Source organism: Lepisosteus oculatus, chromosome 29 (genome assembly GCF_040954835.1).
Source record: "Lepisosteus oculatus isolate fLepOcu1 chromosome 29, fLepOcu1.hap2, whole genome shotgun sequence".
Lineage (NCBI taxonomy): Eukaryota > Metazoa > Chordata > Actinopteri > Semionotiformes > Lepisosteidae > Lepisosteus > Lepisosteus oculatus.
Window position 1 is genome coordinate 7,669,649 of NC_090724.1, and position 56,830 is coordinate 7,726,478.

Genomic DNA, 56,830 nt, shown 5'->3' on the forward strand with positions numbered 1-56,830 from the left:
GGAAACGAAAGAAAACACAATGTTTCGGCTGTGGAGCCTTCTTCGGGTGTGAGCCTTCCTCATACCCTAAGAAGGCTCCACAGCTGAAACGTTGTTTTCTTCTCTTTTCAGCATGGAATAAACCTATTACTTGTTCCTCTTATCTTACTTGCAATTCTTCCCCTTTTTATTCCAGTCACCATAATTCCTTGACTTTATATACTGTTTTGCATCCTAACACTGTTAAACCAGTCAAATTAAGGGGAATGTTTAGAGAGGCCAGATTATTCAGGCCCAGGGTGGAATTTAGCCAGGACATTGCGGTTATTACCATGTACCCTTAGGAGCAGCGATTAAGAGCCAACTATTAAGGATCTCAGCTGAATGTCTTGTGTCAAGAGCAGTGTCCTGGGTCACCAAACTGGAACATTAACAGCAAAGAGCTCCACCTACTGGTTCACCAACACCACTTACCGCAGCAACCTGGTCTTCCTTGGAGCTCAGGGGCCTCCCCTTCCAGCCTGGCTGAGCCTCACAGACCTAACGAGACCAGGCTAGAAGCCATGTACCTTTGTAGACTTTGAAATTCATTCATGGAGCATCTTCAGCCTCAATTAAGCGGTTACAGACACAGGGAGAGGGCAAAGGCTGATAATTAAGTGTGGGACGAGGGGACGAGCTTTCCTGTCTCTTTGCAGGAGTGTTAATGAGAAAGGGGAGAGTGTCTGCAAGATCCCTCTAGGTGGTACATCTCCAGGTTTATTTAGGCCTTTTTTTGGAGCTCTGCCTTTTATGCAAATGAATCTGGAGCACCATGTTAAATATGTCATACCAGGAAGTGAGGCTGGCACTGCAGGCACAGCGTCCCTGATATCAGCATCCCTGGCTGTTGAAAGATTTCAAGGTGATTGTCTGACAGAGCCCTCATGTGGAATGGCCTCTCATGACCTCTGGATACTGCATTAGGGCCCTAGGATCGTTGATTTGGTGCATCTGCAGCCCATTGACGAGAGTGAACAACCTTTTCATGTCATTGACACAGACATCCTCTCTCAAGGTAAGTCGCCCAGTCGTAAGATCACTTGCCTGATGCTGCTGTCATCTGTTAATGAACGACCGTCTTAGACTTTTTTCAATCTATTTCGTGCTGGAAATGGCAAACCAGGCACACTAATATCGTGGAGTGACCGTATCTGTCTAACATGGGCTGTGCCCTGTCATGATCTTCCCAGTATTCGAAAGTGATCATCTACACAGATCTGTCCCTGTCACATGGGTGAGAAGTGTGCAGGGAAATCTGGGTATGAAACTAGGATAGAGGCATTGCAACCATTACCGAATAGCATTTTTTTTTCCACATTCTGGTGCTAAATGTGTGATTTGCTTATGCTGGCACAACCCTATCAAGGCTAGATTTACATTTGAACAGAAGAATGGAAGGGGTCCGATTTTCAGTGCTGACTTCATACTGCACACAAGCCAACAGGACCCATTCACCTGCATAGAGTGTCCCCCCATAAGTCCCACATTTTCTGCTTCATATTTTAAACCTCAGGTGATGCACATGCTGCCCAGGCGAGATATCAACTGAATGGAACTGTGTGGTTTAGCCAGAAATGAGCTGAGAAACTTTCCACCATGATCTTCCAAACTGAACCCGTAAGAGCAGGGTTTACCTTTTAAAGAACCCTGATCAAAACGGTTTCAGTTTGGAAGCGTTCAGATGCAAATCTAATCCAAGAATAGCATTTTGAATTTCAAATGATAATGTGCCATTCATTTTATGTTCATCTTTAATTATTCACATACACTAAATTGTAACACCCCGCCCCACGACACACACACACACACACAGAAAGACGCACACAGCTTGCCTTGCTCACCAGTGCAAAAAACAGTGATCTCCATGTGGGTCTTCACAAAGAACAGCCCCAAGCTGAACAACAACTCTCATCCCTGCCCTCGCCCACAAACGCAAAATCCTGCATTACTTCTTAAAAAGCGTACAGATTCCTGCAAGAATCAAGAAAGACTCCTTTTTATTATTCCAAAATCCTATGACAAGGGTTCCTGTAGGAATCCTTGATAACTTGAGACTTTCTATTGGCAGGGATATCGCATCATGATTTCTGTATCACTGGTTCCGAAACCTGGCTTCCTTCAGCCAGGGCTTTTTGCCAGCCATTTAGAAAGCGGAGGATTAAGGTTTTAGACTAAGGGAATCAAGCTTCTTCCAAGTAGAGCATCCAGTAGACATGGCTTTATTGATTTTCTGCAGGGACATAAAAGATCCAAAGGGGAGAAAAGGAAGTACGACTATTGTAGTCAGCAATTAAAATAGTTTTAAGTCTTGATCAATGCAGAGGATAAAAAATGTTTCCCAGTGTTTAAAAGTTAATTTCTCTATAGCTTTTAGAGCCGCTTGTTAGAGGTTAACGCTGACTTAAAGGAAATCAATAAAAAAGTTTCCAAGTTTCCAAACCTAGACTGTCCCCAGATGGGGCTGGGTCAATCTCTTACCCGGGTCAAAGGGAAAGACCCAGGGTTCGATTTGGAAGGTCTGGGATACGGTTTCTTAACAGGAGGGCTTCTCGAGCCCTGGTCCTGAAGGAACCCCACCAGCTGAGCTCTCACTTACACTGCTCGGCTGTTAACTCTCCTAATGTTACGAGCGATTCCAATTCAATTGTTTTCTGTTCCGATACTTGTTGGAGGTCACTACTCTGTTTACCAAAGAGTCTAAGATCTCATTTTTGCATAGAAAGAAAAAAAAACGTGCAAAAGTTCCAATCAGGCAAATTGTTAGGTCCAGTAAGGATGCAGTTCGGTAAAGAGCTGGGGTGGAACTATAATAATAATCACTAATATAGCACTTTTCTGGACACTCCACTCAGTTGACTTTGAGCAAAATTTTAGCAATGAGTTTTTATAACTGTCTTCTCACGTCAGAAAATAATCTTCACGGTTACACAAGTGTCCATGTTGTGGTGTTTACTACGTGAGGGAAAAAAAACAATACCGTCTTCAAATTATATTGAAAAACCTCGTTGTTTATGACAGCCATTTGTGGAGCACAGGGCAAAGACAACTGCTGTTATTTCTATTGGCCGCCAGAGGGCGCTAAGCCCCCACACTTAAAGACGTGAATTACTCCAGCCGGTGTTCTGATAAGTTGGCACAGTAACTACCTTCTGAAAGTGATGTCATAATTAAAACAACAGCATTATATATATCGCTAATTTCAATACCTCCGTAAATATTAACCACGTATCTCAGCGATAACGCTTGTAAGTACTCAAACAGTGCAAGCAATCCTATGGTGTTGTGTTGACAGTGCGTCCAGGTGCCACTAGATTCATCCCTATTCGATATACAGATTGCAACAAGGGGTTAAAATTAAACTGAACACGGATCCTGAAATAAACCATGCTTTTAAAATTGAGCTAAACCACCTATTTAAAACAATAGAGGCTAGATTGCTGTGCTTCAAAAGCCGTTTACAGGGGTCTCATTCACGCAGGAGTCGAAAATCGCCGTCAGTGATAAAACAGATGTATCTTTTGCTTTGAAATGCAAACAAAACAAGCCAATGTCGATGCCAGGGTGAACATTTACGAACAGATGCCCTTTCTGCTGGTAACCACCTAGCGAACCCCGTGTCTAACCTTGCTAGAATGCGGCTCGGAAGGACGCGCTCTGTGGGGACGGACAGCGGTTGGCAAAAAAGTCACGTATATTTCTGTTTTTTCCCCCCTCGCTCTCTCTCCTCGGCTCCCTCCCTCTCCCTGCCTGTGTTCCTCTCAAGATCATTGGAGCCCAAATTTGATCTTCCCAATGTCATGGACAAAAAAGAGGCTTCCGCGAGCATGAGGAAGAAAGCGGGCGGCGGCCATGGCAACGCAGCTGGGGTCGGTCCCACCGGCGGCGGCGGCGGCGGGCGACAGGGCTGCTTCGGTTTCGTCTCCGCCGCCGCCGCCGCCGCCCAGCCGGGCCCGGGTCCGAAAGGCGGTGCGGACAGCGGCGCCGGCGTGGACGACGGGACCGGCGGCGAGGAGGAGGCCAGGTCGCAGCAGCCGCGACTCCGCCGGGCCGCGGGAGGAAACGGCGGCACCAGCGGCGGCAGCATCAGGATGAAGGATTTTACGCCAGGAGGGGGAGCCGCGTCCACAGCGAGCAAGAACTCCAACAACAATGAGCTCTGCCTTCCGCCAGGCGAGAGTTCCGCACTTGCTACTACTGCTGCTGCTGCCACTACAACCTCTGCCGCCACCGGCCAGGGAGATGGTGTGGGACTCGCACCCCGCGGCGGAGGAGGCGAAGGGGCACCTGGAGCCGCTGGAGTAGCAGCTGCCGCCGCCGCCGGTGGTGGTGGGTGCAACAGCACGGCCGCCAGCACAGGCATGAAATGCAACAAAAACGGAGACTGCCGGAGAGACCCAGCCGCGACAGGGAGTCTATCTTCTATCATCTCTAAGCAGGGAGGAGGAGGGGGATCGGGAGCCGAAGACAGGAGGAAGTCGGGCGCCTCCAGTTCCGCGACCGCCGGCATGGACGGGACAACCACCCCGGCCGGGTCGCTCTCGCAGGGTCTGGGGGGCGAGACCGCCAGCCCCGGCGCCGCCAACACAGCCCCGGGCGCCGCGGACAAGAAGGACTCCAGGGTGTCCTTCTCCAACGCGCCCAGCCGGAAAGCCTCTTCCTCCGTGTACGGCCCGGGCCAGGGCCAGCCCCCGCAGCCCCGGAACTCGGTCCAGTTTGTCAAGTCCGAGGACGGGACCCAGATCGTGGCGGAGGACGGGGAGCAGCGGGGCAGCCAGGCCAGCTTCATGCAGCGGCAGTTCAGTGCCATGCTGCAGCCGGGAGTCAACAAATTCTCCCTGCGCATGTTTGGAAGCCAAAAGGCGGTGGAGCGGGAGCAGGAAAGGGTTAAGTCTGCAGGCAATTGGATTATTCACCCGTACAGCGATTTCAGGTAAGGGCTGAGCTGCCCCGGCCGGGCGCTTGCCTCCAGGGGTGTCGTCTCACGGCCCGTGTAAGTAGCGACACGTCCTGCCAGCGGGTGTGGAAAGTTCAGGGGTGACCTGTCAGAGCAATGTCACGGGGCCGGGCAGGTCAGGCGGAGCGGGCCGAGTCTGCGCCTGCCGGCGGTGTGTCTCCTCGCGAGCAGAGGTGTCAGAAACCCCCCAGTTGTGACTAAAAGCCCTTTGTCCCGCTGCGGACCCCGGGCAGCAGAAGTGCCAGCTCAGCCGGGCGGGCGGTGCGGTGCTTTGGGTTAATTTGCCAGGCTGGGTGAGTTACCCACACAGCTGGGCAGCGCTGGTGGTTGTCAGTACAGTGTCCTGCTGCGCCTTGCCCGCGCACTGAGCTCGGGGCTGTGCGTCACTCCTCGTGAAACGCACCTGTGCAGGCGGGCAGGACGTGTAAACTCGTCCCCCCGGGAATAGGTGGATGGCGAAGGCGGCAATCGTGGGATTTGTGGAATTTGGCGGGTCTCGACTCCTGTAGTGTGCGCACTACACGACACGTTGGCTTTTGTGCCCCGGTCGCTGCGAGTTGGTCTTATGCGTGGGGTGGCTCTGTGGGCAAGCTCGCGCGCGCGCGCGCTCGCGCAACGGGCATGGCTGAAACACCCTCGCGGGTGGTCAACTTCCCAGCTCCGCGCGAGTTCAGGAAGATGTTTCTAGACGGGGGGGAAACCGAGCCTTAATGGACTGAGGGTTGAGGAGTCTGTCCGACGTGGCCTTGAGTTTTTATAAATCCTGTGTAAAAGCACCGACATTATTTTACAGGCCTGACCATGTGACAGAAGACCGGTCGTGCTGGGTGAATGCTCCCAGCTTTACAGTGTCGCTGTGTGTCGTTTGATACCTCCCAGGCGTCAGGTGTGGGATATTCTCCAGTGCTCAGGACGGAGGAGGGCGAGGGAGAGATCTCTTAGATGACACATGACGTGTCAGACGATGAATGACACTCTCTAACTGAAGCACCCGGTCTACAGAGCGTGTTAACCAGAAGCATCTGATCTCACCTCACCGGGTTAAATATTTTACAATCTGAGTCTCTTCCTCCCCCTTTCAAAAATATATTCTGCTGTTTTACAAGCGTGCGCCTGAAATCCCCCTATGACTGCTGGCCCGCGTAAGAGCAGATTATTTTGCGTTACTTCCCAAAGTCTGTGGTCCGAATGAACCCGTGTCCAGATGTGAAACCTTAAACTCTTGCCTGATTTCCTTGTTAACGGTCTTTAGCAAGTCCGCCTTGCGAGTAGGTGCTGGCGGGCGAAATACGAGATTACTTGTTTTCCACTGTCTTATTTCTTCGAGGATTGAATAGTTAACAAAATACGATGTCGTGTTTTTGCTTCCTTAATGGCCACAAAGCTACAGGCCACGGGGTGACCTTGTCGATGTAAAGATCTGCCATATCGGTTCAGGAAACGGGGCAATATCAGGAATATGATATGCAAAGCCACCTGCCCTGTACCCGGGGTAGACCTGTGCAATGAGACCTCTGTGAGCCGCCACCGACCGTATGTGAGCCTCGCTCCCTCCAGCCCAGAAACCGCAGGCCCTTATAGATAGCGGGGGCTGTGGACCCTGTGGGTGCTCTCTGGCGACATGCAGGTGATCAGAAGCGCAGCGTTCGAGGGGGAGACAGTTGCACCCCGTGAATATCGGGGCCGATCCAGGCAGCGGGAGAGCCCGATGCGTATTGTAATGTACGTAATGTAATGTAATGCTGAAGTGCAGGAACGCCGAAGACTCCCGCGGAGAAATGTCACCTTGACAACAATGGGGCTTTCAGAAGCACCGCGTGTTCTCGAGATGCCCCCCCGCCCCCCCGTAATAAACTCGCTCTTCATTCTCTGTCGGCCTTGTTCAGCGCCCATATAACCGCCGGCGACATTAATACGACCAAGGGGAAATACAGACGGGTATTTTACGAGAGTGCTAAGGGACTTACATCTATATATATATGAGCGCTTTAGATTTGATGCCGTCATTTAATTAGTGTGCTGCTTTTCGTATGCACCACGGTCCACGCCGTAGAATTAAACTCGCTGACCGAATTGACTTCCGCCAACACCCGCAGTTAGATTCCAGGGGTTTTCTCTGGGCTAAAATATTGTTTATAAGAATATAAGTGCGGGTTCTTCCAATTGACAGCAGCCGACGCGTTGGAAACAAAAAAAACGTCAGACGACGACGATTTACGGAGGACCACACAAAGAGGCGATACGTCACTCAGTTTGGGGGAAAAACGAATTTTGGAAGTCGGCTCAGGGAGAGAGATTACAATCCGACTTCAAATTTCAGATTCCAAAAGTAAAAAACCAGCCAGCGCTATCGCCCGTTTTCACAGTGTAAATCACACAATTCTATTTGTGTTTAGAGACCTGGAAACTTTCCATTCGCCGTGGATGAACAAGGTGATGTAGGCGCTTGTTTATCTATAACTGCAGCACAGGTTTTCATTCCAGCTGAGTCCTGACTTATATATTTGAACGATCATTAAGTGTTAGTTAACTAAGTTAATGGGCTCTCCAGAGATCCGATAATTAACATTTTAAAACTACCTCACAAAACCTGTAGGGACTGTGACACCCCAGGACTAGGGATGTAGACCGTGACCTGGCGTATGTATATAATAATTGACAGAAGCTTTCGTCCAAAGTGACTCACATCTGTGCAAATTTACACAGCTGGGCATTTTACTAGAGCAGTCTCAGGGAAAAACTTTGTTCAAGTGTTCAAAAGCTGTGTCTCCACCTGGGGTTTAAACCCACAATCTTCCAGTTAATTAATAATAATCCCCACATTTATGTAGTGCTTTTCTGGACTCTCCACTTAGCCATAGTGCGCCAGAACGCTCACCACACACCAGCTCTCAGTGGGGAGGAGAGCAGAGTGATGAAGCCAGTTCAGAGAGGGGGATTATCAGGAGGCCATGATTGGTAAAGGCCAGGGGGAAATTTGGCCAGGACACCGGGGTAACACCCCTACTCTTTTTGAGAAACACCCTGGGATTTTTAATTACCACAGAGAGTCAGGATCTCACTATACTGGAGCATTAGGACGCACACAGACTGCAGGGTGAGCGCCCCCTACTGGTCCCACTAACACCTCTTCCAGCAGCAGCCTCAGCTTTCCCAGGAGTCTCCCCTCCAGGTATTGGCCAGGCTCACACCTGCTGGGCTCCAGTGGTGAGCTGCATGGGGGTTTCGCTGCTGGCTATACAGTCCAGTTATGAGTCTAGAGCCCTAACCATTCTCCGTATCCCTTCTTTTTATCCAGGTGTATAAATGGGCCGAGCTTGTTTGTCATCACGCCTGAGATTGCTCTGGGGTTTTGAAAGACGCCCCCGTGTTGAGGTCCACTTGCAATTGACACTCCGTTTGGCGATACTTTGTCATGCTGGCGTTTAGATTTCAGCACCAAGGACAGTTCCTGCCCCGCCGCAAATCCCACAGGGGCTTCGCCTGCTTTATGGGGGGGGGGTAGCACACACACTGTCTTCTACTCTTTACAAACCTGCGAGAGGCGGAGGGGAAGAAGGAAAAAAAAAAGACTGCGATTCATCAATAGTTTCGAATTTGAGCCAGGATTGTTTGGATGCGGAACGCGATAAGAATACAGCCTGGCCAAGCAGTGCCGGTAGAGAAAGAAATTCAAACAACAAACAAACAACAACAACAACAACAACAATAAAACGGTGTCCCTATGCGGCTGGATTTAAGCGCTTGACTACGCGGTAAAACAAACGCGTATCTCGACCGCCTGTCCCCCTTCTGCTGAGAGACAGGCGGTCGTGGACGTGCAGCTCTCCAACATACGGCAAAGGACTATCGGAAGCGCGTTTCCCTGCCTGCGGAGATCAGAATCAATGCGTTGCGTGTTTTCAGCGTGTAACTCCGCTAGTGCACTGTTCCAAACTGGTTTTGCTGTAACAGGTGTAGAATTCACCCACTGGGTGCGTCGCACAGCGTTCAGGACGCGCTCTTGTGTGGGGGAGTGGTTTTAGCGCGTTGGAGGTATAGCTTCTGACAGAGCATGGGAGCTTCAGGCGCAAGAGCAGGGTCTCTGGTCCATTCTCCGAGAGTGATTGGTATTTAATTAGGGGTTAAATACCAATATAGAAGAGGAAAAAGGATCACCGGCTCTGTGACAGATTCGCAACGCCCGTTTCGTTCTCTAACGGCACCCTACCCTCCAGGCCATCATTGAGAGAAAGCCCTGGACAGCTGCCCGAGTTGGGCTTCCCCCAACAGCGAGGCGGGGAGCGCGCACATGGGCGAGGAGGTGGAGGGACTAGGTGTCCATCAAGGACGCTGTTTAGGCAGATCCCCTGTTAGCGTTCCCCGATCACCAGCCCGTGCGCTGAGGAAACACTGGTCGATCAATGAAGCCCTATCCCGTTTCCTCGGTACGCGCGGGGATCTGCAGAAAAGGAAAAAAACCACTTCGCCCTCGTGGTTCCCTCTCGTGTTTTCAATGGGCTGAACTAAGAACTTTTGGGATTGCAGTTGGTATAAAATTAAAAGGTCACGCTCCGTTTATTATTTGTAGATGGGCATTCTAGTTCAAATATAATATATGACTTAATGCTTTTACTTTGTCATTTTTTCCATTTTTGTTTATTTTATCGACTCTAAGACAACTCTTAGATGACTGCAAGCTCACAGACTCAAGTAAGGTCGCATGTGCTGTACAGCAAGGAAGAAGAAAAAAACCCCACCACCAGTGACAATTAGCTCATACACGCTGCGAGCTGGAAAATCGACTTTCTCTCCTTGACACCACAGTTGCGTCTGAAAGTGCATCACTGAGAGCTACATGACTCAGCAGCGCACAGCTCGAGACGACTTTCTGTGTGCGCGAGTCGAGCACGAAACGTGGTCCTCGACAGCGCCGAAATGTGACTTGATCCATAAATCACCTTCCTGCGCTGACGCACCGTCTCGTGCGTTATCAGATACTCTCCAGCAGTTTAATAACTGGAAGAAGATCCAGCCATCTCCAGTCTCTCCCGGGTCTGTCGCAGAGCCCCACTGTGTAATTCGGTGTCTTGTCCGAGTTTCCCTGGCCTATTGCGATCTCAAAAGCGTCACCCTTCATTTGTCTTCTTATGCTATGCCTGGGTGAGCGGCGGCCGCAGGGCAGAAATTAATCTCTGCTCTTGCTGTCGTGGAGTTTCTCTCGCTTCTCCCTTTTTTCCTTAAGAAGGCTCCAGCCGCGCACGGCTTGAGAATCAATTCGCTCGGCGGCTCCGGTTTCATATTCCGTTCTCGGGGCCTGTCCTTGCCGTGACCTTGCGGGCGGCTGGGACGCGCCTGAAACCCTGGTTACAGAGGGCCACACCCCTCGCCCCCCCCGTCCGTGCGTGTGTGCGAATCAAGGGCATCGTCAGGGTCTCCTCTTCGGGGTTTGAAAGAGTCGCAGTCTGCGGCTTAGCAGGCGGCAGAGGATGCATTTTGTAAACGCCGAGTTTACCTACCCAGGTGCATCGGTTTGTTATCTCCTTTAAATGCCCATCATTTATCTCAGAATCAGAATGCCGCAAAGACAGCCCTCAGGGAATGATCGGGCGATCGTCACCGCGCCCCGGAGTTCTGTTCTGTAGGATTCACCACCGGAGCAGTTTTAACTGTTGTCTAAGATCTTATCTGTCACACAGTTCGCTTTGCCCCTCGCGGTCAGTGCAGGGTCCAGCCCGAGCTGACCGACTCCTGCAGTTGTACGTGATGCCATTGAAATGGCAGCGCGTGCCCGGGCACCCCGCACAGCCCTGTTACCTCGTGCACCCGCACTGTGTCCGCCACGCGCTCCAACATCATTCCTGATGTGTCCCCTGCTTTTATTATAAGACTGTCTAGAGGTGCCATGCATTAAACTGTTAAAGACGCACTAGTGTAACGTAACACACCTGAAGAAGTCTTCGCATCTGCAGCACCGCCTATGTTCTTATTCCTACGTGTTTAAAAGGGACCTGACCTCTTGTGATTCCTTTGTAAATTTGACATCAAATATACCTCTTCCTTTTTTGCAGATTCTACCTCTAGAATCCAAACAGTCAAAACAATATTAATTATGCCGACAGTAAATAAATACAAATGATGGAACAGAAGAGTAATGGTTGATAAAATAACTTAAAAGACACCTAGATTCAAGTGCTGGGCTTGTTCTTTCCAATGACATTGGCATGTTGGGAATTTCCTGTGTACTGTTTGGCTCCTTGAATGTGTTGTCCTAAAGCTGTCCAAAAGATGTGCTCTAGGCGGCCTAGAATGATCCTGGTAGCTCTTCATAGGCTCACGCAGGTGGGATAAGATGGTCTATGGTTGACTCTTGCACACAGCGCAGAATTTAATCTCAGCTGGGCTGTTAATTGCACAATTGAACTTCCAATGTGATTCAATACAATCATTAAAAGCCCTGAAAATAATGGCAGTTGGTGCGCCCCGTTAGTTTTGACCTTATTTGTGCAAATCATTAAAATCTCATTTATTTGAATGTGCCAGCCACTGAAAGCAGCCCTTAAATTGCCTTAACGTCATCCAGGTGGGGCTGCACACTGGTGGGTGTGGAGGGGATCCCCATTACCTGTACAGCGCTCACAGTGGAGTGTCCAGAAAAGCGCTGTGGAAGTGTGAGGAATTATTATTATTATTATTAACAGACAGCGGAGACATAGTAGAAACAGATCTTTCACTGTAGCTCCCAGAAATGAGGCTGTGTGCTTAGCCGTTTCCTACTGGGTCTGTCTTCCTCTCACCCTCTCTTCCATTGCAGGTTCTACTGGGATTTCACAATGCTGTTGTTCATGGTGGGTAACCTGATCATCATCCCCGTGGGGATCACCTTCTTCAAAGACGAGACCACCGCCCCCTGGATTATCTTCAACGTGGTCTCCGACACCTTCTTCCTCATGGACCTGGTGCTGAACTTCCGCACGGGCATCGTCATCGAGGACAACACGGAGATCATCCTGGACCCCAAGAAGATCAAGAAGAAGTACCTGAAGACGTGGTTCGTGGTGGACTTCGTCTCCTCCATCCCCGTGGATTATATCTTCCTGATCGTGGAGAAGGGCATCGACTCCGAGGTGTACAAGACAGCCCGCGCCCTGCGGATCGTGCGCTTCACCAAGATCCTCAGCCTGCTCCGCCTCCTGCGGCTGTCCAGGCTCATCAGATACATCCACCAGTGGGAGGAGGTAGGTAGGGCTGAGCTGGACGGCTTTTTAAATGTCCAAGTAAGAGGTTTATTCCATGCTGAAAAAAAAGAAGAAAGAAAACACAATGTTTCGGCCGTGGAGCCTTCCTCAGGTGTGAGAAAGACAGGGCAGTAGGCAAAGGTAATGTAGCGGGAGACCAAAGGCTGGGAGAGAGGAGGAGCGAGAGGCGGGAGCAGGGGACAGAAAGAGAGGCCAATCGGGAGGTGTGAAGTCAGGATAGGTGTAGAGAGGTTTGAAATGACACTTCCAATGAATGGAGAACATTTTAGAATTAAGTCATCTGTCGTTAAGAGAAGAGGGAAGGTGTGATCCTAGCTGCAGGATAAGTTTGGTTTCTGTAGTCTTTCTGATGTATGAGTTCGGAAGACCGTCTTTGAGAACACAGACGGAGAGATGAGAGTGGTCGTGGCCATCAAAGGTGAAATGAGAGACAATGGGCTTGGAGAGATCTTTAATCTTCACAGCCCTGACGTGTTCTCCGAAGCGGTCTCCGAGTCTCCAATGTAGATGGCTGGGCATTTACTGCAAGAGACACAGTAAATAAGGTTCTTGGAGGTACAAGGACGAGTTTTTTTTAAATGGCTGACTGTTGCAGATCCAGGGCATGAAAAGACCAGTTCTGCAGTGATGTGTGGGTTTCTGACTTTCCTTCCGAAGTCCAGACACTGTGGTTGTTGGATTAGACATGCATTCAACTCAGATTAAAGGTCTCGATCTTTCTCGGCATTTCATTTTTTCAGAAGTCATTGACGCTTTTGTCACAGTACCTTTGACAACATTTGTAGGTCCCCGAAGAAAGTGTCCAGTTTTCTCCCGGTAGCATAGTTATTCCATTTAAGTGATTAGGCTAATGAAGCAGTTGAGAGATTGCATGGAGCTACAGCTAGATGACACTGTGACCCTCTGGGTATTAGGACTGATTGCTCTTGTTGGTAGAGTGTTTAGAAGAAGCAGTGGCTCTGATTTTACCCAGCATTAACAAGTGGATGATTTCACAATTTGTTATCAAAGGCTCCTTTCTTCCGTTAACCTGCGTCACTTTGTCTCACTTCATGGAAGTTATTAACGGAAGTTGGGGCAGGAGAACAATGAAAAGTCACACCGCTGTTGCTGATCACCGTCACCGCAGACATCAGCTCTATATATATCAAACACAGTCGTCTCAGTGATCCCTCCTGCAGCTGCCCTGGGCCACTCCTCTCTGAATGGAGAGAGGGGGCTGCCCATTAACCATAAGGGTTCGGACAAACCTGTCCCACCAAATAATCCGAACCGTCACCAAGCATCGGATTCTTGGCTGTTGTTGTTCCTGGTGAGCTCTAAACTCTCCTGGCGGTTTGTTAATAGAACATTGGTTTTCTTTGCCTGTGTGAAATGGGGGCGGTGCAAGGTCTTCGTCAGGAGATTGTGACAGTGAGTTGCTCAGCTGTGGGCGGAGAGGTGGCTCTGTGGCTCAGGATCTGTGCCTGTGACTGGAAGGTTGCCGGTTCAAATCCCGTGCCTGGTGGAGGAATCCTGCTCTGTCAGGCCCCTGAGCAAGGCCCTTAACCCCACCTGCTCCAAGGGTGCTGTATGAATGGCTGACCCTGCGCTCTGACCCCCAGCTTCTCTCCCTGTCTGTGTGTCTCATGGAGAGCAAGCTGGGGTGTGCGAAATGACAAATTCCTAATGCAAGAAATTGTATATGGCCAATAAAGTGATCTGATCTTATCTTGTGATCTCAGCATGTCCAAAACCTTCGAGACTTTTTCCGACTCCCTTTTGAATCCAAAAAACTTCATCAGCCTCCATTGCCTAGTTCAAGACTTGGACATCCTCACAGCTGTCTGAATTATCGTGGCAAGAAGGTTTGTATAGGAAAGAGCAGAATTTCTCAATTAAACTGTAACGAGGGCTCGTTCCAATATCAGGGGGGTCATGAGTAAGCCTCACTAATGAACCGTTTGCCTACAATCAATTAGTGCCAACTCCTTGCCGTCAGCCAAGACATTATCCCTCCTTCTAGGATGAATTCATTGTGCTGCTGCTGTGTGACTCACTCATCCTTTCTGACAGTGGCGGCTGGTGAGGCAATCAGGCCGACTTGTTTCAGGGCGATCTGGGATCGCTATGTCTCTGCGAAGTGGCTCAGTGAGTCTAGCTCGGTTACGTCCTGTGTGTGTGAATCGACCGGCAGGTTTTTTAAAATTTTATTTTTTAATACTAAGCCCGTGCAGGGTGCTAAGGCGAGCTGTTCAACCACAGCTTCTCACTCTCCCAAAAAAGTCTCGCAGCACCTAATCTATGGTGAATGGGTTATTCTGTTCCCACCTCTTCCAGAATTAATCACCACTGGGGCATTTTATCAGCACTGGGAAAATCCCTGTGGATTACATAAACCACCAGTCTTTTCTGTTATGAGCCTGAGGTTATCCTAAATATAGAAGCTTTATCACCGGAGAGTGTCTTGAGCTCTACAATCTTCTCATCCAGATGTTGAGAGAGTTTGACTGTATTTCCCAGGCCAGCTGTTGCTGTTGTGACAGCTTCTCTTGATTATTGTGGATTATTTTGATTATTTTTTCAGTTTGGGCGATTTTTAGTATGCATTTTTTTACGTTGATGGTCAATTTAACTGGCATGACTGTTGAAATGAGTGGGTCATGTCAGGTGTGCCTCATTGTTGGTATTTAAATGACTTTTGAACTTTTCCAATAACTGCTTGCACTCCAAATCCAAGTCCTGTGCCTTCAACATTAACTCCTCCCCATAAACAGATTGTTCCCAGTGGCTTCCTGACCCAGTAACGTCTTCAACACTTTTCTGCAGAGAATCTCTTTTAAAAATGGGGGCCACTGTGTTTGCTTTCTGGGTTATTAACCAGGCTGGGTGTGAGGCATATGGGCAATTTTAGGACTCTGTCTTCTGCTCTTGTACAAAGATGTTGGTTTCAGCAGCGGTCAGTCTGTCAACAGGTGACAGGTCACCTCCCTCTGGACCTAACCAGTCTCCTCTTTGTCTCTCTGAGCTGAGCTCATCACTACTGACCTGCGCTAAACTTTCTGGGGGAGGGGGTGGTGAGGTGGTTATTTGATCGTACTGTCCCAAAACATTGGATCAATTCCGCGCCAAGAGATCGATTGCGGGCAGTGTTGTCAGATTAAACTTCAGTGCCTTGCTCTTTCTGTTCGTGCTTTGTTCTTGTTATTTTGAAAGGTAAAGCCTCAAGTCAGGCTCTGCACTGTGCATTTCAGGGTTAAGGACAGCCTGTGCACAAGTGTGAGGTTGTTGTTTTTCATGCTGGGTGCTTTTATTGATCGGTGAATTTATGCATTTTGTGTCACGTGTGGAACTTCACCTAATTCCTTTCTAAATGTTTACCTGCTGCTCTCTGCCGCTTAAGAATTAGCTAGATATTGAGCTGTGAGTGACCAGGAGGGAGGGGTACCACACTTACAGAACGGTCATTGTTTAGTGGTAGCAGAACATAGAGGAAGCTGCACAGGAGTAGTGCAGCAGGGTGGCTGAGCAGTCAGCAGACATGGCCAATTTGACCAGTGTAAGTTTTCCACTGTTAGGTTTCAGGAGGGATCATTTTTATACTGTCATAGACTGCCTCCTCCCATGGATATCCCACTTCTCCCACCAATGAGGGAAGGTCATGTCTCCAAGGTGTCACGCCCACACTCTCCCTCGCAAACGACGTTACATTCCCGGAACCTCTGCTTCCCAATCTCATCCCTGATTGAACCCAGCACATTCTCACATGCATCAGATTCCTCAAATTCTCACTCCCTAACCAATCATCCAATCAGACCCCTTTCCTTTCAGTATTTAAACCCCCTTCGCACACCTTCCCACGCTCACTATTGAGAAGCCTATCTTAGTATTCTCCAGTGTGTGTTTCCTAACCTTTTGACTGATCTCCCGTTATGAATCTTCTGCTTCCGCCTCTAGACCTCGCTTTCTGGATTTTGCCTTTGAATTGTTTTGAATATCTCTCGTTACCGGACCCTCTGCCTCCCTTATCGACCCAGCCTTTGGATTTTGTCTTTTGGATTGTCCCCTTGCTACTCTGTGTCCTGTGGGATTCCGGTCACGCATAAGGATCCTCCTATTCCACGTATTGGTTCCTTGACACAAGGAGGTGAACCAGGAAGAATATGCTTCCTTTACATACTACGGCATTTTCGTCTTCGCCTGGGAGCAGACAGGGGTGGGAGATGGTTTATTTGATGTGAGGTGGTGTTCTGAGACAGCCTCCCCCCCCCCCCAAACCTTGGGATATTGGGATATTGTCCCGACTCACTCTCGCCAAGCCTGCACAGCTATTCTGAATACGCATGCAGAGCAGCAGGGGGTCTACTGACAGGTGTCAGTCACGTATCCGCTGGGTGAGGAGGGGCTGTTGACATCGATCGCCCACTCCTGTGCCTGGCTGGGCCCTTGTCCCCAAGCTGCCTGTTCTTTGCTGACTTGTGCTCCAGTGGCTGACCTAATGCACAGCTGGGCTCCTCCTTTTTTAATTTCCGGTAGCTGTTTAACTCTCTGTTTCCATCAGTTTTCCTGCCTGCATCCGCACCAGAGCTCATGAATAAAATGGAGGCAGAGGGGACTTTTAGACAGTGGGAAGGGCTGTGATGTGAGCTCCGGAAGGGAAATATTTTAGCACTAATTACTGCCTAAGACTAAAGAACAATGGATTTCTCTGCTAATTACACAGGCATTAATGCTCGAGTACTGGGAATGGAATTTAATAGTGTTAATTGCCATCCTGACTTTGAAAGTTTGAAGTTTGAAATGTTTTACAGGCAAGGTTTTTTTTTTCATATCCACTGTTGCAAAATCCCAAATAACTGATTATCCTGCTGCGCCTCAGTTTCTGTTTCCGTGCTGCCCACTTGTAAACGCCAAAACTTACTTGTAGATGAGCGAATGGCGAAGGAGTGGGAGGATACAAAAAAGTGAACTGATTGCATTTTAAACGGTAGTCTGCTTCAGCCAGACTAATTTATTCTAAAACTCGGTGCTTCTAATGGACGTCAGAGGCGCCATTCTGGAGGGAGAACGAGGTACGTAGGATTGATCGGGAGCCCAGGAATTGAGGATACACTCAGAAGTTGGCTGTTCTGTGGAAAAGAGATTTTAATCCCGAACAGCGAGAAACAATTAACCAGAGTGCGCGTCTGTGTCGTCGCCAAGAAATTAAAATTTCAGCACCTAAGGTTTGATGACTCAATTGTGTAAAGTCTGCTATCTGGTAATAGGAGCTATTATTTTCTTGATTACAGAGCAGTTACTTTCGCAGAACATGACCCCTAATTATTTAATCAACCTCCCAGAGCCCAGCACAGCACCCGTGCGACACTCTGCAATTGAGGAGTTGGCCGCTCACTGTCCTAAAAAAAGAAAAATGCACTGTACTGCTGGCCACAGTTCACCAGTCATAGCTTCCAGGCTGCGAGAGCATCTCCACCCCGTGCGAGTGTGCATTTTTATCCAGATCTAAATTGTATGTACATCTACATCTATAGAATGCTTCTCTGTCACTGTGGAGACCAAGTTTGAGAAAATATTTTTTTTAAAAAGACAATGCAAAGACGTCACCACCAGGTCGATGCATTTTTAATCTAAACGCTGTTCATTTGTGGTCAAAGTTCTCCCGATGTGGAGTTTTATTTTTGGTACAGGAGGCGATGAGTAAATAAAATAGAATAAGTGTGAATGGGGAGTCCCCAGAAAATGTGTGTGCATAATAAGAACATAATAATCTACTTTCATATAACTCTGAGTCGTCTCTGTCCCAAGCCTGATCCTCCCTCTCAGCTTTGCTCTGCTTCCAGGGGAACAAAGAGCAGACATGCCGCTGTACCAGGCAATCTGTGGCTTCTGTTTTGGGAGTGGGAGAAACTTCTCTAACTATTCAGCCGCCTGTTTCGTTTTTGCGATTTCCATTCACAAAGTCCACTTCCATTTTTGTTCCCCCCAGCCAAACCAATCCTTGGATAATAGTATCATCTGAATGAATTATGAAGCTGATGGAGAATACTGTCACCATCTCTTTGCCTGGCCTGGTGATTTTGCTGTGGTCGGAAAAGCAGAGTTAGAGATCAGCTCCTGTACTGTTCCCCTTCCTAACCTCCCCCCCACCCCCCCGATCTGTTTTTCCATGTCTGTGCTCGCCATGATTGATCCCTGCTCAGGTTTTTGACATGAGCGAGCCCCTCCTGAGAGCTGGGCTCAGGACTGATGGATTGATTTCATCATGTTGAGGCCCATTAGTCCTGGCCGGCTTGTGCGATCTGACAAGAGCTTCCTCCGTCCTCTCCCCCTTTATCCTCTGACCCTTTGCTTGGCGACCCTTGCCAAATTGTACATCCTAGTAAAACACCTGGTGGACAGATGACTGCAGAGAAGCGACGGTGCATAAAGAGCTTACTGATCTCCCTTGTACTCCTTTCCCAGAGGAGCCGAAGCGGTCCCACACTAAAACCAAACTAAAGCAGAGAATACAGTATATGAGTGCATTTTCCAAGAGTCCCATGCTTTGATCCTCATAATTCAGAGATGACATTTGCCGTATACAGGTTGCCGTATTGTTCCAAGTTGCCCTGATGTCTTAAGTGATCCTGTCTGCAATCCTTTCTTTCCTGAAACCGCGTGCAAACTGGTTTCAGCAACAAAAAAAAGGCTGGGGCCTGAACTGTCTGGGATCGTGTGGTCCGGAGAGGGAGTTGAGGTCACCTGGGCGATTACAAAAGTGAGGAGGCCAGTCAGTCTGGCTGGCCAGTTAGGATGTTGGGAGCCCGGTTGATTCAAGTATCTCATCTCCTCACTGTGGCCTTCGAGGCAGAGTCATAAACCTCTGTCTGACTCCGTCTGATGTGAAATATCCAGGCTGCCTCTGACGGCTGAGCTTTTCTTTTGTGCAGAAGAATCTTTTGTGCAGAAGAATTCCAAAGTTTAAAAAGATTAGGATTTAAGTGTGTTGTAGATTTTTCCCCTGGAGGGACAGCAGTAAGAAGCTCTGAGACTCTCTGAAGAAGCCTAGGGTCTAGGAGTCTAGTCTCTTCTGCAGAGGCAGGAGAGGAGAATCGTCAGACTGCAAGAGCAGCTCTCTGTGGCAATGCAAGTGCTTCTCCTCTGGAACCAGTACAGCTCACACAGCAGCGATTGATAATGATGTAGATATTGTTTTTCTGCTGAAGTGTCTTAGCCCACTGACAGCAGAGTGCTTGTTAAAGGTTACTGTCATAAACATGCTCTGCTCTTTTGCTGTTTGCCTGGCTGCTTCCTGGCTCATAAACTCCTGCTCATTTATTTCAGACTGCCTCATACCTCATGCTGCCTCCTGCACTTGAGCTATAATGAGAAGTTACTTTAAAAAAAACAAACCAGCCTTCCACTTGTGGAGAGGCACACACCAATTCATCTGGATCTTGAATTGCTCCTTTAGCTTGATAGCTCATTGGCAGTGAAGGCACAATCACTTGTGCACTTTAAGGTCTAATAGCACTCTTCCCATTCCTCGACAGATCTTCCACATGACCTATGACCTCGCCAGTGCAGTGATGCGGATTTTCAATCTAATTGGGATGATGCTTCTCCTGTGCCACTGGGATGGTTGCCTACAGTTCCTGGTGCCCATGCTGCAAGATTTCCCTAGCGATTGCTGGGTGTCTTTAAATAAGATGGTGGTAAGTACATTATTTTTAGTATCGTCACGATTATGCATTCACGTCTGCTCTAGATGGATGTCTTTGTCGGCCAGCTGTCAAGTCAGCCCAGTGACTTCAGGAGGCTGTGCACCTGTGATCCTCTGTATCGCTCGATGCGTGCACAAACTCACAATTTAAGCGCACGTGCAAAGGCAGAGAGCCCAAAGCAAAGAATCACACCCCACAACACACCTCCAACACGAGGATCAACCCATCTATCATGCATTAATGCCAGCAAAGTGCCACGAGAACTTTGCGATCTCTTGAAAACTGCCCAGTCCATCACTGGGGTTACCCTCCCATCTATCCAGGACATTTATGACAGATGGTGCTTGAGGAAAGCTCTAAGCATCATCAAAGACCCCACACACCCCAGCTACAGACTTTATGATCTGCTACTATGTGTTGCTACCATTACTGTTGCTACTACCACTGCTGTTGCTACTACTACCACTGCTATTACTAATGCTGCTACTGCTATTACTATAACAGAAACACTTCTTCGCAAAACGGGTTGTGTGAGTCTGGATCACACTAACCCAGTTATTTTGTAGAAGCCGATTCTCTGGCTTCTTTCAAGACACGTCTGGAAGAGGCCCTCTGCACAGGTTTCTCTTGTGTCACTCAGGTTCCTATATACTGTATGTCTCACCTGTGCTTCATCATCATTCCACTGTGCTGCTCTGCACTGCATGCTTTGGTACCTGGGTAGTCTTTACAAAGGGACAGCTTGAGGTCCTTGTGTCATCGTCAGGCATCTGTGCGTTTAATTAAAACGCACTCTTCAGCACTTGCAATAAGAACACTTAAAGGTCAAGAAGAGAAAAAGCAATGAATAGTATAAAGCAGATAGATCTGGAGCTTAGACATCAGAGAGGGGGGTGTCTCTAATGGCATCTAGTAGGTGTTGATGAAAAGGTTTCTCAAGGACATGTTATGAGATCTAGAAGGTGAATGGCCTGTTAGCTCTTTATAGCTCTTGGGCTACTTTAATCAGATTCTGCCACCATCTCCCCATCTGTTGTTGATTTATGTTTTGGGAGAAAGGCGAGGTTGGTTCAGCCATGTGTAGATCCCTCCATCCACCACAGTGAGAAGCCCTGATGTTGAGCCCCCTCCTGGACCAGGAGAGACTGCTGTGTGTCAGTCTCGAAGATCACACTGCTGTCTCTCCTCCTGCTGCCTGTGTCCTGGCTGTGCTTTGGTCTTGCTCTTGTGCTCACAATTACTGTTTAAAGGGGAACTGTATCACAATTTTTTTTATATTTCGGGGTTAGAAAGAACTGGCATCGATGATTGCATTTCCAACCACGGTGAAAGTAACATGTACACAGTCACTTTTAAAACCTCCAATTTACATCACAAAATAGACTAAATTTCCAGGTGTGCGCAGCGCCATGATGCCATTATTGTCTGTGAATCAGAATGAGGCAACAAAGCATGACATGAATTATTATATTGTAAACCAGCAGGCTTGTGAATGCATCTCTTTTAATCCAATAGATATATTGCTCTCGACATTGAGACTGCTTTGCCGACAAATACATCTTATTTGTTTACTCTGCATGCAGACCACATTGGAACATTTCTGCGGTGAATATATCTGCTACTCAGCCTGTACTTATTTGCTTGTACATCACATTAGTCGTTACAGGGACTAGCGAGCAGGAAGGGCCACTTCATGATACAATTTGTGGGAACTCTCGCTCTTGCCCGTGGTGAGACCAAGGGTTTGCGACAATATGGCATAGCACTTGCACGAAGTTCCTGATTTTGTGCATAATTTGGAATTTGTCAAATTTTGCGATACTGTCACTTACATTATTTTGTCGCCGAGGTTTAATAACCAGTCTGAGAATCTGGGACTACGGTTTTCCATGAAAACTTAGTCCAAGGAGAAAAACAAAAGCCTGAACTCTGGGCGCCCTGCTGAGATAAGCCAGAATGGGGATGGAGCACCACAGAAGCTGTTCACAATTGCAGGACACTTTTTAAGTGTGATAATCTCCTCCTAATCGCAGACAGCTGCTTCTTCCTCCAGGTGATGATGGGCATCGCGTGCCAGCTGTTCTCTCGGCCCTCGCTGAGTCAGGAGTGACCACGGGCACCAGGGCACCCCCCCCACACACAAACACACACACACAACTCCCTGCTGTGACCTCCAGTCCAGTCTAGACGCGTTGAAGACACATGCCTCCCTGGCATCAGTCTAGACTGCTGTTGCTTTGCGCCTGCTCTTTCAGCCATCGGCGATACTGGGGGTAAAAGAAGAACTGCAGCACTATTTTTATATTTCGGGGTTCAGAAGAATCAGCATTGATGAGTGCATTTCAAACCACGGTGAAACTAAAATGTACACAGCAATGTGTAAAACGTCCATGCATCACAAAATAGGTGAAATTTCCATGTATGTGCAGTGCTATATTCTGCATTCAGAACAAGACTTCAGCTGAGGTGAAGCAGCTCTGTTACATTATAAACAAGCAGGCTTGTGCATCCGTCTCTTTTAATCCAATAGAAAAATTGCTCTTGACTTTGAAACGGTTTTGCTGACGAATGCTGCTTGTTAACTCTGCATGCAGATCATGCTGAAACCTTTCTGCGGTGCAGTGTCTGCTGCACAACCTGTACTTATCACACTCGTACATCGCAGTACCTTAATCACTACAGTGACTAGCGAGCAGGAAGGTCCGCTTCACATCACAATTCTCCCAAACGCCCACTCTTGCCTGTGATAGCTCCTAGCACTTTCACAAAGCACTTCAGTCGAAATTTGTTAAATTCATTTATTTTGCTTATTTTGCTACCGAGATTTAATAACAGGTTTAAGAAACCGCAGATCCCCTTTACGTTTCAGTGGCATCATGCAGTCCTGCAGGACTCTGTTACAGAACACTACTCTCTGAGATGGTAGCATTATACAGCCCCCCCTCCCCCCCATTCTCTATAGGCACCTCCCTGCTCCCCCTTGCTGCTAGGAATTGGAAAAAATGAGTGTTAATCTTTAATTACCAGTGCTTGTGCAGTCCTACATCATGCAAGGTCTAGATGAGAGCTGCTGTCAGCGCTCTGTAAATGGATTATATACAATAAGGCATTAAGGTTTTTATTTCCTTAACAGAGAGAAAGACAGAGCTAATACTCGTCTGCAGGATTTCAAAGGCTGGGGCTCCTGCTTCTGGAACAGCCCAGCAGGGGGTTGTCAGTAGCCAGAGGATGGGTTTTAATTGTTATCAAGAGCTCTACCTTATTCTGCCCACTGCAGTCTCTGGAGAGCCCACCCTGCTTTCGTGCTTTGACCTGGAAGGATGGGACATGTCCTCTGCAGCCCGAGACAGTTCTGCAGCTCATGCACACCTTGAAGAGCACGCTCCTTTTAAGGCGCCAGCTCCAGAGAGACCTTGAAAATGCGGGGGGCTTGGTGCCACAGATCCTGGGGTGCCTGTGGTCTGTTCGGGGGGTCTGGGGCACAATGTGGTTCCTGGGATTGTCAAGGTCGTTGGGTCTGACTCCCGTGAAATGCTTAGTTAAAGCCCCTCTGCGAGACGGTATAATCCGGAAGGGACTGGAGTAGGACATCGGGGAAGATGCAGCAGGATCAGGTTGGGTAGAAACATGGTGGGGGGTTTGGGTGATCTGGTGCGTGGGGGGAGCGCAGGCGAACGAGTCCAAAAGGAAGTCCAATAGGGGAAATCGGGGCGCAGTCCAAGGTCCAGGTGCTGGGTGATTCATCCAAGACGAACACGGAGAACTAAGAATACGGATAGTTAAAACCATGATGGGACAAGGCACTCCGAGCCCCGGACTCAGTAGGGCAGGACACCGTGGTGAAGCCTGATAAATGGGTTGATTGAACACCTGTTATAATGGTACCCCAGTTCTGCAGGCTCCTTGATGGCCAAGCGTTGCAGTTGTCTTATTGTTAAGATGGATGAATATCTTCCCTTTTTAAGCCTTTGCAAATAGAACAAAATGGGTCAAAAACACCATTGTGTTCCAGCAGATGAAATCCCCTAATTTAACATGAGCTCCCTCTGTTGCAGAACCTAAGGTTCATAATCATTTTTGCAGTGATCAAAGCCCCTCTTCAGGTTTTTAAATCACTCTACAACACCTGTTGACAAAGTCAAAGCCTGCCTATTCCCAGGTGCATTAAAATAAACGAGCTCCAGGTGTGATTTGACAGATCCGGTGCTGCTGAAAAATGCCGCAGCACAGATACAGCATTGTTCCTGCTGAGTTCAATGCCAACAGACTAGAGAGGATGTTTGAGTCTTTACCTTGAGATTAAGGATGTACATCGCTGCTACACACACAAAACAGTCAAGCAGCACAACAGGGCAGAGCCTGGATGACTATTGTAATTTCTGATAAGCCGGGACAACTGTGTATTACAGAGCCAGGAACAACTGTTGCTTTTATTATGGCGAGTTAAATCACTAATATTTGTGCAGCTTATCATGTTTTGTTTTGTTTTATTCTTATCATGTTTTGTTCAATCTATTTGTACACCTGTACTTTGAATGCCGTGCTCTGCAGTGATCAATGACAGATTTTTTTTAGACAAAATTAGAGAATAGATTATGACCAGGATATTCCAGTACTGGCTAACCTTTGTTTCCCAAAAAGCTCCAGAGATGAGGTGAAAGGAAAGGCAGAAAAAACGCCTTACTTTTGTATGTTGTTTCTTGTGGTGTGATTTGACTGACATGATCCTGGTTTCCTACACTGACAGGCAGAAGGGCAGCTCTGTTTTTATGTTTGTTTCCAATTTTTATTGCAGTGAAAGAGCCTACTGCCAGCCCCCACCCCCACCTGTTCCCCAGAAGCCCTGCCTTCTGTTTGGGATGACAGGAGGTCGAGAATCTCCACTAATAGATGCCTCAGGCACCGGCTTCTCAAAACTGGCAGGGCCAAGCCAGGACGCTGGCTCGGCTCAGAGCTGACACCTCCGCTGTTGTGCAGATCCTTCCCCAGCTCGTCTGTTCCTCACAAAACTTTTGTTTTGCAGTTGTTTTTAAGCCTTTCCCTCTTGACTGCTCTTCCACCTTCAGGGAGGGCTGTCATAGCTTTTTAGCATTTGCATATCAGCAGGCAAAAAACTGTATCACCCACCCAACCAATGCAACTAACCACCCCACCACCCACCCAACCAACCCAACTAACCACCCCACCACCCACCCAACCAACCAACACAACTAACCAGGATATTCCACCACCCACCCAACGCAACTAACCACCCCACCACCCAACCAATCAACCAACCAAACTGACCACCCCATCACCCACCCAACCAACCATCCAGCCTCCCAACCACTGCTCCACGCAACCAACCAACCAACCCAACTCACCACCCGACCAACCAGTCACCCCACCAACCAACCAAGCTAACTAACCATCCCACCACCCAACTAACCACCCCACCACCAAACCAACCAACCGAACTAACCACCCACCCACCCAACCACTGCTTCACGCAACCAACCAACCCAACTCACCACCCGACCAACCAGTCACCCCATCAACCAACCAACCACCCTACCACCCCACAATCCTACCAACCACCCCACCACCCAAACAACCACGCAACCACCCCACCAGCCCTCCACCCAACCAACCAACCCAACTAACCATCCCAACACCCAAGCAATCGCCCCACTATCCAACTAAACACCCGACCACCCCACCAACCAGCCAACCCAACTCACCCAAATAACGACCTCACCACCCCACCCCACCACAACCCGACCAGCCAGTTCATTTGCCAGATCAGTTTGATCTTATATTTTGTTTTTTCAAGGTGAGCACAAAAAAGCCTCAAATAGTATTGGTGAGAATTTTAGGGTCAGAGATTGTTAGTTACCAGACCGTGATCAGAACTCTGAGGAAGAGTCAGCCACATTCATGGGTGTTGCTGTGGCGGCCATTAGCCATTACCAAGCCTATGTGAATCCTGTCTCTCCTCAAGGCTAATGGAGGAAGAGTCTGGGTCTGCGTGGTTTAAGGCGCCCTGTTCCCTGTCCTCTCTCCCCAGAACAACACGTGGAGTGAGCTGTACTCCTTCGCCCTCTTCAAGGCCATGAGTCACATGCTGTGTATTGGATATGGGCGCCAGGCCCCAGAGAGCATGTCGGATATCTGGCTCACCATGCTGAGCATGATCGTGGGCGCCACCTGCTACGCCATGTTCATCGGCCACGCCACCGCGCTCATCCAGTCGCTCGACTCCTCGCGGCGCCAGTACCAGGAGAAGGTAGGTGGCAGTGCCAGGCCTCTCGTTCTTCATCGGTGTGGGTTTGGGAGTACTGTGTCAGGTGGGGTCCTCAGAGTCTTTGTTTCCTCGGCTGTTTGGCTCGGCTCTCCCTTATAAAAGGGGGAGTTGGTGTTTATCCCTGTGGAAAAAAGTAATAATAATAATTCCTCACACTTCTATAGTGCTGTTCTGGACCCTCCACTCAAAGCGCTGTACAGCTAATGGGGATCCCCTCCACACCCGCCAGTGTGCAGCCCCACCTGGATGATGCGCCAGTCTGCTCCCCACACACCAGCTCTCAGTGGGGAGGAGAGCAGAGTGATGAAGCCAGTTCAGAGTTGGGGGTTATTAGGAGGCCATGATTGGTAAAGGCCAGGGGGAAATTTGGCCAGGACACTGGGGTAACAACCCTACTCTTTTCGGAAAACACCCTGGGATTTTAATGACCACAGAGAGTCAGGACCTCAGAACCCACATAAACTGCAGGATGAGCGCCCCCTGCTGGCCCCTCAAACACCTCTTCCAGCAACAGCCTCAGCTTTCCCAGGAGTCTCCCATCCAGGTACTGACCAGGCTCACACCTGCTGGGCTCCAGTGGGGCTGCCAGTTGTGAGTTGATATGGCTGCTGGCGTAAGTAGAAAGTAGGAAAATGCTTCTACTACAGCCCTGTGACTAAAGAGATTTTGGGAGTAGCAATGACTGCTCCTTTAACAAAAGGATCATCTGGTGCCCCAGGCTGGATCCATATTATTTAGAATTTGTGCAAAACACATCCACGCTGTAGCCTACCTTGGGAAATTTAGTTTCCAATATCAAACATAAACTGGCTATACCCTCTATATTCTGGTCCTCATTGAGTGCACAGCCTTTCCTCAACTTTATTTTGGGTTTTGTGAGTTCTGTAGTTACCTAAAACCAACTTGTTTTTCCTTCATTTTTTCTGGGTCTCACTGTTTTCCTTGTAAAGTGTCTGGGAGAGCTTCTGAAGTGGAGCGTTTGCTGTTCTCCTCTCTCGTTAGTCGTGCAGTGAAGAAAATTGCTTTTTAATAATTCAGTTCGTCCTGCACAGGACGGGGCTGGATGGGATTCAGACCGGTTAGTTTGAACTGAGATGTGTTCGGGCTAACAGTTGTTGCCAGCTGCTGACCACTTGAACTCATCTGTAATTAACCCTTTCAAGACCTGCAGCCCTCCCATAACAGATATCCCAGAAGTCGATGCGAAAAATGTATTAAAAATGACCTGGATTGACTTTTCAATGATCAAGTTGTCTTGAGCTGTACTCTTATGTAAGGTGTACTGCAGTGTCACTCGTGCTGTACAGCCAGGCATGTCTGCTGTGAACTGGAACTACTTCAGAGTTCCTCTAATTACATGATATCTTTAATGCATCTTTGTTTTGTAAGAGAAAAGTGTTCATTAAAGTGAGCTTTAGTGAAATGTGCTGACAAATGTTTGGAATGGTGAATGAACCCAACTGGAAAGAGAAGTTAATGTATTCATCAGCTTCTAAGGGTTGGATCACAGGGAGGGGGATCACATGGCTCTTTCTCCAAGGCACCCAGTTGTAGCTGTGGCCAGAGCTTTGAAACACTGTTGCCTTCCAGTGCAGAGACAGTATAGCCAGAGTTATTTCTGCTAAATCATACTGTTAAATATTTGCTGCCATAGTGCCACAGCAATTTGTCTTCCCTGGTCTTCCCACATATCACTTTGATTTATTCCAGGGCTGTAGCTGTTTATTCAGTACGCTCCTTTGCTATTACTCTTCGAAAACATTGCAACACATTGAAGACTGTCAACACCCCCTCCACCCTTCACTAACTGCCTGCTTCTCCCCACGCAGACAGAAAGATGTCACTGCGCTTTTTGTGTAAAACTACACTAAAAGCCCAAGGCATAGTACAATTATTTCATATACAGTAAACGCAACATTGCAGCACTGCATATTAGTAGGATTAAAGTAAAATAAAAGTACTGGTAGGTTAAGTGACTCATGGGATATTTGGCCTTGTGCGTGTCTGTGTGTGTGTCCTGCGATGGACTGGTGTCCCATCCAGGCTGTGTCCTGCCCTGCACCTGTTGCTTGCCAGGATAGACTCCAGCTCGATCCGTATTGAATAAACCAGTTAGAAGATGGATGGCCAGCAGCCATGTCAACCTGCAACTTACAATTGGCAGCCCACTGGAGCCCAGCAGGTGTGAGCCTGGTCAGTACCTGGAGGGGAGACCTCCTGGGAAAAACTAAGGTTGCTGCTGGAAGAGGTGTTAGTGAGGCCAGCAGGGGGCGCTCACCCTGTGGTCCGTGTGGGTCCTAATGCCCCAGTATAGTGATGGGAACACTATACTGTAAAACGAGCGCCGTCTTTCGAATGAGACGTAAAACCGAGGTCCTGACTCTCTGTGGTCATTAAAAGTCCCAGGGTGTTTCCGCTGACAAGCGGACCCTGCTGATCCGGGATTAACGCTAGGATGAGAGAGAGTTAGAAGATGGATGGATGAAAATAGAACTCCTATGCCTACATCACGTAGGTCTTGTGGTGGGCAGGCTGGAATATTCTCTTTCCAAATGTGCTGGTGGGAGTCATAAAGATGGGTGTAATCGTATCTGCTTCCCAAACTCAACATCTGCCTCCGAGCATGGAGATTCTGTGCTGTGCATCCACAGACATCCACTGGCATGTATGGTGTTGAGCTGGCAGTGGACAGAGAGGGGCTGTTCCCTGTCTGACAGCTTGAGGGCTCTGCAGCTACTGCCTGAATCTTCTTGATTACCAGAGCCGGTTTCTTTCAAAATAGCCTTTGCTGTTTGTAAGTTTATTTCAGTCCTGCTCATTGCAAATCGCTTCCCGGCCACACTTGTTATCATCACACCTTTAAGGAGTCGATACCCGGGTCAGAACTAAAAGTGTTTCCATCTGTATTTGTCCCTTCCAATTCATCACTCCATTTGAACACATTTAAATGACTCTCCCCTCAGTTTTACAACAATCCTTCTGCTGTTTGAATGTGTAAGAAAGTTCCCTCAAATACTGCTATTCTGTTATGTAGTGGAGAGGAGAAATGGTTGCTGGTCTTCACTCTGCAACACACCATCTGCAAACCCCACCCTGACCATCAGATAGTGTAACAGTACTGGAGAAAAAAGCTGATTTGATTAGATCAGTTTGGAATAATGTGTTGAAAATCACTGCAAACTGGGTATGAGACAAGCTAAAGAGCTACGGTTTTGGTGTCTCTTTTCATTAGCCTGAGGTTTCACTCACAGTGATGTGGGTCTGTTAATCCCTCTTAGCGGATACTGCTAGTTTTGAAGTTGATTTTTAAAAGGGACAAACATCACTAAAAACCGCGATGCCCTGTTCTGACCTGGTCTGAGTGATAAAGGCCACTTAAACTTTTTGGTGCCGAAAAACATTGACACATTGCAATCAATTAAGATTAGGATTAATTCAGATTATTTCCTAAAGGGGATTGGATTAACTGGCTATACGGAGTAGGTTGATGAGCAGGTAATTAAGGTAAATGGTCTCTCTTAACCCTATTTGGAGTTCTACAGCTGCAGTGACAGAGGACTGTGTTCCCTAATGACACATGTGACGATTTGCAATGCCTGACCTTCATATGCATCATTCTGTGACGCACCAGGCAGCAGTTTTAGCAGCAGCAAGAAACCGAGTGGCTGTAAATTAGATTCTTAACTAACCATGAGGGTAAGGCCTTTTCAGTGGTTTTCTCCGAGTCAAACAGTTTAATCTTTCAGGATTAGCTGTCTTCTTGTGCTGAAGCCTGGTGCTTTCAGTCGTTTTTTACATCTAAACATTGATTAAACTTCAATCTCACATCTGCTGCTGTCTGAAGGTAGGGCTCTAATTACAGTACAGCAGGGAAAGGTGATATTCTCCACAATCACATAGTAAATAATAATCAACTGGATTTGTGTAACACTTTTTTTCCCCTAAAGGATCCAAAAACAGATACAGCATCCACTATTGAAGTGTGACGTCAAGATTGCTCAAGACATTAGTGGAATTTAGCCAGGACACCAGGGTTAACACCCCAACTCTTATAAATAATAATAATAATAATAATAATAATAATTCCTCACACTTATATAGCGCTTTTCTGGACACTCCACTCAAAGCACTTTACAGGTAATGGGGACTCCCCTCCACCACCACCAATGTGCAGCCCCACCTGGATGATGTGACGGCAGCCATAGTGCGCCAGATCGCTCACCACACATCAGCTCTCAGTGGGGAGGAGAGCAGAGTGATGAAGCCAGTTCAGAGATGGGGATTATTAGGAGGCCATGATTGGTAAGGGCCAATGGGACATTTGGCCAGGATGCCGGGTAACACCCCTACTCTTTTCGAGAAACATCCTGGGATTTTTAATGACCACAGAGAGTCAGGACTGACTGCTCCTGTTTACGGTATAGTGTCCCCATCACTATACTGGGGCATTAGGACCCACAAGGACTGCAGGGTGAGCGCCCCCTGCTGGCCCCACTAACACCTCTTCCAGCAGCAACCTTAGTTTTTCCCAGGAGGTCTCCCATCCAGGTACTGACCAGACTCACACCTGCTGGGCTTCAATGGGTTGCCAGTTGTGAGTTGCAGGGTGAAATGGTGGCCTGGGACTTATTTTTAATGACTTATTAGTCTGTTTAACATCTCACCTGAAGGACGGCACCTCCTACATCACAGTGTCTCCCGTCTCCATACTGGGGTGTTGGTTTGGAATTTCTAGTGCTGCTGGAAGATCGCCACCTACTGGTCAACTAGCCACTCATTGCACCAGCGTGGTACTCCATCTTTAAAAGCAGGTGGCTAAGAGAGAATGAGAGCTCCCATCGTACCTAGAAATTAGGAATGATTCAGGCCCATAGTTCCTATTTGATATTTAATGACAAATAACGCCAAGAAAGGAAATAAAAGAACAAAATGTGTTATTCATAACAAGGATAATGTGTTATTCATAAGGGTGGAACGTTTTTGTCTTCCTGGCTGCTAAGAGCCTCACAATTAGGTGAAGCAGGGGACCTGTCACCCTATTATGCTGTGAGATCTGCACTGCACAGTATTAAATATGTCCGACTCTCTACTGTAATGAGCTGTAGCAAGGGAGGTTCCAGTTCAGGATGAGCCAATAAATTATACATCTGCATAGTTTCAAAGGCAAATGAGCATCCCCGAGCACCGAGACAATGGGTTGCGGATCTCTCTGCTCGGAGTGCAGGAAACGAAAATACACTTTTTGAAAGATTGATGTGTCCTTAATCACAAGGGCTGGCCCGAAATCTGACAGCAAGAATAAGCAGCGGTAGTTTCATTCCTGGGTTTAAAACGATCCTGATGTAGACCAGGGAACTCTGCCACGTGGTAGGGGCAGTCTGGCCGTGAGAATCCTGCAGAGCTGATGTTAGCGAGACTTTGGTTACGGAGCCTAGATCGCCTTGCACCTGTTTGAAGCTAGTTTATGTGGAGCTCAGTTGAAGTCCCATGGAGTTCTGGAGTTGTGGTTAGAGGTCTGGACTTGGTCCAGTAGGTGAGGTCCTGCCTCTGAGTGTCTTTGAGCATGGTGCCTCACTCAGATTGCTCCAGCAAAATGCCCATCGGTAAATGTATACTTTACACAGGCACGGCTGTAATGTGCTTTGGATAAAACTATCACCAAAGTTAAAAAAAAAAGATTTTTGTCCTACCATGCACAACTGCTGCCGCTAATGTACAAATATGGAAGCTTCTGCATGTGGTGTTGACCTATTATGTCCAATAATATTAGTGTCAGCAAACATTTACGCTTACAGATGCTGAAATGGATCACCCTGCTGTGCAGTGGGAGTGTGGTGTGCATCCTTGTGCTGTTTACGAACTTGTCAGACGCACTGAACATAGTGGGTGAGGGCTGAGACAGTACTGCCTGGCAGTCTGCTTTCTGTGCAGCAGAAAGGGGCTAGTCTCTGGCACTCGGTCTCTGGGGAGCTCATTACAGGAGCACCAGTGAATGAGCTGAGGGCCAGTTAACCCCTTGTTTCGCCTGCCTGTAGAAGCAACGTTTATCTGTTCCTGATGTGATTTCTCGCAAGTCATTGACATGCAGGAGTCTTTAAGATGAGTCCTTAAAAGATTAAAGAGCAGCAAGGGGAGCCAGCTTCTTGTTTAGCAAGTCATATTGATCCCCACACCCCTGCCATCCACACACTGGCACAAGCCTTCTCCAATGCAGAGCTGAACCCTGATGCTCAGGGCACTGTGGTCAGAGCTCATTCGCGACTCCTTGTTTCGCCTCACAGTCCCAGACAGCCCATCCCTGCAGCGAGCTCAGTCCCTCTGCATGTGAGCAACAGAACGTTTGACTTCCTACTTGTCAAATCTGTTTTGTGTCAGCGTGCCTTAGACGGCTGTTTTTATCTCACTTCCTTGTGCGGCTGCAATTCAGCTCCCTTGCTAAAATTTGTCACTGTCGAGTTTGCACGTGGTGAAGTGGGCTGTATGAACAGGGAGGTCCACAACTGGGGAAAGCAGCTATCGGAGCAAGAAAGCAGAGGCTCTGCTGGTTAAGGTGCAGGAAATTCCAGCTGGAGGAAACTGGTTGTTGTTAGAAGGGGTTAAAATTGGCGACAACAAGAGCCTTCTGGATAGTTCCTAGAACGACCTCTGCCCCTGCGTTGTGTGGTGTAACCCACTAGCCCCTGTACTGTGCTGCAGTGGTGAGTCACAGCTCACCAGCTCCACTGGTCCGACAGGATATAGCAGAGACCCTGCCCTACAGAACAGATCTGTCTGGTTATGTAACTGGTTTCCAGAATTAGGGAGAATTACTGGATCTCTGCAGAGAGCTCATAGGAACACCATTATCAGCCCATGTGGCCTGTAAATTATTCAGCTAAGCTCTTCAGAATTAGAATGCATGCATCCATCCATCTGTCCAATATGCAGTTTTATTTTAATTGTTTCTCGAATCACTGATGAAGGTCACGGGGAGGTTGAACTGGTATCATACATGGCCCAGCTCGCTAATCTTTACCCCCATTAGCGCGTGGGGAGATGTGTGTTTTGTCTGTAAGTGTGTGTGTGTGGCAATGATATGGGATGTTCTGGAATGTTTGGTTTTATAATGCCAAGAAAATGCATTTTTCTATTTATTAAAATAATAATAGCCCGACTTATTTCAATACACTAGAAAAAATATGAAATGTGGTTTAGCAGCTTCAAAAGCACCTTTCATTCTGTAAACGTAGAGCAGGACTTGTCATGGGAGCACAAGAACTATTAGAAAACAAGAAGGGGGCATTTTCATCCCATCTAGCCTGTTTGGGAGTTAGTAGCTCATTGATCCCAGGATCACATCCAGCTGTTCAGTGAACGAAACCAGGGTATCGGCTTCAGCACCTCAGCTGGGTAGCTTACCTTTTTTGAGTTTATGCTTACATTACCTGTCCATTATAATACTAATAATTCTTTGCTGCATTTATTTTCATCCAAAAGCACTTCGCATGTAAGAGGGGACCCATTTTGCCTCTGAGGGCTGACCCCCTTGATTAGCAGCTCAGGGGGTGGAGGAACTGCTTTAGGGAAGCCAGATGGTAGAAGCCCAGAGACACAGGCAAAGAAAGAGTCTGGATGTAGGTATTTATACCACCATTCATAGTTCAATCAGTTTAATATTTTCTGCACATCGTATAATTATTTTTCCCAGTTGAAAACATTGGTTGATCTATGTTCGGTTTGGAAAGATTTAATTATTGGGTCTGGTTTTGCAGTTCTGTTCAGTTTATCAGTTCAGTTTACTGTCATATGCACAAGTGCAATGACATGCTTATTTGCATGTCTGCTCCAATACAAAGACATTAAAGGAATCGCCAAAAACATATACATGGAACAGCAGCAACAACAAATTAAATAACATACAACTTAAAAAACATCAGTGTGAGTCAGTGGTGGGGGTAGAGTTCAGTAACTTGACAGCTTGTGGGCAGAAACTGTCTCTGAATCTGGAAGTTCGTGTCTTTATGCTCCTATAATGCTGACCAGAGGGCAGGGGGAGAAAAGGGAGAAACCAGGATGACTGGTATCCTGAGGGATACTCCCAGCCTTCCTGAGACAGCGAGTTGTAAAGATGTCCACAAAAGAGGGGAGCTGTACTCCAGTGACGGACTGGGCTGACCTGACCACCCCCTGAACGCCTTCCAGTCAGACGACGAGCTGCTGCCAAACCACACTGTAATGCCACATGTGAGCACTTTCTCATGAGTGCCCCTGGTGTTTAACCACTTTGCTAAGCAGGATCCTGTGTTTAATTCCCAGTGTCTGTGTGTGGTTGCACCAGGGACTGTGGTTTTTGTCCTGATGACATGCAGGTGAGGTTAGATTGGACTCTCGCTGGCGTTCAGGGGGTTTTAATCCATGCAGGACCTGAGGAGCACGGTGATGGCCCTTCGCTGTGGATTTTCTGGTGTTTTTTTCTGATGTATTTAAAAGATTACCACCGGTGTTCACGCAAACCTGAATCTCTCTAGGTGGCCCACCAGCCAGCACTGGGGTACAGTGGAAAATGGATCAAAACAGCCCCCCTACATACTTCACAAACTAAATGCTTGAACAAGCTTTCGGTCAGTCTGGAGGTGCCCAGAGCTGGCATCTAGGAGGCCAGGAGACTGAGATGCAGGGTGCTTTTTTAAGTTCCAGTATTATTTCAGTTTTTACTTTGACTTCCTTTTCAGACGAGCTTTTATTCCTAGTGTGAACGCTGCCCTGGGGCTGAAACGCTCCCTCGTTCAGTCCCGCGGCTCAGCCGCACAGCTGAGAGAAAGCCGTCACCCTGAATTTCAATGCCTGCTCCCTTTCTTTAAACAGAGCACTGCTTTAAACCGCCTGTCACTTGATGTGTTGCTACATTTACAAGGTACAGTGCACTCGCAGCCCTGGAAACAGAAGATTAACACAGAAGGCGCTGACAAAGTTTTAGCTGCGTTGCTACAACAGCTATGCTACCACACCTGCCTTTTTTATTTTTTCAAGCAGCGGCCATAAATAGGTCAGTGTTCTTTTTTCAAAGAGCGTCTTTTTATATCATCCCGTTCCTTCAGGCAGAAGCTTACCCATGGATACCAGTGACAACACTGCTGGATGCTATTCAGAGACGCAGCTCTGAAGATCTCTTTGTGGCTTTCAGGCTTTAATGGAGGTATATGTAACTGAAGCTGCATTTCTTGTGCATGACCAGCCTCACAGCTGGTTGAATCAGACCATCGCCCTCCGTGCCTATGAGGTATTTTCCACAGAAAGCTTTAAACATGAAGCAGGGTTGCACGCAGAAAATGCATTCTCTATGTTTTGACGGACAGTGCGCTACTATTCAACAATATTTGTAGTACCAGAAGTCCATTTTCTCATCTGTTTTGTTTCAGGCTGGAACAGGCTGTGCAGGATTCTGGTGCTGCCCGGACGCACAGCATGTTAAAACTGTCAGATCTCTGCCTGACTGACCCCCCATGTCTCCTCCTCCCCCCCTCCCCTCTCCCTCTCTCTGTCTGTCCCTGGCAGTACAAACAAGTGGAGCAGTACATGTCCTTCCACAAGCTGCCCGCGGACTTCCGGCAGAAGATCCACGACTACTATGAGCACAGATACCAGGGCAAGATGTTTGATGAGGAGAGCATTCTGGGAGAGCTGAACGAGCCGCTCCGCGAGGTGAGACAGGAGCTGGCCAGGCTGACCTGGTTACAAGCACGTCTGCTGTTTGGCCTATACTTAGCTCTGATTTACATTGCTCTGACCAGGACCTCCCACAGTGTTGCATAAAGACTATGACAACACCCTGCATCTGCAACAGGATTGTGGGGCCAGCAGGAGATCCAGTTCCTGCTGGAAAGCGGAGAAGATGCCAACTTGGTTGTTCCTGGTTCAGACCATGGCTGTGTCGCTGACACAGAATCTCTGGGCCTCCGAATCTCCGTGTTCACCATCCATCACACAGGATATCAAACATGAAGTTCAGTGCATGCCTGCCAGAGTCAGTGACTCTGCTCCACTGGCTATTGGTGCTACAGCCCTTCTCCTGCGACTGCAAGTCCTATTGGACAAAAACGTGAATTATTTGTAATACGCAGCGGGGACACGGGCATCAGAAACATGTTCTGATACTGTTGAATTGGAGACAAAGTGCAGGGGAGAAAGAGGTTGCAGGGGATTTGCAAACAGTTACAGTTTGGCTCTGCTGGCAGTGGCAGTGAGGTGAGCTGATTAGGGATTGGTGACTGCAAGCGTGGAGGAGGGTAGCCGGTTGATTTGCCAAAGCAAACACAGGGAAGCAGGCTCAGGGGGGCGTGTCCTTCCTCTCTTCCCAGGAAATTGTCAATTTCAACTGCCGGAAACTGGTGGCGTCCATGCCCCTCTTCGCCAACGCCGACCCCAACTTCGTCACGGCCATGCTGACCAAGCTGCGCTTCGAGGTCTTCCAGCCGGGCGACTACATCATCCGCGAGGGCACCATCGGCAAGAAGATGTACTTCATCCAGCACGGCGTGGTGAGCGTGCTGACCAAGGGCAACATGGGCATGAAGCTTTCGGACGGCTCCTACTTCGGAGGTACGGCTCTTGGCTCTTCACCGCACACTTCGGCAGCGAGGGGTGCAGACGCCGCCCCCTGCTTGTCCCATTATAGCTCTGCAGGGGAACGAAGGAGTCAGTGTGGGTGGCTGCTCCACCCCAAGGACGGCTAGAACTGGCTATGTTGCTCAGCACTGGTTATTTCCCTGGCCTGGAGTTTTGGTCTCTCTTTCCCCTGTGCCTATTATTTTTACCCATGTTCCTGTTTAAGTTCTTTCTATCCATTTATCTCTAATAATAGGGGGCTAGTACAGCATTCAGCAAGAAGCGGTGAGGCAGTAAGGCCAACGCGAATGCTGTTAGACCTCAGTCAATTAATAATACCCAATTAGCTGGGCATTGTAATTTACACTAATATGAATTCTTCCCCAACACTAATGTGCTTGAAAGCAGTTGTTAAATAACTGAGCTACCTCGCACATGCTGATGGGTGTTTAGATCCCTATCTCAAGAGTGCAATTGAAGCCACATCGTGGTTCAGAGCCTTGCTTTTGCTTGTCATGAAGACACATGCGGGTGCCATTTTGATCAGGACGGAAATGCATCGAAATCTGAGCAAAGATTGCTTGGACTGCGTTAGCCGAGAAGATGTAAGGCATTTTCTGGGGCTCAGTATATTGAAGGCTCTCGGACACATTTTCTACATCTCGCAGGTGCAATAAGCTGCAATATTCCTGTTTCAGAAGTGTACGGTGGTTCACAATGGAGGATGACATTTTCTGATTGGCTGAGTCTTTGTGCAAATAACCCCTCCAGGTGTGCTTGTGAGGCAGGAAGGCAACAGTGGCTTTGGGATGAACTCCTTCCAGATTACCCGTGTCTCCAAGTCGGAAACACCCATCTCCTCTTGCCCAGTGTTCCACACGCACGATCCGAGAGGAGAAAAAGAACACGCCTGCGCTGGGATTCAAGGTTACAGCGCGATTGTCCTCTGCAAGGACAAACATTTTGTGAATGCAAAGAGCTGGCCCGCATCTGCAGTCCCTTCAATAAAAGGGAGTTCATTTCTGAAGAAAAAAAATATATGACTGCATTTGAAATGACTCTTAACAGTTTGAGAACATGGAGGGGATGAGAATTTTATCCTGGTTTTCTGGTATAATATTGCTTCTGTGGTTTGGTGGCATAATGATGCACTATTCTAATATATATATATACTGTATACCACTTAACCCCTGGTTTCCAGTAGTGCTCTGTCAAATATGGTGAAAGAGGTTATCCAAAGGGTGTGCAACCTGAATGTTCAAAGATGGAAGCAGAGGTGCAGTTTGTATAGTCTGTAGTTGTGAAGTCTTCGCTTTAGCAGAGGGATCTCTACAATGCAGCTCCTATACCAATTTCTGTTGCATTAAGCAGCCTAACAGTGTGTGAGTCCTCTGCAGATGAGATGCTAGTTCATCACAAGTTACCCCCAGCAGAGCTCATACCTGTTCATACTGGTGGCTGTCTTTAGAGGGGAATTGAACCCACAACCTTTCAGGGAACCCAGAACCCTAGCCACTACACTACACTGCTCCCATGCTAATATAAAGGGGGTTTATTAATCTACTGATACATCAAAGCCAGAAGCTTTTCTGGGGCAGTCTGTGTGGACTGATGCAAGAGTCTGGTCCTCATTTATTGGCCTTCTAGACTGGTGAGTGGTTCTGCATAGGAGAACACTGGTGCAGGGAGTAGTTCAGTGCTCAGTGGAAAATGATCAAGAGGCCTTGCGTCTCCTATCCCCCTTGGGAGATATCTGAGACTGTCCAGATCTTGATACCGAATTGATTTTCACTGTAGCCGCTCTCTCTCTGAAAGAATGAAATTCCATTCCGGGGTGACTGGGATTCATCAAACCTGGCCAACAATGTGAGCAGCTTGTTAATTATTCATCCGCCCCGCTTAGCAGGTGGACATGGTGGCCACTTTTTCGCATCCAGACCGAGCTTCCTTTTCGCTCTTCCAAGGAAACATGAAGTCATGTTCGCGATAACAGGAGTTGGCGGGGTCAAGTGGCTGGTCCGAGTTTCCTTGGATGCGATCGGAGCAGTTCCTGACCCACAGGCCACTACAAGACTGGCCGAGTGCTGTTAGAAAGGAAGCCACTCTAAACGTTAGGATGTCCGATTAGGGGGGGGAGTTGGACTTAGAGGTGTACAGTCAGAATCCCACAGATGCACCATGGGCTCCTCAAATCAAAAGAGGTTTTGGTTACAGCCAAGAGGACCATTTGGTTAATCTTGGCTTTTTGGCAGGGAAGTATCTTCATTCAGCCAAGGATTTCAATGTTATGGCCGGGTAGGTTGTCCCAGACTCCCTGCACACGCTGTCTCAGCTCTGCTGCCTCCCCTCCTGGGCACAGAGCAATAGGACGCCCGTCTCAAAGGGTTGTTCTCTCCCGTCGCGAAACTCCAGACTAACGCCTTTCCCGTCTCCTCTTCCGCCCGCCCAGAGATCTGCCTGCTGACGCGGGGGCGCCGCACGGCCAGCGTGAGGGCCGACACCTACTGCCGCCTGTACTCGCTGTCCGTGGACAACTTCAACGAGGTCCTGGAGGAGTACCCCATGATGAGGAGGGCCTTCGAGACCGTGGCCATCGACCGGCTGGACCGCATAGGTACGCCGACCGCTGGGCTGCTTTTGGGGGCGCTGTTGGCGGGACACCCCAGCGCCGGGTAGAGAGCCAATCTCTGGCTACTCTTTCCAGCCTCATCGGCAATGTGTCAGCATCCCAACACGTGACCTTTCCTTACTTAAAAGCTCAGAGACGGCTTAGCTCTGATATTTCTTACGGGACCTGCAATGTGAACTTTTGCATACAGAAGAGCACTTCTCCACTGTGTGGCGCAGTTTTGCGAAACTGGAGTTTTGAAACGAACTGAGCCGGCGCTAGCAGAGAGACCAAGGCAGGCCAAAGTCGAAACGGGAGCTCGCAAGGAAGACCAGAAGCTTGCGGAGGGGAGTAACTGTGGCTCAGGATCTGCGCCTGTTTCTGGAGGGTTGCTGGTTCAAATCCCGCGGCCGGCAGAGGAATCCTACTCCGTTGGGCCCTTGAGCAAGGCCCTTCACCCCAGCTGCTCCAGGGGCGCCGTATAAATGGCTGACCCTGCGCTCTGACCCCAAGCGCCTCTCCCTGTCTGTGTGTCTCATGGAGAGCAAGCTGGGGTATTCCTAATACAAGAAATTGTAAATGGCCAATAAAGTGATCTGATCTTAAGCAAGCCGATTCTGGGGACGAAGGACGGACTCTGACCATGTTGCCGCAGTCTGTGCACTAGTGAAATATAACTGGATCTTTCCATTTGGAAGGCCGGAAAGTGGTTTAATTTCTGTCTATGACGTCGACCTCTTTATAGTGGCTGATCCAGTATCTTCTGCCTAGACTGCAGTAACACGCCCCCCCCCCAAACACACACACAAACCTCTTCTCTCTCCCCAGTACTAATAATTCCAAGGTTGGGACGTCTCGTCTTTCCACCAGATGTTTCATAAAAGTCACTCCACCAGTCTCCTCGTTCCCAGGCCTGTTGCTGCTACGACGTCATGAAGCATTTGAAGACGTTAATAAAGATTTTGCTCTTTATTAAAAGCTGGTCGAGGAAGATAATTGGGTGGAAACGCGGCTATATAACTGAATATTTCACTGGCCCGTTTTATAAATTGAGCTTGCTGCACAGAGCTCCCGTCTCTCTGTTTGCAGTGTCGACTTTCAGCTTGTGTGACCGCATCCCAGTCAGGATCGCACTGGGCACACAGACGGCGTCTTCGACTTCGTCACTGGAGCGCAGCCCCTGTCTGTCACACGGGGGACAATTACTGCCCACTCCGCCTAAAAAATAAAAACACAGCCGTTCGCTGCTGTCGTGAGAGAGAGATGCTGCATTTTTTTGCTCCCTGCAAATAACGGAGTGCTATACAGGACAGGATCTGATGTGAACCCAGGTGACCCAAGGCCTAAGACAGATCAACGCTGATAATTCACCACCAGCAGCTCACCCTGAAATGTGCATCAGCAGTTTCTTCCAGCAGCAGGGAGAAGACCGCTCCTCCATCATTGAGTGCATTTTTCCACCTTAGCTGAGTTACCTGGTTTTCTTATCATGCAACTGCTACAGCTCTTTTAAATTAGTTCCACCCAAACACTGCTTTAGAAAACAGTGAGAACTCTCCAGCCAGCCTGGAGATTTCTGCCCATCAATAGGTTAATGAACGGGGTCATTGTAACAGGCAGATGCTGGTTTTACTTCTCCATTAACCCTGGGCAGTGTTTTGTGCACTGAGAGTATTGAACTGTCATCAGTGACGGACTGCCGGTTTTCAGGACACCCTTCACATGAAAAAGTTAGGTTCAGCACAGAGCTGAAGCAGAAGGCGATAGCTCTAACATACTGTACATACTGTACATGCAGAGCTCCCTAGTTTTCTTACAGCTCTTCTGTGCCAAAGAAGGCAAAATCATACCAGGTGCTGTGGTGTTTGTGTCTCCTCTCTTTTGTGCTTGGTCTTGCATTGCACCTTATTTCTAAGTCCAGTTACCTAGTTAATTTTTTTTCGCCAGATATAGGGGAGGGATAGACAAGTCTAGGGAGGACTGGACCAGCAGTCTCCTGTGTGATAGCAATTCTGTCTGCAGCTTTGGACTGCATGAAGGAAGGAACTCGAGCTCAGGCTGCTGCTTTTCTCTCAGTACAGAACTGTGTTTGCCGTGATCTGTGACAGCCAGCCCTGCTAGCAGGCCAGCTCCCACTTTTGACCTCCATTATGTCAGACCTAAAGCAACGAAGACTGAAGGACCTGTCCCTCAGGGGGCACGACAGACACAGCCAGGGGAGAAGATAATTGGGATGTCAGTAAACTGTAGCAGCCTGCTGTCTTCTCCTTCAGATAAACAAACATTCACTCTTTTCTGTAAGGCAGGGTCACTGTCCCCATCCTCTGTGTAGGGCCCAATTACAAAATGGGATTTTAATTACAGTTGACGGCTAAGTCGCACATTAACTTAATAGCAATGTAATGTGTCCCTCCTGGACGGGACAAGCCTGTAAGAAGCTCTTGTCACCTGCCAGCCTATCAGCTCTTTAAGTGCAGAAATGAGAGCTGATGGAAGAGGACGATGTCAGCTTCAGCCATAATGGTGCAGGTTATCAGCTCCTTACCTACACAGCTGCACACACAGCCAGAGAGAGGTGCCTTCGGGTTGTCGCAGTGTTCCTGGTGACGGTTTGTATTGAAAGTTTTCCTCCCCCCCCCCCCTTCCAGGGAAGAAGAACTCCATCCTGATGCACAAGGTCCAACACGACCTCAACTCGGGCGTCTTCAACAACCGCGAGAACGAGATCATCCAGGAGATTGTCAAGTACGACCGCGAGATGGCGCAGCAGGTGGACCTGCAGCGGCCCCGGGCCATGTCCATGACCCCGCCGCTCCACGGGGGCCTGTTCGCCCCGCCCGGCCAGCCTCCGGTCAGCTCCGCCATCGCCACCCTGCAGCAGGCGGTGGCCATGAGCTTCTGCCCGCAGATGGCCAGCCCCCTGGTGGGCTCGGTGGCCCTGCAGTCCCCCCGGATGGTGCGCCGCTTCCAGGTGGTGCAGAGCCTGTCCAGCCCCGTGTCCATGTCCCCCCTGCAGCCCCAGCCCCCGCCCCAGCCCCCCCAGATGTCCAGCGGGGCCTTCGCTTCGGCCATCTCCAGCCCCCCAGTTCAGAGCCCCCTGGCGGCGGCGGGGCGGACTTTCCAGTATAGCTCCAGCCCTGGGGGGGGCACCCAGTCCGGCTCCCAGCTCTCTCTGGTCCAGCAGCGAGCCCCCAGCCCCCCACAGCGCCCCGCCGCCCACAAAAGCACCCACTCCTTGCACGCCGGCAGCCTGAGCCAAGACGCCCGGCCGCTCTCCGCCTCCCAGCCCTCCCTCCCCCATGACGGGGCGCCGCCGGCCGCCCCCAGCCCCCCCCAGTCCACCCGCGTCTCCTCCACCTCCATAGGGCCCCCCCAGACCCACCCCGGCACCCCGGTGTCCTCGGGGTACAGGGGTCCGGGGCCCCAGCGGGTCGTGCTGCCCCATCAGATGTCCGTGGCGTCCTACCCGCCCACGCCCCCCTCCGGCGCCGCGCCAGGGATGGGAGCAGGCACCGCGCCGGCGCCAGGGGACTCGGGAACGCCCAAGAAAGATTCGGTAGTCAGCCTCCCCGATACGGACCTGGCCAAATCTAGGCTATCTTCCAATTTGTGACCTGGACCGTGGGATCGGCGTGGGGGGTCTTTCGTTTCTTGAGCTCAAAATGGGTCTTGCCCCCCTCCCCACCAACCCTCCTCCCCTTATTCCCCCACCCCCCTCCCCGAATCCGAAAATCCACCAAATGTTTGTCGGGCGAGGGCCGAAAAGGAACGCCCAAGACGTGTGTGTTTAAGGATCTGAAGTCTGTACAAATCTACTGACCAATTTTAAAAACTGATGGGATGTTTCTACTCTGCCCACAAGCGTAGATGCGTAACGGTAGTCTCTCCCCACGTCCTGTCTCTGATTCCACCTCTTTTTCTGCTTTCTTTCCTGTAAAGTGTATTCAGACACATAAATATTGTATCGGTTAAATACTGTACAGAATCCAAACAATGCAACCTACCACGAGCTGGACACAAGGGTAATCAGGGACCTGCTACTGGCGACAGTGGTGTTGTTCGACGCTTCACAGAGTGGTGTCAGTGTCTCCTCTCTCCCTGTTTCAACGAGCTAATTAACTTGGTGTTTCTGCTCATGGTTATCTCCTGGCATTCGTTTTGGAAAAAACAAAAAAACAAAAGAAAAAAAAAAAGAGCTGATAGTGTTTTAGACCGCTGGTCGATCTTCAATCGATAGGTTACAAAAAAAAAAAGGGAAATGTGTTGTTTTTTTTTTGGCAATTGAATCTTCGTTGTATATTCTCAAGACCAAAGTTAAGCTTGAACACTGTTTGGGATGTCTGTCATCTTAAAGAAACTACGACGGCGACGACGAAAAATGCCATTTATTTAACTGCCTTGATTCTGACTTTAGAAGCCATATTCTTAGTTTTATGTATGTGTGTGTGTGTGTGTGTTGCTTCGTTCTGTCATGTTACAAGAGTGGCGATTTTGTAGGTTCGTCAGGCCTGGTCTCAACTCCCCCTCTCCTCCCTCCTTCTGCTTTCCTTTCCAAATGCTGGTGCTGAGTTGGCTCTGTCTGTTCTCCCAGCCCGGAGAGTGCTGCCCAGCGGCTGTCAGCGGGTTGTCCTGGCAGTGGGGGAAAAGTCGAATGTCAGGAGAGTCAGAGAGCATTAAACTACCGGTCATCCATAATGCCCAAGAAAAAAAAAATCGCTTCACGAGGATCTTAAACTGCCAAAAAAATGTCCCCCACTCATCGGCTTTTCAGTAAGGGATCTATTGGAAATGCTCCCTTTTAAAATACACAGTTCAGCATTTACCACAAAATGGAGTTTATAATGAAAGTTTGGGAGGGATGACAACAGCCTAGTTCAGTCAGACTTGGCTGTCAGTCATTCACAATCAATTCTGTTGTCACTTCCTCTCCTAAAACACTAAATACTGTACGTGATCCCGTTCTCTCCCTCCCACACATCTTTTTACATCCCTCCTCCACCCCATCAGCACCTCTGCAGCTGCCCCTTGGTCACCCCTCACTCTGCAGGGAGGTGGGGGGTCTCTCTGCCTCCTCATCCTCTGGGCAGGAGGTCGGCCCACAGCCAAGTGGCTTCAGCCAAAATTTGGATTAACCATGATCTTTTCAGTACATCTAATTCTTGGGTGGTGTTATTCGTAGTGAAAAGATGCAATCATATTAATGCCAAAATTCAATATTTTAAGTCTGCACGCATGCAGACATGCATTTGTATATATGTACAGAACCGATGAATGAGCAAGCCCAGTCAAACCCGCTACAGGAAGAAAAACTCCTTACTTAGGAAACGGATCAAGTCTCACCATGCTGAACAGGGCTGATGGGAATGGATATCTGTGCCTAACATACCGATCAGCTTAGGAAGGTCTGCGATTTACAGATAAAACTAGTAGATCTGACAGCCAGTTGGAACAGCAGCTGGTAGCCACTTTATTCCCACTGGCACGTTTGACTTGACTGTCCAGATGTTGCCCCCGCGACCAAAACGAGCCCACGGTCACTGGATCTCCGGAGGCGTAGTCCACAGATCCTTCCTGCAAACACAGTGGGATCTGCGTCACTCGGACACGTCCAGAGTAACCCTATGCGTGTGCATGTGCCTGTCCTTTGGCTGGTGTATCCTGCAAGGTTTAGACATTTGAATTCCCAAATTTGCAAGGAGTCTTTCCAGCATCGACATCATTCCAAAGTTGACTGTGATGCCCAGGTATTCCCTGGCGGCAGTAGCAGCACATTTCCTGAGTGGAAAGCAATCTTCTCCAAGAATAGTTTCCCATTTTCGAACCTCTCCCAAGTCCCCTGGTGATTAACGGAGAATTGCAGAGTACAGTTCTGCCCAAGGCAGGACAGCTTCAATCCTAGGGTCAAATGCTTATGAAGGTCTCCATGGCTAGGAGTAGGATTCAACATCCCTTCGTGACCCACTCCTGCAAGCAATATACACATGAGCAGTGCTGTCAGCAGCTGAGGAATGAGTACCTGACTCAGTCTGGTTCCTGTTCTAAGAAGCAGACCGCAAAATGAGCTCATCCCAAGGTGCTAGTTGCAGTTCTTCAGAAAGTTCTTTTTATTTGCAGCTTTCTTCAATAGGGCCAGCACTTATTTTCAGCCACTGCCTGTTTTAATCGGGATCACATACTGGACCAGGCTGGATTTGGCCGAGCTGGACTGGAATGGCAGGTTTTGTTCTGTAGCATTTCTAGGTGGATTAAATCAGACTGATTCAGTGAGAGTAGTCTCAAGCAGGGGAGTTTGAATTTGACTGAAAATCTAGTTCAGCAATTTGACTGATTTGAGTGGCGCTTTTCAGAAGTGTGGATTCTAACTGGGGGAACGTGTAGTTGGATGTAGTAGTTCAAATGTTAATTGACATCTGAATTACTGACGCAGAGTACATCAGAGCCTGTGCATTTGTGAAGGGGATCTTTATTTTCACTCCCTGTTTCCTAACTGAAGTACAGTACAGTATAAAATTTTGCAGCCTGAATGTATTGTGGGCAATGAACTGTTTGTACACGCAGCAATGGGTCTTTGATTTGTGGGCTTCAAGGATGTTAAGGATTATGCATTCCATTATTGTTAAATTTATACAGGTTTTACAGTGGAGAAAAAGTGTTTCTGTAATAAAGTAACTGCAGGTGTTTTGGAGATCCAGACACCCATTTTATATGTAAAAAACAACCTGTATTCAGTACGTGATACGATGTAAAACTGGGATACGAAGCATAGAACTGTAAAAGAAAAAAAAACACAGCACTGGATCTGGAGCAATTGGATTTGGACAACACAAACAGTACCTCCCACTGCATCTGTGCTAACTCAGCTCCAGTGACAGTGTTAAAAAAAACGCCTGGCCTGTCACTTGGCCTGTGAAAGTGAATGGCATGGATTGGAGCCCTACCCAGAGACTGTGGCAGTCCTGTCAGTCCTGTGCCAAGCTCTCTGCCCTACCCAGAATTTCTTAATCCTACGAGAAAAGACAAACTGCACCTTGAATTATCACAGGGCAGAGTGTGTATGTTCTGAAATCATCTCAGAAAAAGCTGCTAGTGTTCTTTTTTCAGTTTTAAGTTTTGTTTTAGTTTAAGAACAAGAACAGCATGGAAACATCCCTTCCTCTCCCTCCATTAGATTGCGATTTCCAGCTCATCTGAAAATTAAGCTGTTCTGTCCCTGTACTGGGCATCAGCAACTACAGTATGTCACCAGCTTGGTACACACTCTGTGTTGTCTGAACAAACTGAATGCACAGAAGAGACCAATTATTAAAGCAATAAGATCCTGATTACCGCAGAGGATTTTACAAAAAAAAAAAGCAAAACTCAAAAACTAACCACAACAAAAAATATTCAAAATTGCTAGCATTTTGCACATTTTGCCATAGAGTCTGCTAGATTGATGTAAAAGATTGGTCTTAAAGTAAAGGTTCACTACAGTCTTACACAAGCTTGTGCTGTTTCCTGGGAGAAAGACAGGCCTAAGTGTTCTGTACTGAATTCAGGATTGTGTTAAATTTAATGCTATCACAGCTTGCAGCAAAACATCTTTGGGCCTTCCTGAAGATTGTACAGTAGTTTTCTCACCTTCTGTGAGTTGTAATACTGCAACTCTGAAATGAATGCTTTTAACCGGAAGAAGAAACCTAGTGTATATAAACAATACTAGTGTATTGTTTCCACCAAAGCAGCTGTCGTGTACAAATTCATACCTAGATTAAAGATTATGCACTGTATGCATGAGGACAAGGGTTATGTGCAGGGGCTTAAAAGATGCGAGAAAGCATGCTTCTTTGAAAAATAACAGCTAGTCAGAAATCAGTTCAATTTGGCAGTTTTGGTTTAATATGACAAAAATGTGATCTGAATTACAAATAGAGGCCTACGAAGGAAATCCTTCTAAATTTAACGAAACAGCCAACAGATTGGAATGGCAGAGACGAAGCCCTGACTGGTATCAGACATGAAGTTATCTTTAATGTCTGCTGAAGCAGTGCTTTCTAAATGTATTAGTGCTCTTTTAAGGTGAGGCATTAGGGAGATTGGAGGGGCCTAACTGAAGTCATTTATTCTCTCTTTGTTCCTTGTGCATATAGAGCTGAACACTGAGCCTAGAACTTGAATTAACCCTTCCTGATTTGTGGATTTAAAAAAAAAGATTTGGTTTCCTTTGTCTCTGTTTAAGCATCTCCTGATTTTTCCAAGTGCAATATGTATACTATAAATGTCAAGAGTTGATCTCTAGCTTGTGCATATCATGTGAGCTATTCTCACTGCAATAAGTGTGCACTCCTAAAAATACTACTCAGAAAGTCTGCAGGAGACACCATTTTTACCTTCATCGGTTTAACATCCCTTTAGGAACCCGTGAACTCTAATCAGCCTGCCGTTTTGTGTAAGCACAGCTGTTGCATTGACCAGACAGCAGCTGTGTTTCTGTGGCGCACAGCAACAAAACAGACGAAACCACAGGTATTTCCTCACTGGATGCCTGGTTTGTGGTTCACAGTTCGGAGGAATGTTCCACTCAGGACCAAGTTTCATCAACCTGATTGCTGCTGTCCATCTGCAACAGTTGGGTTGTACAGTATAAGAAGGTACTGGACTGGCTGGTGAGGACTGGTCCACAGTGGAACAGCTTTCCATCCAGGAGTAGTCTTGTGCGCTGTCAGGCTAAGCCAGTGCAGTGCTTAACAACCCTGGTTCCAGAGGAGCTGGATTCCATTCCAGCTGAGCTCTACATCTCCAGCGCTCATTGATGTCTTAAATGATCCGCTTGCTTGTTTCAATTTTGTTTGACTTGTTTCTTCGCTCAGTCCTGAGTGTCAAAAATACCCCCACCTTAAGAACACTGTTGCCAACAACAGAGTGCTTTTTCGTCCACTTGCCTTCTGTTATTTCTGAATAAACAGCTCTTACTAGTAGGTGAATTGATGATGAGCAAACACAGCTTGTAGTTACACTATCAGACAAACCTACATAGGTGTGGTATTGTCTGGCACGCCCACAGTGGGTGTGCCTTGTAACAGACACACCCACAAAGGGTGTGGCATCACATCAGACCTGCCCACAGTGTGTTTTTTTTCCTTCTGCAGAGGACAAAATTCCAATTGAATTTCGAAGAGCTGAAAGCTAATTTATGAATATGCTGCTTGTAGAAAACTGAAATCAGTGAGCCTGTGTTTAAGCACTCAGCTGGAAGAAAAACAAGACGACACTGTTTCTCCAGGACCAGGACTGGGAACCACAAGGACGGCCTCATCCCACTGTCAGCTCACATGCTTTCCCTCATAGATTCCTTGTATAATGTTTTTAATTTGGGGATGGGGGGAAAAAAACGGATTTTAATTTTGCTCTTGAACGTCGGCTGGTCGTAATTAGAGTACAGAGAAATGATCCAGCTGGAACAGGCTTAGGACAGGGCACTGCGGTTCGCTGTAATGTTTATGATTTAATGGAAGCCAGCCTCACAAATGAAACATTACAATGCTTAATACAGAAGATGCGCCCTCTTAAAAGGCCTGCACCCAGAGGGAAGTGAAGCCAGTGTTTTTGCCTGTTGAAAAGCAGGCAGCAAAGAGGTGACATTCAAATTGGGTTTCTACTTCTGAGCTCTGTGTCAATTCTTGCAGTGGCTTCTAGCTATGTTGTAGAATTGAATCTTTTTCATTGGAATAAGTTTATTTTTATTCTTGACTTTCCATGGAGCACAACGATCCTCGTTTGAACTCCTGAAGTTTGAACCACATCTGTGAAATGTTCAAAAACAAAGTGTTAACCACATTCTTTTTCTAAGTTGGTAATAATTAGCAATATTCAGCACACCAGTAGGGAAGATCTAACTCTTCAGTGACTCATAAGCCGTAAATGCACACTAAGATTTGTACTGGAGGAAATTTCATTATGTACTTTACTGCATACTTGTAGATTTGAATAGGCTCCTGCCTTTCCTTTGTTAGGGTTAATGCAGATTAGTCTCCACCTCAGCAGAAACGGTATGCTCTTGTCATTTCATATCATCTGCAAAATATTGTGGCTACATTTCAATCTTCAGACTTTAGGATTTTCATTGACTCCCATCTGCAATGGAGTGGGGGGTGCTGCATTATGTTTTCAGCTGGCACCTTATCAACTTTGGCCTGGTTGTCCCCACAGTTGTGCCAATCTTACACAAAGAGTAGCGGGTGTAGGGAACAGGTTTTCAAGCCAAGTGTTTGAGGCCCAAACTCTGGACTTCTTTAAAAAAGAACATCTGGAAATTAAGATGAGCCAATCAAAACTGATTCCCACCCAGTCTCTCTGAGTAGTATTTGGTTCCATCCTAGTGTGTGGTGAGTAAGAGGAGGACTTCAATGCTTTAAAATGTTGTGATGCTCTGCTTTATAAACCTATAATGGGAAAGGCTTTGTATTTTTCTGGATCTGTTACTATTCTAATGACTTATATTGGGTCATTTTTATGGGGAATTGTAAAAGGACTAAGGGGGGGTATGGGATAGAGCTTAAAAGAACATACTGAAAAAAAATGTCATAATGACCTACAATAACCACTGCAGCTATAATCTCAATATATCTGTAGCCTTTTTGTGTTGAATGTATGTAAATGATGATGAACACCAGAAAAATAACTCATGCACTGTAATTCAAAAACAAGCAACGAAAAAAAACAAACAGAAATTGATTAAAAGGGAAACCATATTAATTAGCGTGTGTCTGTAGTGTGTGAGCAGCCTGTTGCTCTGGCCCTGTGGGTGAATATTGGGATCAGACTCAGCTGGGGCAAGAGTGATCTGCACTGGTACTGCATGTCCCCACAGTCATCTGGGGTTGTTGCACTCCTCCAACCCCACAGTCCACTGCTTGTCGCTCGAGAGCCTGGAGGGGGGGGGCACTGTCTTCTGGTTTTCAGTCCATGTGACTTGATCATGTCAGCTCTACCCTTGGTCACTTGGTCTATCCCCATTTCCAGGTCTATAACAATGACGCTTAAACGATGCCTATTAAACCCGGTAGACAGGTGGACCCTCCAGAACCAGGAAGGGATATCACTGTCATCGTCCTTCAGTACGATGGTTAACTTAATTACAAAGCACTTGTTTTCCTCTTCTGTCCCAACAGCAATTTCCCAGGGGTTCTCTGAGTATTTCCACTGCTCTCTTAATGCCTTTCGACAGCTGAGATCCATGCACCCACAGCCACACTGGAGAATTCATTCAGGTGTGCAATGGTGTGTTCTCCAGCAAGCATGTATATTAACTGGATGATATTTACTTGACTGTCTTACTCTGAAATGGGGTAGTGCTGTTGGTACTGTAGGTCTCTGGGCTCATGGCTGCTCGGCAGTGGGTTCGAGTCCACAGTGCAGACACTGCTGTTGTAGCTTGAGCAACACGCTTTACCCCAGTTGCTGGCAAGCCACCCAGCTGATTGAATGGGGAGCAGTGTTTCCTGGGGGTCACCATGGGGTGACTCTCGTGCGCCCCTTTTGCATTACACTGTGGAAACCGAGCTAGGTAGACGGCCCATCAGTCCACAACTTATCAAGATATGTTGCACTCCTACAACCCTCTTTTAAGGCTTGGAAACTTGCTAAGTGATACCAGTGGAAGACAGAGCAGCAGTGGGAGTACTGGGAGGCTGTGATGAAGGAGGAACAAAATGATCTTCGATGCTGGCTTAACACTGCAGCTGTCTGTCCAAACCCATGGCTAGCCCAATAGGGAGTGAGCACGTTTGCTATTCAGTAATTTGCTATCCCCCGATAGAAACTGAGGGTCTTTCCCAGTGATATTAAAGCAGCAGGTGAGAACTCACTATATACTATCAGGCCTCAAAAGCAAACCAGCTCTTAGCTGTATCGTTAAGGACACTAGTCCTCCTGGTTCCTCACTTTTCTCCCCCCTTCCCTGTGGTCAGCGTTAGAGGAGCATAAAGGCACGAACTTCTAGACTCAGTTTCTTCCCACAAGCTGTCAGATTACTGAACTCTACCCCCACCACTGACTCACACTGATGTTTTTTTTGTCTCTTAAGATGTATGTTATTTAACTTGTTGTTGTTGCTGCAGCTTTTCTGTGTTTTTGGTATTTCCTTGATGTCTTTGTTTAGGAGCATACATGCAAATAAGCATTTAAGTACACTTGTGCATATGACAATAAACTCTACTCTACTTAGTTCCTCTGATGTGGCCAGCAGCATTTCCACCTTGTTGCTACGATATGTACTGCTGGGGGACAGTAGGTATAGACCTACAGACCTGTCTGTGGCAGGTCAGTAGGTGGTACTCCTACCTCTGTGCCAGAATTTCCAATCCAGTGTCCCAGTACGGCACACAGTGCTGTAGGAGGTTCCATCTTTCAGCACAGATATTAAACTGGAGGTGTGGAGGCATGAAAATTAGTGCTGCTGCTCCTCAGCCCTCGAGGTTTGAGTTTGATCCCATCCTGGGCTGCCATCTGTGTGGAGCTGACATGTTCTTCTCCTAATTATTCACCCTGGATAAGGGCTTCTGGCTAAGAAAAGCAAACAAGGAAAAGATGTCCTGACAGCTGGAGCCATTAAAGATCCTGTCTGTAGGACTGTCTGTAGGGTCTGTTAACCCTGGAGTCCAGTGCCTCCTGGCTCAGTTCACCTCTGAGCTTGAACAGTCTGTGCAGTGGGGCTGCTTCTGGGAAACGGTGAATCCCTGGTGACTGCAGCTAATGCTAAAATGTTTTTAAATGGGCACTGTTGAATGACATTTCAAAACAGTTGTTAATCTTACGAGACTGAGGAAAAAACTCTCCATGTTATTTTCATGGGCTCCTACAAGTAGGTCTTGAATAAAAACCATGATGATTTTGTTCTTTTTTTCCAGTCCTTGCAGCAATTAGAGTATCCTCCAAATCTCAGGACTGTATCCTCAATATTTAGATCGTTTCAGTGGAGGACAAACACCTTACCGAGCTCAACAGCCCTGTGATTAGTATAAAAAAAAAAGTCATATTCGTTTGTAGCATGTCAAGATTAAGTGGCTGTTCGCCAGAAATTGCATTCTGCAAAATTGAATCTCATTCACTAAGACTTTGTTTCCCCTCTGCAGAAGGAGAGGCCAATAGCAACATGCTAACATGATTCGAGATCAAGCAGAAAGTTATTATTCACATCGATACATGGGAGTAGTCAGCAAGACACTTGTCTTTGAAGGTCAGCTCTAGGTAATAATAATAATAATTATAATAATTGCTTACACTTATATAGCGCTTTTCTGGACACTCCACTCAAAGCGCTTTACAGGTAATGGGGACTCCCCTCCACCACCACCAATGTGCAGCATCCACCTGGATGATGCGACGGCAGCCATAGTGCGCCAGAACGCTCACCACACATCAGCTATCAGTGGGGAGGAGAGCAGAGTAATGTAGCCAATTCATAGAGGGGGATTATTAGGAGGCCATGATTAGTAAGGGCCAATTGGAAATTTGGCCAGGACACCGGGGTACACCCCTACTCTTTTCGAGAAGAGCCCTGGGATTTTTAATGACCACAGAGAGTCAGGACCTCGGTTTTACGTCTCATCCGAAGGACGGCGCCTGTTTACAGTATAGTGTCCCCATCACTATACTGGGGCATTAGGACCCACATGGACCACAGGGTGAGCGCCCCCTGCTGGCCCCACTAACACCTCTTCCAGCAGCAACCTTAGTTTTTCCCAGGAGGTCTCCCATCCAGGTACTGACCAGGCTCACACCTGCTTAGCTTCAGTGGGTTGCCAGTTGTGAGTTGCAGGGTGATATGGCTGCTGGCAACCCATCCTGGTAGGTCTTCTGTAACAGTGATACTGCTGATCCAGCTTTGACAGGTAGTGGAAGATCCTCAATAGCGAAAGACCAGGACACAGGGGATAATTAGATAAATTAAGCCTCTAATTGATTTAATTTAGTCATGAAACCCTCAAGCAGAATAATAACCAGTAGACCCTATAGATCAGTGGGTTAAACTAAATTCCTGGAGAGCTTTAATGAAGTAAATGCTCTCCTCATTACAGTGATCAACAGTAAAATACCTTAAGAAAACTTCCTCTATATATCGAAGATAGGTTAATCATGTTAATGATTGCACACTGTAATGCAAACCAGAGGACAGTAGCTCCTCCAGGAGCCTGAAACCCCTGTTAGAGGTCTTTCCGATTGAAACTGAGGAGTTTAGTCAGATTGAGAACAGGCCAGGACTTGTAACTGCTGTGCAGAATCCACATAAGAGTCTTGCCTGCTGTTATCAAGTATATGTTGTAAGATGCAAATAGTTTTTCTTCTGTAATGCAATCCCCACAGTGTGCCCCAGTGGACATGTACTGTACATACCGTTATACCTAGTGCCTGGGGTTCACTCAAAATGCCATATTGTCTGAAAATATTTTCATTTCTGGAAATCGGTATTCCTGTACAGAAAACCCATCCATTATTTTATTATTGCAAACCTATTCTGAGATTTGTTTTGGATAGAATTAATAACGATCTTAAGAATTTATTGTAATAAGTAACCAGGAGAAAACAAACTTGCAAAATGGTTTAACTAGTCATATGAGCTGGTGGTATGTGGTTAATTATTCTACTTTCAAACCTCAGCACAAAGCCTGGTAATATACCTTCTGAGCTCTGTACTCTGTGCTTGGGCACACAACTACCAACCTCCTGTGCTGCCGTAAATGTGACATAGCAATAGGGGGGCATGCTGCATCTCCTTCCTGGTTTCCGTAGATATCAGTGCAGATACAGCAGAGGTCAGGAGCAGGTGATGATCTTTAAATCCAGCTCAGGCCGGGTCTTGAAAATGTGCACACCTGTGCCAGAAATCGAGCAAGAGAGACCTGGGCAACAGCGATGGAGTTCTGTAAAGAGAAAATCCCAGATATCATGTTAAGGAGTGCCGCAAAGCCTGTGTATTTGAAAACATGCCTCTCTCTCCTGGTTGGCACAAGAAGAGAAACAATCTTCGCTGTAAATACTACCCGTGTCATTTCCATTAATTCCTCCCTGGGACAATTTCTGTGACTGGTCTCTCGCTTTCATGTTGGGAGGGCTATCTGCAAGGGGATCCCCTGAATTTTGTGCAACGTCATGTAGACTGCTTCTTTCGCTCTGCTAAACAAAGTGGGCAGGAGGGGGACCCACGAGGAAACAGCACATGTCAGCAGCTACTCACAAGTAGGAAGGCTTCAGGTCCCAGGGACAAATTAGATCGGTGCTTGGTGGCGAATGTTAAGGGAGGTCGGGAGTATCAATTTCGGGGTGTGTGGGGGGGGGGGGGAACCCCTCAAATATGAGTAGAAGCTTCAGATCCTGCGCCGACTGCACTGATGTCCAGCTCCATCTCAGCCACGCTCGTCCACGGGGCAGCAGAACACACCACCCCCGTCCACCAATCAACAGCGCAGTTCTCGGAGGAAGGGCAGATACCGTTGCACAATAAAACATGACAGCATTGACATACTAACTGGTGTCGCTCGTTCTTTTGCCCGGCTCCAATCCCCTCACTCATTTCAACATAGATCGGCCCAGCCCAACCATCCAGGAGTAGCTGAGGCTGGGAAATGAGGACTAAATTAACTTCATTTTTAAAGAAGTCAAGGCCTTTTCCTTGCCTGTGAAGTCTAAGTAATTGAAAATTACAAAATGAATCAATACACAGTAGTAATGTTCTAAAAGTACTAAATATATCTGATGCTGGAGTAAGCATATGGGTGGATATTTACAGGATATAAATTTCTTTACGATTTATCGTAGTACAAGGCAATGCTGGTAGATGTTACCTTTTGCACTCAGGCTAGCTAACCCACCTCCCAGCTGAGATGAGCTGTGCACAGCCCCCCCCTCTGCAGACAGGACTGTCTCTAGGAGCTCCTCTGCAGACAGCAGCCTCGCTGCATCAGTGATGAGGCCTCTGTGTGCACAGGCAGCCCAGCAGTGCGAGGCTGAGACAAGGTCAGCACAAGGACAGCTCCCTCTCATCCAGACAGGAGAGGGGGGAATACAGACCTTCCTCAGGGCCTAATGATATAATATTATATATTATAAAATACTATTAGAATATAATACTGAGCCTTCCTCTGCATTGAGGCAGGGTAGCAGGATAAAAATGTTTTACAAGCTTCCTTTTGTATTCCTAATGATTTTTTGTTTTATTTCTGGCTTTTTTGGAGATGAGAGCTTTCTAACCTTTGCACTTATGAAATATCGGGGCTGTAGTTCTTGACCAAGGTCTGGGGGCTCCCCAGAAACACAGGAATTGTTTCATGCTCAGATCTTGCAGTTTGTAAAATTAATACTCTTTCACAGTTGATGCCCCCTGACATCAAGAGCTTGCTAAAGATTAGTCTTTTTACTTTTAATCAGTCACGTTGTCATAATTATATAATTGGTGGTGTGTATTGGGGTATCTTTATCGCAAATGATATCACAAAATGGGGGGTACCTCAGCCAGAGAAGGTTAAGAACCTTCCTTAAACTCCTGTTCTACATAAAATAAAATGGCAGAAACCGATCTCAGCCTATTTTACCCCAAAAAACAGAGTCAAATAATCAGTACTGAGCCTCCCTTGTAGGACGCATTAGAGTAAATCCAGGTGTGCATTCGTCAACCAGCAAATCCATTTCTGTCTGGCCTGGACAAGATCCTCAGAATGGGGTAAGATGGGCTGACTGGCCTCATCTTGTTCGTAAAACCTGTTTCATGTTCTTACTTTCCTTGGCAGAACCCCTTACCTGAAGGAGAAAAGTCGGAAATGAATTTTGCATACGCCAGAGTGTTAAGGACGCGGTTGGCTGTAGGATCCCGCGTGTCCAGAGCGCTGGGGGAGATGTCCAGTGTTACTGACCCCTCGCTGATCCCTTTACGTCAAACATACCTGGCAGCTTTGACATTCATTGAGCCCATGAATCACAGTCCTGTGGGGGGGCTGTATTTCAGCCCTCCCCTCCCTCAGTACTCATGGCCTTGGCGTCACATCACTGGCTGTTAATCTTCCCCAGAAATTGCCCCCTGTGTGACGTTAAGCCACCCCCACTGCTCAGACCACCCCCCCCCTCTTCCTCTGCCCCAGGGATGAATGAAAATTCTGCTGGCAAATTAAGGAGAGGAAAACAGGTTTGCGGCTCCGTGTTCGACACTTTTGAAGAAATGTCAGCCTTTTACGGGTTGTTTCAGAGCCCAGGGAGCTGCAGAAACGGCCCAGGCCCACCCTCCCTCGGGGCGAGTCGGGGAACTCGAATCCGCAGCCAGCCCTCACTGACGCCACGGAGATCTTCACCTCCTGCGTCACAGACTGAGGCACGAGAAGGCTGCAATAAATCTGCAGGACGCTGAAAGCACATTGCTGTAACCATCTGAGGGGTGCCCTTGAGCACTGTCAGGGAAATAGCATGCCCTCTTTATAGATTTCAATTACC

The 56,830-nt window shown here is 47.8% G+C and overlaps 1 protein-coding gene across 2 annotated transcripts; it reads left to right on the top strand.

The window, feature by feature from the left end:
- Positions 1-768: 768 nt before the first annotated feature.
- hcn2b (hyperpolarization activated cyclic nucleotide-gated potassium channel 2b) lies at positions 769-52,597 on the top strand. Of its 2 annotated transcripts, XM_069185954.1 has the most exons (9): positions 769-1,036; positions 3,785-4,951; positions 11,769-12,192; positions 19,728-19,889; positions 25,945-26,163; positions 35,716-35,862; positions 36,519-36,759; positions 39,215-39,379; positions 42,022-52,597. In XM_069185954.1, the coding sequence occupies exons 2-9, from the start codon at positions 3,819-3,821 to the stop codon at positions 42,984-42,986; spliced, it is 3,456 nt and encodes a 1,151-aa protein (XP_069042055.1). In that variant the 5' UTR covers positions 769-1,036; positions 3,785-3,818; the 3' UTR covers positions 42,987-52,597. The 2 variants fall into 2 exon arrangements, with proteins under 2 accessions (XP_069042055.1, XP_015221225.2); XM_015365739.2 differs by lacking the exon at positions 769-1,036 and having other exon boundaries at positions 3,311-4,951.
- The last annotated feature ends 4,233 nt before the right edge of the window (positions 52,598-56,830 follow it).

Bases quoted from the DNA above. Each gene is read 5' to 3' on its own strand.
- hcn2b (XM_015365739.2), top strand. From the start codon at position 3,654: ATGCGGCTCGGAAGGACGCGCTCTGTGGGGACGGACAGCGGTTGGCAA. The intron at 26,164-35,715 runs GTAGGTGGCAGT...TGTCCCTGGCAG, and splicing joins GGCGCCAGTACCAGGAGAAG to TACAAACAAGTGGAGCAGTA. The intron at 35,863-36,518 runs GTGAGACAGGAG...CTCTCTTCCCAG, and splicing joins TGAACGAGCCGCTCCGCGAG to GAAATTGTCAATTTCAACTG.